Here is a 72089-nt window from a genome sequence, read left to right as displayed (position 1 = left end):
TAGAGGACTTAAGGGGCATACTTAGCGATGATGAGAGATCCGTTTGTGGGCTATAAGGGACATTTTGAACTCACGATATAAGTCAGTCTACAGAACCTAAAACCTACGCTCCAATACCAACTGTAACGACCTAAATTTCTATTATGTTTCTAGGACGCTACTGTATGCATGCATAGGCTCGATAATAAATTTCTCGAAAGGAAAAAAAAATAAAAGAGGTAAAACTTTTATTTCATTAAATAAAGCTTAAATAATATAAATCCTGAAAAAAAAATACCGTTCGGGGCACCCCAGACCCAAATTTAAAATAAATAACAATTAAACAAATTAATAAATGAAATAAAGAGATAATCATAAATTTTAAAATGCTAGATTCCTAATCGGACCCTATCAAATGAAACCTAAATACGGAAGCGGTAACATGCCCAAACGGCTGGGTCGCGGATCTTTCTTGTCATTCGTCGGTTTATCTCTACCTTTACCTGAAAAACATGAAAGGGAAAGGATGAGTATATAAATATACCCAGTAAGCGTCTCACTACTAGGCCCACTTAGTGAACTATTAGACTTCCTTTCGAGGCTAGGTGCACATTATGCATCGTAGGCATAGTAATAGGCATAAGCATAAGGGGCGAACCCGAAGGCACACTTTCATTAGTAGTGACTCCAGAGGGTCACAGTCATAAGCATAAATAGTGATCCCAAGGGAACACTGCAACATAGGCATAGGGTGTGAACCTGAAGGCTCACAACATGCGATGTGCGTAGCTCATCAAGAACACCAACAGCCACAGTCAATCCAACATAATCAGAGGCATTCAAGCATAGTCTCGATCCATGCTTAAAATATTTCAAAATAGTCTCTAAAATCTATTCATCAATCTAACGTAGCAAACATTCACATAATATCATACTTCCTATCACATAAACACGGGCCTCCAAAAATACACCCAACAACCTATCGTAGTAAGCCATAGTAATTAAACCAATCCATACATAACCATGCTTTCGGTGCAATCACAATCTCAAATCAGGTTGTATGTGGGGCAAACCAGTAGTTGACAACTTGTAGAAATACAAGTTATTGTGGCTCAAAAGTTGGAACAATTAGGGTCTTTAATGATAAAATCTCATTATTTTTAGAGAAAACGCATGGAATTACTCGAACACTATCAAACTCATGCAAAAGAATGTTTATTGCTAAAACACTGCAGCACTAACGCATGATATTGCAGGATCTCAATAAGAGGCTAACGCATGATTAAGAAAAGTGTCGCAGGCAAAGTCTAACGCATGGGGCATGCGTCGAAGGGATTCAATGCAAGGAAGATTCATTGATTCAGGCTATTTAAGTCAAATCACCACTTGCAAGCATGGGCACCTGCAGCAGGTGGCGTCTGAAAAGCATCTGAGTGACAGGAAGCTAACCAGGGTATAGAATTTAATGCTGCTCATCATCAAGTTGGAGAAGACCGACGCCTATAAATAGAAGAAATCCCACCAGATGAAATAGTTCCAAGTTCTCAACTCTCAGTTTTTAGTCTTAGTTTATCTTAGTCTTAGTTTTAGATCTTTAGAGCTGTGCTGTGTGTCGAGAAGAATAAGAGGGAAAAGAACCACCACCATCGCCGATCAAGGAGCGGAGGAAGCTAAGCTCGAGAGAGACACTTCTTCCAATTCTTCCACAAGTGGTTGTACACAACTAGAATTGAGCCAAAGAGGACAAAAAATTATACTCTGCGGCTTGATTCAATTCATTTCATCTTACTTATCGCTTCCATTTTTTCATCTGATTAAGTATTGGTTTTGTAAAGACAATCAATTTCTTTATAAATTCACATATTTGATCTATCATACTTTACCATTGTTTATTTCTTGTTTATGTTGGATGCATCTATACTTTATGCAAAATTCCATTTCGAAAGCTTAAACCAACTAAATCAATTGGTAAAAGCATATTTAGCTTAACTATTCGAGAGAATAAGTAAGCCAACATCAAGTTAGAACGCCTAATATATCTAGAGATAGACGCACTAGTGTTTTATTGCATCCTGTGTTTGACGCATACATCCTAAAGATAGGTATTGTATGATATTCGTATTGAGAAGTGTCAAATAGAGTCTTAACGCATAAACGGAGATAAAAAAATCATCTCATTCGCATCATATTCTTGTTCGTGTACATCCAACTTAGATCGACGCATATCACTTGCATCAAACTCCATTTTCACACGACCCATCATTCTCTACTCGACCCTTTTGTATCTTCTTGCACACATATACAACACCTTAGTGTAAATAACTCATTTCTCCATACACTTAGGATATCCCTACAATAGTTACAACGCAAAGTCTGTGTTAGCTTTAATCTAAATCCCTGAGTTCCACCTTGGACTTACCAGGAACCACTTGGCTCTAATTTAGGAAAACTTGAACGTCAATAGAGAAGTGTCATGCATCCTGGTGCACATCACTAACGCATCAATGTGTTACTAACGCATCAACTCATCATTCATATTTATACTTATTTTTCCAATTATTTTATACAATACACTCCTAAGCTCGAATCACGAAATCAACGAACAAGTTTTTGGCGCCGTTGCCGAGGATTCAGGAACAAAACTAACTAGAAATTTTGCTTGTATATTTTGTAGGAACACTTCAGCTAAGGGAGTATTACGAGCTAAGCCAAAGCTTGTAAACGTTTATGAGCAGGGAGAGCACTCCTGAACTTGTATACGACACCGAAGTTGAAAGGACCTTCCGAAGAAGAAATCAATCTAATCGTCGTCGTAGGTTAAGGCAACAAGTGCTCAGACAACAAACCGGGCAACAACAAATGGCGGACGAACAAGAGAATCAAAACTTAGCTCAACAGCTAGCCCACGTTGCGCAAAATCCTATCATAATGGCAAACAGTAGTACGCGTCCCATGAGAGAGTATACGTCTCCTGGGTTGTATGATTTCTCACCAGGGATCATATACCCAACACCAGATGAGATAAGATTTGAGATGAAATCTGTAATGTTACAAATGCTCCAAACAGCTGGAAAATTTGGGGGCGCTCGGGGAGAAGACACTCACGCCCACATGAAACGTTTCTTGGAAATGTGCAACTCATTTGTGATTCCTGGAATCACCTCAGAAGCTATCAAGCTATCTTTATTCCCATATTCTCTGCGTGACGATGCAAAGCAATGGGTAAGTTCTTTGGAGCCTGGTGAGATCACAACCTTGGAAAAGTTGGTGGAGAAATTCATGCAGAAATACTTCCCACCCACCACCAACGCAAGGAGATGGAGAAAGATCATGAACTTCGAGTAGGAAGAAGCTGAAACCTTGAGCGCCGTATGGGAGCATTTCAAAGAATTAGTCAAGAATTGCCCCAATCACGGATTACCGTTAACCATCCAGATGGAGACTTTCTATGGCAGATTAAATAGAGCATCTCAAATGGCGACCGATGCAGATGCAGCTGGTGGTATCATGAATAAATCTTATACTAAAGCTAAGGAAATATTGGACCGCATTGCCAAGCATAATATGGAATGGGTGGATGACACTTACGACGCAAGAGTAGAAAGGAAGAGGCAATATTAGAATGTGAATTCTATTGAATCTAACGCAATAGTCACGCTCTTTGCACAAGTGTCTACTATGACAAACCTTTTGCAGAATATGTCACTAGGGAACGCATCAAACTTGCAAAAGGTAAATCAGGTAGAAACATTCACACAACACATGGTTAGCTGTGTGGGTTGTGGAGATCCCCATTCCTACTCTGATTGCCCACAAAATCTGCAATCGGTATGTATCATTAAAAATAACCCATTCTCAAATACATATAATCCCAGATGGAGGAACCTTCCAAATTTTTCTTGGGTAGGTAATCACTAGAAGCCACACCACCCAAGGGTGAACCAGCAGCATAGGCAAGGACCGCTGCCTGGATTCCAGCCAACGCAGCAGCTGCACCAACAACCCTTTAATAGAGAAGGTCATGCATCAAGTTCAACATCTCTGCTTGAAAACCTCTTAAAGGAATATATTGCCCAGAACGACGCATTGCTAAAAAGTCAGGCATCTTCCATCAGAACTCTGGAGATACAAGTGGGGCAGATTGCGAGTGAGTTGAAGAATCGTCAGCATGGAGTCTTGCGCAACAGTACGGAAACCCCAGGGAATACCAAAGGAGCAGTAGAGTTGACTCGGGAGGATGGCACATGCACGTTCAAGGTAAATGGGCAAGGAGTGAAGCCTTACTTTGAAGATGGTGTAGAATGACAAAAGTCATCCCTTGATTATGCGAAACCAACTGAGGCTTGCGTTGAAGCACTTTTGCGTTCACATCGACACATATTCTAGGGACGCTTCTTCTATCTTCATTTCTTTTGCATTATGTATTTTATCACTGCGTTTGTGTTTACTCGTTGCTTGCTTTTCTGTGTTACGTTTTGAGTTGATTAATGAATGTTATTGCTTTCTTGTTTAAGAGTCTTATTTAATTTTGTTTTAAATAAAAAAATTTGTGTACAATCGGAAGAAGCTTGGGATGGGAATAAAACTGACGCGTTGGACTTAAGCCAACGCATGACCCAAACCGAAAGGACGCATCTCGGAAACATAAAACACTTGATTGTTTAGAAGCCCTAGGCACGTCCTTTCGTCTTCTTAATAAATGCGGATGTCGGGCGCCGCCTGACATCACCACTTTCTCTCCCCATACCTATAAAATGTGCAGATTCGATTGTCTCTCTTCTTCCATCTTCTTTAAAGCATTCTTTGGAAAAAAAAAAACCTAGCACCCGAATCCTTCATCGCCGCTCGATAAAACATATTACTTCAGTCATTCTTCGGTAGCAATGTCTTCAGCATCTGACAGCTAAAACCAATCGATGAGCTACAGAGGCATTTACCGGTAAGCTCTTGCTCATCTTCGTCTGCTTTAATATCACCTCCTCCAAACCCTCGCCGCACTTCAAAAACCCCCGTTCCGACCAAGCCTTTGCACGGTAGGCCTTCTTCTACTTTCCAGTGGCCTTCTCGGTTGAAACCCATCAAAACCACCACAAACCCTTCCTCTAAAACCCACCAAAAACCCAAAACCATCGCAAAACCTAAACCCAAAACTCCCACAAAACCGAGGTAGCAACGCCCTTCTTCCTCCGCGGCTATCAAGAAACCTTACACCAAGCCCGCCCCACCACCATTCATTCCAAATATTACTCCAGTGGGTGCTACGCATGACCCTATCCCTACTTATCTCCATAACACGCCATCGCCCGCAGTGCATCCGCCTCCCCCATTATCCACCCAACCCTTAGCCACCATTTACCCCATTGAAGCAGAAGTAGCCAGCCAACCCATTTCGCCGCGTTCACCCATTATCATTTCATCTCCAAGGTCGCTGCATACCCCATCCGGTACCCCACTAATCACTCCACCCAGGCCAAGCTCTAATAATCCTGCATCAGAGCGAAACATCGAGGAACTCATAAAATTGGCTCGGAGAGACGAGCAAGAAGTCTTCGGAGCAATCTTGGCAAGTTTGAATCAGGGCCAAGAAGAGGAACAAGTGATGCGTCCTGACCCAACCAACGCATCACTTGAAATCGATGAAGCGGAGCGCTATGCGATGATGCTTGAAGCTGAGTTAGAAGAAGAAGAAGATGATGATGAAGAAAGGGAAGTCGGCCCGGACGCGTCGCAACCTCGCCTATCTGACGCGAATGAAGGGCCATCAAAAGCAAAGAGAGTGATGAGAAAAAGAAAATTAATTTTGGAGGAAGAAGAAGAGCAGTTCGCATCCGGTTCTGAGGGTGCAACGCATGAGAGCTGCTCAAGGCATATAGTGTTAGAAAAGAAATTGGAACAATATCAGCCTGCAAGGCAGGGGCGAAGGAAGTCAGCTCTCCAAAGAGAATTGAAAAATGAATTAAGGGAGCTGGCGCGGGAAGCCAAAGTACATGAGGTGGGCAAACGCAAGGTAACTGATGCATTACCTAAAAAGACCACAGGGAGGAAGCGCCAGTTTAGTGACATTCTTGCAGAGAAGGGCTTCTTCCTCGAATGCAACCTATTGTCGGCATACATAACTAAAACTATGGAAGCAATGGGTTGGGGTCAGCTATGCGTTGAGCATACAAGAATTTGGCCCAACCTTGTCCGCCAATTTTACAGTAGTGAGTTTGATTTGGAGAGAAGTACGACATTCATTGATGGTGTTTTGGTGCGCTTCTCAGCTGATAAGATTAATGAAGTATTCAATATTACAAATAACCCGGACGCGGACGGTAACCGCATCTTAAAACATCCGACTCCGAGCCAAGTAGAAGATGCGTTAAGAGTAGTGGCCAAACCTGGAAGCAAATGAAAAACATCAAGAAATGGAGTAAAGATTTTAGCTTCCAGGAATCTGAAACCAGATGCAAACTTATGGTATTATTTGATTAAGAAAAGCATCATGCCTACAATGCATGATGAGACATTGTCAAGAGAACGTGTCTTGGCCACTTACTGTATCATGCAGTGCATTCCTCTAGATGTAGGGAGGATAATAAGGGACCAAATCAAAGGCATTAAATCCAAATCATGAGGACAACTTTATTTCCCTTGGCTGATCTACGCGTTGTGTGAACGTGGGGGCATCCCTCTAAGGGATGATTATGAGGAAATCGATGGTTTGATGGATATCAAGTTGATCAGGCATTTGCTTTGCGGTTCGCCGCACTAGCCTGCCCTATCTCACAGAGATACGGCAGCCAGACCTCGATCCTCCAAACGCACCCCCAAAAAAAGACGTGTCCGAGTGATTGAACACAACGATGAAGCTTCAGAGAATGAAGATTACGAAGCGAAGCATGCATTTACTGATGAAAAAGCGTGGCCAGACTTAAACATCCTTCTTTCAAACTCACCATTGGCCCCGCAAGAAGGGAGTCTTGATCCTACGCACCACGAGCCTACCGATGTAGATCAATAAATCCCTAGTCCCCTTCATTCGCCCTTACCAACTCCAATTCCAACTTTTGTGCCACTTCCAGTCATTTTTGAACCAACTGGGATAGGGTCAAGTAACGTAGGAAATATTGAAGACCCAGTTGAAAGAACTGAAGAGCCAGCACCGCGACAACAACACACTGATATTGACGAGTTGAAAACTTTTATTAGTGATCAACTCAGACCACTGGTCGCGTCCATTGAAAGTCTTCAACAACAAAATAGGGTTCTAAGGGATTACTTGCGGCAGCAAACAAGAAGAATGCAAGACTAGTTTGCCTACACAATGTAGTATATTAATCAGGTCTTGGTCGGAATGTTTACCCTCCCACCGCTACCTGCTCACCTTAGGAACCCTCTGCGATTTATGGATGAAGACCCTGTAGAAGAATGCAGGGATGACACGCCGACACAATAAGTTTCGGGGTGTTGGTTACTTTGTACTTTGTTTTATTTGTTAATCTTTTGTATTAGTTTTCTTTGTTTGTTTATTCCATTAGTTATCCAATGAAAGTGAATGAAATTTCTATCATTTTTTTTATCCTTGCGTTTGTCCTTAACACATTTTTTTGTTCTTTAGCTATTTTTCTAGTCTTGTGCATTGCTTTACCTCAATGATATTAGCAATATGAAATTTATAAATATAGAGTAGGCGTTAAGAAAATCAACAAAGCTTGAACTTTTCTAAAAAGACTACATGTTTTCTTTCTAACGCATGCAAGCTTTAAATCAAAACTCCTTTCGAAACTCTCAAAGCCTTTTCGAAGTTTTGTTTCTCTTTTAGCAATGAGGATTTAGCTGATCTCCAAATTTGGGGATGAGGGAAATCCGAGTTAAGACGCATTAATCGATTACATAAAAAAGAAAGGAAACAAAATAAAAAGATGTTAAAAGCAACTCCTCTGTCATTACTCTAAAAGAAAAACCTCAAAGTGGCATCATTTAAAAAGTTGGAACAGACACTTAGCTGTAGTTGGATGCTCGCATGACACCGTGGGGGCAAGCCAAAACGAAGTTAAGTCTCCTAGACCAATGCGTCCCAAAACTTCTTTATCTAGTTTAAAGAAGCTGTATCATGAAATGCATGAATGCTAGATATGAGTTTAGTTGTGAAGGGCTCTCACCTGGAGTTGGATGCTCGCATGACACCCGTGGGGGCAAGCTAAAATGAAAGTGGGACACCTGGAACAACGCATGGGTAACCAAAAATTTATACTTATTCTTTTTGGAATCTATTTTAAAAAGCATCTAACGCATTGCTGGTTTAGAAAAAACGGGAATGTTTTAAGAAACAAAAGGAATTGTTGACGACCAGCTTGCTGCACCTGAAATAAAACATTCGTCCTTTCAGAAAAGAATCAACCTGCGTTACATTTTCCAAACTTCAGTCTCAAGCTTATAAGTGAATATGATGAGAGGTGAACACTGCACACTAAAAACAAGGAAGATAACAAAGAATTATTTATCGAATGCTTGAGGACAAGCATTGTTCAAATTTGGGGGTGTGGTAACTTGTAGAAATATAAGTTATTGTGGCTCAAAAGTTTGAATAATTAGGGTCTTTAATGATAAAATCTCATCATTTTTAGAGAAAACGCATGGAATTGCTCGAACACTGTCAAACTCATGCAAAAGAATGTTTATTGCTAAAACATTGTGACACTAACGCATAATATTGCAGGATCTCAACAAGAGGCTAACGCATGATTAAGAAAAGTGTCGCAAGCAAAGTCTAACGCATGGGGCATGCTTCTAAGGGATTCAACGCAAGAAAGATTCATTGATTCAGGCTGTTTGTGTCAAATCACCACTTGCAAGCATGGGCACCTGTAGCGGGCGGCGTCTGAAAAGCATCTGAGTGTCAAGCGGCTGACCAGGGTATGGAATTTAATGCTACCCATCATCAAGTTGGAGAAGACCGACGCCTATAAATAGAAGAAATCCCACCAGATGAAATAGTTCCAAGTTCTCAACTCTCAGTTTTTAGTCTTAGTTTATCTTAGTCTTAGTTTTAGATCTTTAGAGTTGTGCTGTGGTGTCGAGAAGAATAAGAGGGAAGAGAATCACTGCCATCGTCGATCAAGGAGTGGAGGAAGCCGAACTCGAGAGAGACACTTCTTCCAATTCTTCCACAAGTGGTTGTACACAACTAGAATGGAGCCAAAGAGGACAAAAGATTATACTCTGTGGCTTGACTCAATTCATTTCATCTTACTTATCGCTTCCATCTTTTCATCTGATTAAGTATTGGTTTTGTAAAGACAATCAGTTTCTTTATAAATTCACATATTTGATCTATCATACTTTGCCATTGTTTATTTCTTGTTTATATTGGATGCATCTATACTTCATGCAAAATTCCATTTCGAATGCTTAAGTCAACTAATTCAATTGGTAAAAGCATCTTTAGCTTAACTATTTGAGAGAATAAGTAAGCCAACCTCAAGTTAGAACGACTAGCATATCTAGAGATAGACGCACTAGTGTTTTATTACATCTTGCATTTGATGCATACATCCTAGAGATAGGTATTGTATGATATTCGCATTGAAAAGTGTCGAATAGAGTCTAACGCATAAACGAAGATAAAAAAATCATCTCATTCACATCATATTCTTGTTCGTGTACATCCAACTTAGATCGACACATATCACTTGCATCAAACTCCATTTTCACACAACCCATCATTCTCTATTTGACCCTTTTGTATCCTTTTGCACACACACACACAGCACCTTAGTGTAAATAAATAATTTCTACATACACTTAGGATATCCCTACAAGAGTTATAATGTAAGGTCTGCGTTAGCTTTAATTTGAATCCCTGAGTTCCACCTTGGACTTACCAGCAACCTAAGTTGGATTTATACTTGGATTTGATTTAGGAAAACTTGAACGTCAATAGAGGAGTGTCATGCGTCCTGTTGCACATCACTAACGCATCAACACATCAACGCATCAACGCAACATTCATATTTATATTTATTTTTCCAATTATTTTATGCAATACACTCCTAAGCTCAAATCAGGAAATCAACGAACAAGATTTATAATTGGAAAAATAAGTGTAAATATGAATCACGAAATCACGAAATCCCCAGCAACGCGCCAAAAACTTGTTCGTTGATTTCGTGATTCGAGCTTAGGAGTGTATTGTATAAAATAATTGGAAAAATAAGTGTAAATATGAATGATTCATTTATGCGTTTATGATGTGTTAGTAACGCGTTGATGTGTTAGTGACGTGTTGATGCATTAGAGTCAATAGAATTCACATTCTAATATCGCCTCTTCCTTTCTACTCTTGTGTCGTAAGTGTCATCCACCCATTCCATATTATGCTTGGCAATGCGGTCCAATATTTCCTTAGCTTTAGTATAAGATTTATCCATGATACCACCAGCTGCATCTGCATCGGTCGCCATTTGAGATGCTCTATTTAATCTGCAATAGAAAGTCTCCATCTGGATGGTTAACGGTAATCCGTGATTGGGGCAATTCTTGACTAATTCTTTGAAATGCTCCCATACGGTGCTCAAGGTTTCAGCTTCTTCCTACTCGAAGTTCATGATCTTTCTCCATCTCCTTGCGTTGGTGGTGGGTGGGAAGTATTTCTGCATGAATTTCTCCACCAACTTTTCCAAGGTTGTGATCTCACCAGGCTCCAAAGAACTTACCCATTGTTTTGCGTCGTCACGCAGAGAATATGGCAATAAAGATAGCCTGATAGCTTCTGGGGTGATTCCAGGAATCACAAATGAGTTGCACGTCTCCAGGAAACGTTTCATGCGGGTATGAGGGTCTTCTCCCCGAGCACCCCCAAATTGTCCAGTTGTTTGGAGCATTTGTAACATTACAGATTTCATCTCAAATATTGTCCCATCTGGAGTTCGGTATATAATCCCTAGTGAGAAATCATACAACCCAGGAGACGCATACTCCCTCATGGGAAGCGTTCTACTGTTTGCCATTATGATAGGATTTTGCGCAGCGTGAGCTAGCTGTTGAGCAAGTTTTGATTTGCTTGTTCGTCTGCCATTTTTTGTTGCCTAGTTTATTGTCTGATCAGTTGTTGCCTTAACCTACGGCGACAATTTGATCGATTTCTTCGTCGGAAGGTCCTTTCAACTTCGGGGTCGTATACAAGTTCAGGAGTGCTCTCCCTGCTCATAAACGTTTACAAGCTTGGGCTTAGCTCGTAATACTCCCTCCACTGACGTGTTCCTACAAAAGATACAAGCAAAATTTATGGTTAGTTTTGTTGCTGAATCCCCGGCAATGGCGCCAAAAACTTGTTCGTTGATTTCATGATTCGAGCTTAGGAGTGTATTGTATAAAATAATTGGAAAAATAAGTATAAATATGAATGATGCGTTGATGCATTAGTGATTTGCAATAGGACATGACACTCTTCTATTGACGTTCAAGTTTTCCTAAATCAGATCCAAGTATAAATCCAACTTAGGTTTCTGGTAAGTCCAAGGTGGAACTCAGGGATTCAGATTAAAGCTAACACAGACCTTGCGTTGTAACTGTTGTAGGGATATCCTAAGTGTATGGAGAAATGAGTTATTTATACTAAGGTGCTATGTGTGTGTGCAAGAAGATACAAAAGGGTCGAGTAGAGAATGATGGATCGTGTGAAAATGAAGTTTGATGCAAGTGATATGCGTCGATCTAAGTTGGATGTACACGAACAAGAATATGATGCGAATGAGATGATTTTTTTATCTCTGTTTATGCGTTAGACTCTATTCGACACTTCTCAATGCGAATATAATACAATACCTATCTCTAGGATGTATGCGTCAAACACAGGATGCAATAAAACACCAGTGCGTCTATCTCTAGATATACTAGGTGTTCTAACTTGATGCTGGCTTACTTATTCTCTCAAATAGTTAAGCTAAAGATGCTTTTACCAATTGATTTAATTACCTTAAGCATTCAAAATGGAATTTTGCATGAAGTATAGATGCATTCAACATAAACAAGAAATAAATAATGGCAAAGTATGATAGATCAAATATGTGAATTTATAAAGAAACTGATTGTCTTTACAAAACCAATACTTAATCAGATGAAAAGATGGAAGCGATAAGTAAGATGAAATGAAATGAGTCAAGCCACGGAGTACAGTCTCTTGTCCTCTTTGGCTCAATTCTAGTCGTGTACAACCACTTGTGGAAGAATTGGAAGAAGTGTCTCTCTCGAGTTTGGCTTCCTCCGCTCCTTGATCGGCGATGGTGGTGGTTCTCTTCCCTCTTGTTCTTCTCAGCACCACAGCACAATTCTAAAGATCTAAAACTAAGACTAAGCTAAAACTAAAAGTTGAGAACTTGGAACTTGGAACTCTTTCATCTGGTGGGATTTCTTCTATTTATATGTGTCGGTCTTCTCTAACTTGATGATGGGCAACATTAAATTTCATACCCTGGTCAGCTGCTTGACACTCAGATCTTTTTAGACGCCGCCTGCTGCAGGTGCCCATGCTTGCAAGTGGTGATTTGGCATAAACAGCCTGAATAAATGAATCTTCCTTGTGTTGAATCCCTCTGACGTATGCCCCATGCGTTAGACTTTGCCTACGACACTTTTCTTAATCATGCATTAGCCTCTTGTTGAGATCCTACAATATCATGCGTTAGTGTTGCAGTGTTTTAGCCATAAACATTCTTTTGCATGAGTTTGATAGTGTTTGAGTAATTCCATGCGTTTTCTCTAAAAATGATGAGATTTTATCATTAAAGACCCTAATTGTTCCAACTTTTGAGCCACAATAACTTGTATTTCTACAAGTTATCAGTAGTTAATCACTTACATTTAGTATAAAAATTCGGTCTCCTCTTTTAGCTTCAGGAACTTGAGCCAGACACGTCTACTGAACCAAAATTAGTTTGAACTTTCAAGTTTAATTCCATACGCAAAACCATCTTTAAATTCCTTAAATCATTTGCCCAAATTGTAGTTTGACCCCCAATTACTCCACAAATGACAACCAATACACCCAACCTAAGCAATATTCAATTCCAAGGGTTAGAAACCCAAATTCCATCAACCACTAGTGTTACTAAAGAGACTTACAAGATCTTGACACTCACCAAAAGTTTCTCGAAACAACCTCTAATCTGCTGGACAGCGAGTCACCGATCTCTAAAACCCCAAATCTAACATCAATACATTGATAGTATGTCAAACTTAGTCAAAAGTTCAATGGGCATTTAATATTTTTCAAGAAAACCCAAAACATCAAGCCTTACCACAAACAAGGCTCAACCCCGAGCAGCGGCAGTGGACAGCACGAATGGATTGCCGATGCGCGGTACAGATGAGGATGACTGGATCTGTCGCGATCGGCTGGCTTAGAGTCAACGGCGTATGGTCATGGACGGCTGGCAGTTGGGCCGAACGACTAGGAGAAGAAGAGGTTGGGGGGGGGTCTCCTTCAAGAAGGAGGAGGGAGGAAGAAAAAGATTTTTCCTTTTTTCCTTTAATGCACGCATCCCAATACACCATTAATTACCTTTTAAAACCAAAAAAAAAAATAATAATTAAATATATATAATTTAACTCCTTTAATCCTAACTCCCCCAATCCCTCAACCGAACAACTCCAAACAAACTCATTATTTTCCCAAAACTCAAATAAAATTCTAAAAGAAATTAAATCTCAACCACAAAAATTTAATTCCTCACTCATTTGTTCCAATTAAAAAGATCTCAATTAAATTATTAAAATCCAACCTCAACCAAATAAATTCCAAATAATTTAACAACATTTTACCTGAAAAATTGGGGTGTTACAGTAGTTTTTTGAGTTCACATGTTACTTCTCAACCATTATTTATTATATCATCACCCCAATCAACACTAGATAAATAAATAAGAATGATGAAGAGAAGAGTAACATATCTATAATTATTTAGAGAAATAGAGTATTGAACTGACATGTGGTTGGAGAGCAAAGTTTTAGACAATTTTTGCTTGTAATTGGAAACTTCAAATCAAAATCGATTTTATCGATGACTTCATACTTCAATCGTTTTTTTATGTTTTACATTGTATAAAGGATTTTTTTGGAGGCCAGGGAGATATGGAGAGAAGTTTTAGAGAAGTCTTTTGTAAAATAAAAGTTTTTTATTTTAAAGGTTAGGGAAATATGGAGAGAAATTCTAGAGAAATCTTTCGTAAAATAAAAGTTTTTTTTTTGGAGAGGTTAGGGAGATATGGAGAGAAGTTCTAGAGAATTTTTTTCGTAAAACATAGTTTAATTTTTAATTTTTATTATTTTATTTTTTAAATTTTGGTTTCATTCTTAATCTAAAAATCCCAACGAACTATTCTTTTTTCTCTCTTTTTGTAATCTTATTTTATTATATTTATTATTAATTGTATTGATGAATGTTTAATTTGTTTAATACTTTTTTTTGTTAACTTAATACTTATTTAATTTATTAAAAAACATGAATGTCTATAGTTCTAATATAAATTACTTATTTTTTCTCTATAAATCAATGCACATTTGAAGAAATCACACAACAATTACTCTAAAGTAAGATATCATATTATACCGTTTTTATTTATACAAGTTAATATATAACTTTTCGTTTAATTTCATATCTATATATTTTTTCATTCAATTAATGTATCTTTTTTTAATTATTATTATTGTTTGTTCATTTCTATCTCTCTTTCCTTACTTTGAAATTTAATGTCCAATATTTACCATTTAAACTTAATGAGTATATAATTATTTAAATTTTATATTTTATTGTACAATTTATGTTATAGAGAGATTTTCAGCTAGGTCAAAAACATTTCATATTGATTTTTTTAGTCATTTGTGATTTTTTCCCAACAATTTGTGGGGTGGGAGAATTGGTCCAAAGCTAAAGATGACCGTACAAAATTGATGCAAACTATATATATACTCAATTGGTTGCCAATCCTCCAAATCAGCAAACAATTCTCCAAACAACTATATTTTTGTAATTAATTATTTAAATAACATTATTTATAAAAAAATCCCTATTTAGTATACACATCTTTAATTTTATAATTATTTACGTAAAATAATAAATATTCAGTAACTTTTTATATTTGATATATTATTTCTTTGTTATTCAAGGTTCTACTTCAATATTTGTACTTCAAATTTAGGTTCATGATTTACAAGTTTGGACAACACTATTTTATAGGTTCTAAATTTTTTTCTTTTGAAAGATTGAAGTAAACAAAAATAATATTTTGGGATGATGTCAATTTTTTTCCTTTCTTTTTCTTAAAAATGCAAAAAAAAAAAAAAAAATGTAATATAAAAATCAAAACTATGTTTTAAATTGGTTTTTTTCATTTTCTTTTTACATTTTAAACTTTATATAATAACCATTTTGCCCTTATATGTTTTCCAACAATGTTTGTACAATTATCTTCATATCGCTTCATGATGACGTTTATAGTTTTTCTTTTAAAAAAATTATTTCACGAAATTTCCAAGGAATAATTGTAGTGATAACCTAGAAATTGGACCCAAAATATTAAGTCTTCACTGGGTAGCTGTTTGATTTTTTGTTTTTGTTTTTTAAAATGAAGTTTATTTCATCCACATTTCTCTGTTTGCATATTTTTAAGTACAATAGTTGAATTCTTAGCCAAAATAAAGAAATTTGGAGGTGGTATTAGTGTTCATAGGCTTAATTTTTAAAAACAAAAACAAAAAAAAATTACCAAATGAAGCCTAAATGACCCCTTTTTTTAAAAGTCAAATGACCTTCTGCTCATATCATAGATTGAGAAAAGGAAGTCTTAAAATCACTTGTCCTTCCTCGGAGTAATTGGTTGCGACGAGTTCATCTCTTTCTCTAAATGTTTTTTCAAGTGCGAGAGGGAGCACGCTTTCCTATGGTAGTCTCGTTGTGCCTCTGACCTTTCGTCCTGTCTCATCTTTTTTTTTTTTTGGCTATTCTTATATATAGCCAGCCATTCAAAAGGTGAACAACACATCCCCTCCCCCCCGACTAGTTGTATGAAGTTGGGTGCTTGTGGTAATTAAAATAAAAATCAATCAATCTTTTCGGCGAATTGAACATCAAGGAATGTCCATGCGAATGGATGCCCATTCAATGGAAGGAGGGACTGGATTTGACCATAGATAAAGCCAAAGTCCTTTCTTTATAGATTTATCCACCATAACTCCACTAAACCAATAAAGTGAATTTCATACTTAAATTGGAGTTACCGCACAAACCTGAATATTTATAAAAACTAAGACGAATGATTTTGACTAAAACCGAAAGGTATCCTAAAGGATTGGTAGCACCATAATCCACCTAGACACGACCATCATAAATGGTTCTGGTGACGACGACGTAGGCAGGTTCGGGACCCTGTCAAGCTCCTTCCCCCCCAACAAAAAAAAAAAAAAAAGAATTGTATGTGAGAGTAGCTATCCATGCAAGCATATGATGTATAATAAGTGTGAATAGAGGCCAAAAACAAAAAAATCCGAGGGGTTGCATTTTAGACAAGGCTTTTCTCGATCTTTTGCATCCCCAGCCATATCATATTAAACTAGGGCCAATAGTAACCTTGTCTTTGCAATCTTTTGTAGAGGTTTATCGGTGTTGTTGTCTCACAGACACCTCGTCCCACTAAAGGCAATCGGTGAAGGTTCGCAGTGGAAAGGGATTGGTCTCAATTTTAATTTTTCACATAATCACAAAATTTTACAGAACATAATAAAATTATGCATTATAAGATTTAAATTACAGCATGCTAAAAACCGATAATTAGGGAAGAAAAACACTTACCTTTGAAGCCAATTTTCTTCACGAATTTCTCGATCCGAATCACGAACTTTTCAAACTCCAAATCTGAAATCCGAATATGGGCACCACCACTAGAGAACCTTCTGTATTCTCCTAGGATTGAGAATTCAAGCAAAAGTCGTGGGCTTTGCTTGAATTTGAGAAATTGAGGAAAGGAAAAGAAGATGGATAAGAAAACTTGCTTTTCTTCTATGTGTTTTTCCAAGGAGATCTTTTTCTCAGAGCAAGCTAGAGAGAAACCAACACTCTTAACCTCCCCCACCTCACGATGGAAAATAGAGAAAATCGGAACTCCCTCAATTAATTTAATTCAAAATTAAATTAAATTTAATATATAAACATATATAGATATAATAACTAACTTATTATATGTATATATAACTATATGTTATATCAAATATAACATATATTCTATCGTTTTTACATTGTATCAAATACAATGTAACCTATAGTATGTATTTCTCTCAATTAATCATGGTTTTTAGTATAAATCACATTTATTCTAAATTATATGAATCTCATCCATATAATTAGTATTTGAATCGCATTCAAATATTTAATTCCTCTCAAATAAACTTTATATTGTGATGTATCAAATTATTATATCAATTATATCGCATATAATTAAATTAATCAATTATATAATATATAATTAATTCCCTCAATTAATTTGAACAATTCAAATTAATCCAAAATTAATTCTCAATCATCTTTGTTGAGTTACAAATGGGACCTTATGGACTTGTAAATTGAAGCTCCAATGGTACTTGGATAATTAATTAAACTCTTTAATTATATTACCCACATCCATTAACTGCTGGTCACTCCACTAAAGACGACAACTGTACTTTTCACACTACAGATAAATTCTTATGTTCATTGGTATTACCAATCAACAGCACGATGACCCTTCACAAATTACTCGTAAGTACAGTTGGGCCAAAAATATTGTTTTTCCCTTGTAGTTACATCTAACTCCTTAAATACCATTGATCCATCTAATAAAAAATAAGTCATAGTCCAACTATGACCAAGTCCCTCTCAAAGTAAGAGATGGTGTATCCACAATATTCAAGCCCCGGAATCAGTCCTTAAGGGGGTAATTTATCTACTTACCTCGACATTAGGGAATGAGTGAATTTTGTCTTGTGTATCTATGTTCCTAGCTTCCCAATTAGACGAATCCCCAAAATGGTAGGCGTATTGAGTTCACAATCTGGCCACCCTCACCCATACAAATCAAAGGACCGCCTTCATAGGTAGGAGTCTACAACTCACTCAGGATTTAGGTCATGTCACCTATGGTCATCCTGGTGAAATGTAAGTCTCTATTATTAACGACATTATATAATGAGACTAGTCATTTTGTGGTCCGAACTTATACAAACTCTTTGTATATGATACCTCCACTCATATGTCTCCACATAAACGATCATAATTAGACTATTTGTAGCACTTTACAATACTTGTAATATCTACAAAGCATGTCGTATCCGTAATGTCACAAGGATAAGGTACCCAGCTTTGTCCATCTACTGTAGACCGTTTAGGTTATCATTTAAACATGATCCACTCGTATGTCTCTACATACATGTTTAAATTACATAAAATAACATAGGATTTTAGTTTACTGGATTGAGTCTATTTTCATAAAATAACAATTATTTTATTATTAATAATTTTTTTATACAATGTTTACAAACTACGAGACTACAATAGAGATTTAAGACACCAATCCTAGCACCCACATCCAAGGGAACTTTCATGATCGAGACTTTCTCCCTGGTCCCACGAAGATCTCTACATACTTGTCCAATCCATGAGACACAGAGATCTTTCTGTGTCCGTGCGTGGGAGCAAAGGCTGCCACTTGTGGCCTATAGATTCCATATCCAAAGGTAACTTAGAATGGCTAGGAACAAAGAAAGCATAGTGAATATTTTAAGAAGAAATATTCTCTATCGAGCCTTGACCACTCAGGGATAAACTTGGTTCCTTGGTGACTTAGAAATGCACCACCTCTTAGCTTTCTTCTGCTCGAGGATCTCGGTAGGTTTTAGTAAGGTTCCTCTTTTCGGTCAATGTCGCTTTTCTTTTTTGGAGGGTGAATGCCACGATATAGAAAAATATGTGAGATGATTGATAGAGGTTCCCTATATTGGATAGTGGAATGGGAAATCTCTATTTACATAACATAAAGGCGCAGGTCATAGCAACACACCATCGAACGTTCAACAGGCAGTTTCATGATCGGGCATGGGTGTCATGTCCTCAAAGGCAACATTCATGGCAATCAAAATGTCTTTCTCCCCTATTTATTGTTTTTTCTCTTGAAAGAGGATAAACGCTATCCCAGGTATAACTTTGCTTACCACTAGTAAGTATAAATTCACCTTTCTCAAAGTAATAGGCTCTTGGGTACACTGTTAGAGTGGCTAATTATTTGAAGAATAAATACATATATTCCTATTTTACTTTCACCCGACCTCCATTTTTGTAATGTAAGGTGATAAAATGAGTTTTACTTTTATAAGAGGTCTCAACAACCTTGAATGAAAATTAAAGGTTTTCGTTATACCTAAAAGGAGGATGCATAAAACTTATTTTTCGTTGGTGAAGTGATAACATTGTTGTCTTCAAATGTTGTTTTTGTTTACTATTTTATAAATTATATTGTCTTTGTTATTGATTAGTAGATTTATTTTCAAGCCATAAAAAATATTCATGTGATCTTAAGTATTAAAATGCTTTCATTGGTCTAGTCAGCAAATTTATTTCTAAAAAAAAATGTGTTATATTTGTTGTAGATCAATAAATTTATTCCAAACAAAAAAAATCATGAACTTATTTTGGCCAATAAATTCATTTTCAAGTATAAGAAATAATAAATATTCACATGATATATTATTAGTAAATTTATTAACAAATTTTGTTGTTTAGTAGATTAAAAAAAAATAACAATCATGCACATGTTGTGAAATTGAGGAGCACAATGGAGCACAACGAATATGGACAAAATATAATAATAAATAAATAAATATTATATAATAATAATAAAATAATAAAATATAACTAAACTTATAAATAACTAAACTTATAATTTTATGGAAATAGGAATAATAGAAATAGAAATTATGATTTTATGGAAATAAGAAGTATATGAAAATTTCTTTTTATTCTCACCAATGTGCATAATTTTAAAATCCACCAAATACCGCTATTTATGCAAAGTGGCAAGAAGGATGTGGACTCACGTTGACACAAAGCATGAATTATTACAAGCACGTGGACAACATGAAAAATGACAAATGACTTTTAGGACACTAAGTATTGGACATCTATTTTTATGATATTGGTAATACTCTCCTTTAGATGCCCATATATATATATGAAATATGTCTCGTTAAAACATTACCAGAAAAAATCTAGCAAAGGAAAAAGAGTACATATTTAATTTAATACAGACTCCTAAAAGAATACAATATATTTACTCCTCCTCACAAAAAACATCGCTTAAGATCTCTGAATCGCAACAATCTAATGTTGTGCACCAATTTTTTCAAAACTTACAGTCGGTAATATCTTTGTAAATAAGTCTACTAGGTTATTCTTCGAATAAATTTGTTATATAGTGATGTCGCCATTTTCTTCAAGATCATGAGTGTAGAAAAGCTTTGGTGAAATATATTTTGTTCTATCTCCTTTAATATGTCATCCTTTGATTTGAGTTATGCAAGCTGTATTGTCTTCGTATAATATTGTTGGAAGATCTTTACTAGGAGATAAGCCATACATTTCACGAATGTGTTGAGTCATTAACCTTAGCCATACACATTCTCGACTAGCCTTGTGAATTGCAAGAATTTCAGCATGATTTGGGGAAATGGTCGTTACGGTCTGTTTCACCAATCACCATGATGTAGCAGTTCCTCCAATGTGAACATATAACCTGTTTGAGATATAGTTTTGTGTGGATCAGATAAGTATCAAGAATCTGCATAACCAATTAGATCAAAATTTTATTTATTTGAATAAAACAAACACATATCGGTTGTTTCTCGGAGATAACGGAGTATATGCTTAATTCCATTCCAATGTCTTTTTGTAGGAAAATAACTATATCTAGCTAATAAATTTACTAACAATGCAATATCTGGTCTTTTATTATTAGCAAGATACATAAGTACATCAATTGCACTAAGATATGGACCAAGAAGTTCTTCATTATCTTCTCAAGATCAAAATATATCTTTCTTTATATCCAATGAATGAACTTCCATTGGAATATTTAATGGATGTGCTTTGTCCATATAAAATCTTTTTAAGATTTTTCCTATATAAGTTGATTGATGAATAAATATTTCGTATGCTAAATGCTCAAATTGCAAACCAAGACAATTTTTTTTTTTTAAATATCTTTCATCTCAAATTATTTCTTAAGATATTCTATTGTTTTTTAAAGCTCTTCAGGAGTTCCAATTATATTCAAGTTATCAACATATATAGTTATAATAGCAAATCTTGATTGTGATTTCTTTATAAAAAAACATAGACATATTAGACTATTTTGATATCCTTCTTTCAATGAATATCCACTCAGACGATTGTACCACATCCATCCGGATTGTTTCAATCCATATAGTGATCTCTATACCTTTATGGTATACCATTATCGAAAATTTGATGTATATATTCCAGGTACCTTAAATCATTATAGGATTCTCATATAAATATAATTATCAAGATATCCATATAAATATGATGTGACTACGTCTATAAGATGCATATCCAGACTTTCATACACAATCAAGTCAATTAAATATCTTAGTGTAATTACATCCACCACTGGAGAATATGTCTCATCATAATCAATACCAGATATTTGTGAAAAACCTTGTGCAACTAGTATTGCTTTGTATCTTGTGACCTCATTATTTTCATTTTTTCTCACAAATACCCATTTGTATCCCACGGGTTTGACACCTTATGGTATTCGGACTATTGTTCCAAAAACCTGTCCTTTTGAAAGTGATTGAATTTTGCCTCGGTTGCTTCTTTCCACTGAACTAATCTTTTTTATGCCGACATTCTTTAACAGATTTTGGTTCAGGATCCTCATTTTTAGATATAATATTAAAAGCAACATTATATGCAAAAATGTTGTCAATAATTACATTAGTTTGATTCCATATTTTTCCTATTGAGACATAGTTTATTGAAATCTCATTATTATCTTTAAGTGTTTAACCTTCCTCACTAGTCATGTCGAAGATTTTTTCATGGGTATTTACATCCCCAACCAAGTTTTTTCAATACTAATTATTTTTCGTTTTCGAGAATTTTTATCTTTGGAACCCACTGGTCTACCACGCTTCTGGCGTGTTTCAGACTCATTAGTTGTGTTGAGATATCAATTTTTTATGGAACATTTGCAACTGGTATACGTGACTTAGTTACTTTCTTTGCATCTATAAATGCATCTGGTAATTGATTTGCTATATTTTGTAAATGAATTATTTTCTGAACTTCAAGTTCACATTGATTTGTACGGGGATCTAAATGAGACAATAACGATGCTTCCATGTAATTTCTTTTTACAATTTCTTAATTCTTCCCCTAATGTGGGAAAAATTGTCTCATTAAAATGACAATCAGTAAATTGTGTAGTAAATACATCACCCGTCAGGGGTTAAAGATATTTAATAATTGATGGGGAATCATATCCAACATATATTTCTAACCTCCTTTGAGGACCCATCTTAGTGCATTCTGGTGGAGCAATTGGAACATATACTGCACACCAAAAAACTCTCAGGTGGGAAATATTTGGCTAATGACCATAAGCTAATTGTAATGGCGAGTACTTATGATAACTACTGGCCTAATGCGTACAAGTGACTCTGCATGCAAAATAACATGTCCTTATATAGATGAAGGAAGCTTAGCTCTCATAAGTAATTGTCTTGCAACTAATTGCAAACATTTTATAGATGATTCTGCTAAACCATTTTGTGTGTGAACATAAACTACAGGATGTTCAACACTTATCCCAATTGACATACAATAATTATCAAAAGCTTGGGATGTAAATTCACCAGTGTTATCAAGACGAATGTTCTTAATTGTATAATAAGGAAATTATACTCTTAACTTAATTATTTGAGCAATTAATCTTGCAAATGCAAGATGTCAACTTGATAATAAGCACACGTGTGACCATCTATTGGATGCATTTATTAATACCATAAAATATCTAAATAGTCCACTTGGTGGGTTAATAGGTCCACATAAATCACCATGAATTTATTCTAAAAATGCAGGTGATTCAGTCTCAACTTGCTAGTGATGGTCTAATTATTAATTTACCTTGAGAGCAAGCATCGCATGATAATTCATTAGATTGAAGAATCTTTGGGTCTTCAATGGGTGTCCATTTGAATTCTCAACAATTATCATCATCATTATAGATCCTAGATGACCCAATCGGTCATGCCAAATTGTAAATATGTCTGAATTCATGAACTTCAGGTTCATTATTGCATATGTTTCAATTATTCGTATATAAGTATAATACAATCCAAAAGATAAAGAAGACAATTTTTCCAATATATGTTTTTCACTTGAGACAGTAGAGATAATATATAGATATTCCACATTATTCTTACGATCAGTTTCAATATGATAACCATTGCAACGTATATCTTTAAGACTTAGAAGATTTCTCTTTGATTGATTAGAGAACAATGCATTGTCAATTGTAAATTTTGTTCCTCTAGGCAAAATAACATTTGCTTTTTCAAAACATTCGATCAAGTTTGCATAACCTGATATTGTATTTACTTTTGCTTTCAACATCGTCAATTTGGAAAAATATTTTTTATTTGTAAGTATTGTGTGTGTAGTTTCACTGTTTATCAAACATAGATATTTTTTGCTCATTTTTGAAACACCCAACATACGAAAACGATCATTTCTTCATTAAAAGAAAATAATTACCATAAGAAAGACAACAATTAAAATATACAAAAGTTACTAAAAGAAACATGAAGATAGATAAAAGAAAACAATAACATTAAGTCTAAATATTCTCAAATTCAAAAGAAACACTTGATGTTCCATCATTGCACCAATCTTCTCTTCAGAAAACTCAAAGAAGCCCGCCACGTCCAAATTTGTCATATGGGATGGGTCAAATATATCATTATCCTGGTACGTAAAATTTTCTTCCACATTTTTACCTTTTTCCTTCAAGGAGGCTTGATAGAGGTTAACTAAGTATTTTGACGTACGATAGGTACATGACCAACGTCCAGTCATTCCCTATCGGAAGTATTTATTTTCAAATTTTTTTAAACTCTTATCTTGTAGAACTTTTCCTTTGTGATCATCATTCTGTGTGGTTCTTTTGAAATTTAAATGATTAAAACGACCACCACGAAAATAATAATTATTTCTTCCTTTGCCACGGTCATGACCATGACCGCGATCATGATTATTATTAAAATTCACAGCATTCACTTCAGGGAATGGTGTCATTCCGATTGGTCGAGATTCATGTTTTTTCATCAATAACTCGTTATTTTGTTCAGCCACGTAAAGACATGAAATTAATTCATGATACTGTTTAAAACCTTTCCCTTGATATTACTGCTTCATGAGCATATTCGAGAAATGAAATATAGAAAATGTCTTATCCAACATATCAACATTAGTCATTTTTTCTCCGCATAATAACAATTTTGAACTGATTTTAAATAATGTGGAATTATTATCACTTACTGATTTAAAATCTTGTAGCCTCAAATGCATCCGGGCTTTAGGAAGAATAACTGTCTTTTGATGATCATACTTTACTTTCAAAAATTTCACAAGATACGAGGATCTTTTATTGTAAAATACTTCATTTTTAATCCTTCGTGGAGATGATGACGAAGGAAAAAGATTTTGCTTTGTCCTGGATGGATATCGTATTTCATTCTTTAATTGTTTCTTCCAAGTTCATAGTATCCAACTGAATTTCGACATTAAGCTCCCATGACAAATAATTATTGCCATTAATGTCAAGGGCTGCGAATTCTAATTTTGTAAGGATTGTTATGGCAACACTATCAGAGATTTAATATGTACTAAATATGCAAAATAATATTTAATTTATTAATTATAATAAAGAGAAAAAAAACCAACCTACCTTTAGGACCTACCTTCAACAATGGAAGCAACAGAAGCTCATACTGATAACGTGTTGTGAAATTGAAGAGCACAATGGAACACAACGGATATGGAGAATAAACAAATAAATAAATGTAATAATAATAAAATATAACTAAACTTATAATAAACAAAATTTAAAATAACTAAAACTATAATTTTATGGAAATAGGAATAAGAGAAAAAAATATGATTTTATGAAAATAGAAAATATATGGAAATTTCTTTTTATTCTCACCAATATGCATAATTTTAATATCCACCAAATGCCACTATTTATAGGCAAAGTGGTAAGTAGGATGTGGGCTTATATGGACACCAAACATGAATTATTATGAGCCACATGGACAATATGAAAAATGACACGTGGCTTTTAGTATACTAAGCATTAGGCATCTATTTTTATGATATTTATAATAGCGCGTTCAACTTTGAATCGTTTTAGATTATTTTCGATAAGTTTATTATTTTTACATTTAAAGTGAAATTATTTATTATTCTCATTCTTATTTTTGTTCACACTCAATCAAATGAGTTTTTGGGTGTTTGTGGTGAGGAGATGAGATAGAATAAGTTGAGATATGAACTCAACTTATTGTTTGAGAGGCTAAATTTATATGTCATTGACATTTTATATCATGTCCACCAACAGTTCATTCAACCCTCATCACCACCACTGCCTCGTTGCTCAACTCCGACACCAACTTCGACAATCACCTTTGACAACCAACTCTGACAACCACCTCCGATGGCCAACTACGGATATTACCTTTGATGGCCAACTCTGGCAACCACCTTCGAGGCTAACTCCGACGACCACCATCTATGATCAACTCTGGTAACATCCAACTACCATTGTTGACGCCCAACTCGAGCGAACTCCAATGTCCATTATTTTAAATTACGACTACTACAAAGTCAAGCTTTGTTGACACACGAGTTTTTTTTTGTTTGTTTTGTCGACATTTGTGACATAAAACGATAAATAAAATATTAATTTAAAGCTTAAAAATAACTATTAATTTAAACATACATATAAAACATCGATAAATGTTTATATTTAAGTTGACGCATGAAATTGTTAATAAAAATACATTTGTTGACACAAACGTGCGTAAGTTATGTCAAAATGTTGAATCTCATTTTTTTTTATTAGTTCATGGTATTTTATAATCGTTCTTCATAGTAATTTTAACATTAATAAAATCATTTTTTGTCATGTAAAAAATCAAACAAACTTATAGGTAAAACACTTTTGAGAAAAAATTATCAGACATATGAGTGTTTTATTTTAAAAAGTATTTTTTTAATCAAAGTTTTAATAAAAAAATGTTAAAATAAAAATTACTCTACTAAGAACGTCACATGCATAAATTTGTAAAATAGTTGCTTAATCTTTTTAAAAAATTGAAACGCATGATCCAAAAGCAAACCCTAAACCCAATTTCCAAAACTCCCAACAATATCTTGCTTAAAAAATAATAAAATAAAATGCAACCTATAATTTACTAATATATATATATATAATTATTGAATAAAAAAATTTATGTTCGCACGAGATTTCGAGAGAAATTTATTTCGTGGAACTTGAACTATGTATTTGTATTAATTTTGTGGAAAGTGAATACAATCTCTAATACATAACATTTTGATGCTCTTAAAATAAACTATAGTCTTTAAGCTGGTTGATATTCTTGAATGATCGGCATTTGGGCTCGTTGATTTTCTTTGATGATCGACCTTTAGGCTTGTTGATCTTCTTGGACGATCGGCCTTTGGGCTTGTTGATCTTTTTGAATGATCGGCCTTCAGACTTGTTGATCTTTTTGGAGGATTAGTGTTCGCACGAGGCTTCTGAAGAAACTTGTTTCATAGAGTTAAACTCGAGTTGATGTTGATGTTGATTTGATGCGATATGGTTCAATATCTAGTACTTGATCCTCTGATTCTCTCTCGGTTGAATGCGTATGCTTGATGTATAGAAGTGGGGTGTGGATGTTCTTAAGCTTCGAGACTTGGAAGAATGCTTGTATCTTCAAAGGACTTCAGTCTTCAAGCTGTTGGGGTTGATGCCCTAAAGTCTCGTGTCCTGTAGTTTGTAAACAATTTGTATGAACGCTTGTGTTGTATAATATATGATATTTACTTCACATCTTGTATTTTTGCTCGGTTACTTATTTTATTTGCTTTACCACAAACCAATAAACGTAAAATCCTTAGTTATCTGTATGTGACTCAAGCATGTATGTGGTGACATACAAGTGGATCATGTCTTGAGTGATAACCAAAATGGTCTGTATATATGGATATAGGAGGAAAACCTTATCCTGGTAACGCTACGGATGTGGCCCGCTTTGTGGAATGGTCACAAGTGTTGTGACTTATCACAGATGGTCTGATCTTGATCATTCGTGTTGGGGACATGCGAGCGGGGGCGTCCTATACAAAGAGTTTGTATAAGACCTGACCACGAAGTGTTAACGTCTCGTTATATAACACCGTTGATGAGAGAGATTTCACTTCACTAGGATGACCATAGGTAACATGACCTCAATCCTGAGTGAGTTGGGAACTTCTGCCATCGAGGGCAGTCCTTGATTTGTATGGGTGCGAGTGGCCAGGTCACCGATTCAAACCTACCATTTTGGGGATTCTTCTGATTTGGGAGCTGGGAACTCAGCTACACAAGATGGAATTCACTCATTCCCCGAGGCAAGGGTAAGTAGATAAATAGCTCCCTTAAGGGCTGATTCCGGAGCTTGAACGATGTGGCGCCACACACCTTCTCTTGGCCCGAGAGGTGTTCACACATAGTTGGACTATGTTGTATTGTTCATTAGAGGAATCAGTGGTACTTAAGAAGTGAGATGTAATACAAGGGCAAAATGGTAATATGGCCCAACTGTACTTACGAGCATCTGTGAAGGGTCATCATACTCATGATTGGTTATATCTGATGGACACAGAAATATATCTGTGGTAAAAAGAGTTCAGCTGTTGGTCTTTAGTGGAATGTCTGATAGTTAACGGATGGTGGATCTCATGGCTAAAGAGTTTAGTCAACTATTCACGGACCGTTGGAGCTTCGAGCCACAGGTCCACTAGGTCCCTTGGGTAGCTTGGATAAAGTCAAAAACCAGTATTTGGGTTAATTTGAAATGTTCAAATTGACAAGAGAAAGTTCGATTATATATGATATAATTGGACTGGTTAATTATATATGATATAATTGGCTAAATATATGAGATACATTATTTTGAAGAAAATTAGATATAAATATAATTTATATCAAGTAGAGGAGAAAATACTATACTAGATAGGTGATATCAAACTATAGGTTAAAAATATAATATGATTATATTTCTTAATTAATTAGTCGATTAATTATATGATAATTAATCCAAAATTCACATTTAGACGTGGGTTAGTGGGATCCGTCGATTATTGGAACCGATGAATTAAAATGAAAAATGTTTTCATTTTGAATCCCCGTCGTTCAATCGCCCGAAGAGAAAAAGAGCAAGCGCGCGTTGTAAAAAAGAAAACGATCGCTTAAGTTTTTTCGAGAGCTTATACGATAGCATGCTATTTCCTACACAATTAGATAGCTTCTCTAAATAATCGTATAGTGTGTCGATTTTGCTAAAAGATTGTATACCTTTTCCTAAACGATCGTTCAGTAAATCCTACATGATCATGTAGCTCCTTCTAAATGATAAGCATTTCTACTTGCGATAGTGTCTTTTTCCCTTCCACTTACTTATCGCCTACACGATTTGTGTTTCCTCCTTCCTCTACCAAATTTACCAAAGACCACCCTTTGGGTTTTCACTCCGAGAATACCCGAGGCTCTTTAGTGGTGGTGTCGTCCCCACGACATTCGTGTTCGTGCGTTGTTCGTGCTGCTGTTGTCGACACTGCTATTGGGTGTTGGTAGATCGCGTGGAGGTTTCCGCTGCGTTGGATTCCGAAGTGTGAAGACTGTCTTCAACTGGTATGGAACTTTCTCCCTTGTTATTTATCTATGTTCTTAGCATGCCGATAATTAATGTTTGTTTGCATAACTGTATGTTTTGAATGTATAATATGTATTTCGGTCACTGTGAGATCATAGTGATCCGAACGTGCTCATGGAACTCTTCGGTAAGAGATCCTTCACAAGCGTGTTCAAAATGCTTGTATCTTTTTCAGTCTTCAGAATGCTTGCATCTTTAAAGGACTTCAGTCTTCAAGCATGGTCAAAATACTTGTACCTTCAAAGGACTTCGGTCTTCAGAATGCCTGTATTTCCAAAGGACTTTCGTCTACAAGCGTGGTCAGCTTCAAGAGTCAAGAGTCTTCTGATTGTAGAGAATTCCTTCTAAGCTCTCTGGAGTGTAGAATTGCTGACCCCTGCAAATGAGGAGAACTTCTCTATTTATAGAGCTCCCTAATGGGCTTCATGAGCTTGGGCCTGGTCTTGATTGGCCCATGGGCTTGACCTTTGAGCCTAATTTGATTGGACTTAGGTCTAATTAATTGGACTTGAGCATTTTTAGGCTCAATTAATTGGGCTTAGGCCTATTTTTGCGTTTTAGGCTCACATTAAGCCCATATTTGGGCATAACTAAGCCAACACCCAAATTATAACGTCAAATTGGTCGAAATTAATTTTATTCAATCGACGTTTGCGACAAAAACACAGAATTTGTCCTTAATTTCAATTTGAGACACATGTCAACTCTTGATTGGTCACAAATTTGATGATTTCGGAATTCCGTCATTAATTTAGCAAATGACATGGCGGTCCGCGGTTGGTCTGAAATTTCTCCTCCAACAAATGCCCCCTTTTTTTAGATTTGTGCACAAATGTGGGTGGATGAATCTCGAAAAAGATAAAGCCGACATCGAGATGCAAGTAATTCGGTCTTGACTTCGATGTTCCCAATTTAATTAAACCGTGAGTTTAGTGACGAGTTTAATTAAAATTTGTAATAAGGGATGACCAAAATTTTAATTTATGAAAAATCTCAACCTTTATTTCAGACTTGATTTGATTTGGAGAGATAAAACGTAGGAATTCTCAAATTTTCTTCTTTTATTTTATTTTTTTTCAAGAAAATTTCATTTCTTTTTTCATTTTTTTCTTTTCTTTCCTTTTCTTTTCCATTTTTTTTTTCCTTTTTCCTTTTTTTTTCTTTCATCTTTTATTATTATTTTTTTTATTAATTTTCCCCCTTGCCTTTTTTTTTACAGGAGTTAGAACTATCAACGACCTACACTTAGTTATTTCGCATACTTCTTTATATCTTTGCACAAAAGGTGGGTTCTTTTTTTCATATATATATATATATATACACACACACATATATATTAGCAGTGGTGTTCAACGTGTGATTGTTAGCTCCGCCAGCACGATCTGACTCTTGCTAGATACAACCCCTATGTGGGTGACTGTGTAGGCTGCATGGGTGGTTGTTAGCTCCACCAACAACGATCTAAATCCTGCTAAACACAGCCTCTATGTGGGTGACTGTGTAGCCTGCAGGGGTGATCCGCCAACAACGATCTGACTCTTGCTAGACACAGCCCCTATGTGGGCGACTGTGTAGCTTGCAGGGGTGATCCGCCAACAACGATCTGACTCTTGCTAGACACAACCCCTATGTGGGCGGCTATGTAGTCTACATGGGTGGTTGTCAGCTCTGCCAACAACGATCTGACTTCTGCTAGACATAACCCCTATATGGCAGACTGTGTAGCCCGTAGGGGTGGTCGTCAGCACCGCCAACAACAATCTGACTCCTGCTAGACACAACTTCTATGTGGGTGACTGTATAGCTTGCAGGGGTGGTCGTTAGTGCCGCCAACAATGATCTGACTCATGCTAGACACGACCACTATGTGGGTGACTGTGAAGCCTGTAGAGGTGGTTGTCAGCTCCACCATCAACGATCTGACTCCTGCTAGAACAACTCCTATGTGGGTGACTGTGTAGCTTGCAAGGGTGGTCATCAGCTCCGCCAACAACGATCTGACTCCTGCTAGACACAGCTTCTATGTGGGCGACTGTATAGCCTGCAGGGGTGGTTGTCAGCTCTGCCAACAACGATCTGACTCCTACTAGACACAACCCTTATGTGGGCGACCGTGTAGCCTGTAGGGGAGGTCGTCAGCTTTGCCAACAACGATCTGACCTCTTCTAGACACAGCCCCTATGTGGGTAATAGTCGTATGATCATTTTGGAGATGAAGCAAAGTCGCACCATCATTCTAGAGATGAAACAAAGTCGTACCTTGACTTGTGAAGATGAAGCGAAGTCACGCCTTGACTTGTGAAGATGAAATGAAGCCACGCCTTGACTTGTGAAAATGAAGCAAAACCGTGCCTTGACTTGTGAAGATGAAGCGAAGCCGCGTCTTGACTTGTGAAGATGAAGCAAAGTCGCGTATAGATTTGGAGACGAAGCGAGCCACGCCAGAATTTGTAGACGAAACGAACCATGCCAGAATTAGGAGGTAAAGCGAACCATGCCAGACTTTGGAGACGAAGTGGACCATGTCAGAATTTGAAGATAAAGTGAGCCACGTCAGACTTTGGAGGCGAAACGAGCCACGCCAAACTTTGAAGGTGAAGCGAGCCACGCCAGACTTTGGAGACGAAGCGAGCCATGCATACCGACCATAAACTTGAAGATGGAGCGGAGTCATGCACACCGACCTTGAACTTAAAGATGGAGCGGAGCCATACACACCAACCTTGAACTTGAAGATGGAGTGGAGCCATGCACACTGACATTGAACTTGAAGATGGAAGTGGAGCCATGCACACCAATATTAAACTTGAAGATGGAAGTAGAGCCATGCACCCGACCTTGAACTTGAAGATGGAGCGGAGCCATGCACACTGGCCTTGAACTTGAAGATGGAGAGGAGCCATGCACACCGACTTTGAACTTGAAGATAGAAGTGGAGCCATGCACCCAATCTTAAACTTGAAGATGGAAGCAAAGCCATGCACACCGATCTTGAACTTGAAGATGGAGCGGAGCCATGTAGATCGACCTTGAACTTGAAGATGGAGCGGAGCCATGCACACCGACCTTCAACTTGAAGATAGAAGTAGATCCAAGTTTGATTTCAAAAAGGAAGCGAAGTGCATTCCAAGTGTGTGCCTTTTATTTACTGTGCTAGCTCTTTACGAGGGATGAACTTTTTCAATCCGTTGTGTTGCCCCCAATAGGGATGAACATCTTCAATCTGAAGTGTCATTCTTTTACGAGGATGATCAACATAAATCTTGTAGTATTATACTTAGGTGGTTGTGGTACACTTTCTGATGAACTACACTTAAATTTCTTTAAGTTACCCTCATATCCTTAAAGAAAGTGATCAAATCATGACATAGTTCCAGTTTTTTTTAACTGGACTGAACTTGAAGTTTCTTTCAAGCTACCTCCCTATCCTTCATACTGATAGGGATCAAGTCATAATGTAGTTCAAAATGAATGTTTTTTTTAATGCACGATTGAACTTAAATTTCTCTAAGTTGCCTACATACTCTTTATATTGACAGGGATCAAGTCGTAACGTAGTTCGTACAAAGATTTTTTTTTGGGCCGTTCACATTTTAAGCTCATGCGGGCCAGGAGCATCATGCAGTTTAGGCTCTTGCGATGAGAAGTTTTTTCATTTAAACTTCACAAGCTCTTATTTCATCATGGTTTTAATCATCCTCTTTATTTTTTGGATTCGTCGATATGATGAGTTTTGGCTTCACTATCAAGGAACCTTCTGTACTTATGTCAACAGAAAATTTTCTCTTCATACGTGAAGGGACACGACTATGAATCTTTTCATCGTTGTTTTCTTTATGGAATGACGTTGCCTTCAAGATTTTCATCCTTCATTTATGTTGATCGCTTGTTGTCTTGAGACGATCAAAAGCATATGCTGAAGGTTGATCTCTCTTTGATGTGGATATACTTAGCCTTTTGAAGGCTAAATTCGAGTAGAAGTAGTTGGTGGACATTGGTCTTCTTCTCTTACCGTGGCTATACTCAATCTTTGAAAGACCGAAGATTAAACACTTGAAGGCTTAATACGATCGAAAACAGAAGTTCTTTGCTTCATTTCTTATGAGTCATTGACTTCTTCGATAGTTATATGATTGTTGTCGACTTCCACTATGCCGACAGTGTGACATGCAATAACTTTTGATACTTTCTCTGGATGATTATTGAGAAATCTTCTTGGGAGAAATTCTACCAAAGTTGTTGGCCGTCAGAATTGAGGGAAGTCCTTGTCTTCTTTCTTAGCAGGCTTAGGCTTCCATGTCATCTTTTTGCCTTTTTTTTTTTTTTATGAGTCTTGTTCCTTCTTTTATAGCTTCAATAGGAATGCGACTCTTTTTGGGTGGAGTTTGGTTGTCTTCTTTTTCGACGAGTCACAACTATCCACCCTTCCTTATCATCTTCAACGAGTTCATCTTTCTTTTTGGAATTTTCTATTTGAATCTCTTGCTGGAACCAAACAATTATAGGCTCGAAGGCTCCAAACTGGATCAGGCTTTGTCTTTGAGCATGGGACACATACAGTGTTGAAACACTTGAAGTCGCCGTTGCTGTAGCGTGATTTGTCTGAGCTACTTCATCCACATCTAGCTCAATCTTCTTTTCATGAGCCAACTCTAGAATTTGTTCCTTCAACACAAAGCACCTTTCAACTGGGTGACTAACGACCTAGTGATACTTGCAGTAGTTAGGATCATCTACTTTTCCTGCTTGTTCCGGCCGCTTGCATTCCAACAGCTAAATAAGTTGCTTCTCTAGTAGTTGCTCCAATATATCTGCCACATCAGAGTCAGGGAATGGATAAACCTTCTTTTGTCTTTCTTTAAGAGTTGCATGATGCTTCTCGCCCTCATTGTGCCTTCTTTCGAATTTTGTTTATTTTCCCTTGGAGAAAAATTTCAACGGTGTCACATGAACGACCATAGATTCTTTTGTGGTACTATCCACAATCTTTTCAGTGCCTTTGGCTTCATTCTTGTATTTTCTCCCTTCAGGGACTAGGAAATCTTTAGTTCCCCTGTTGGCGTTGCTTAGCTTCATATCATGAGCGCGTGTTGCCAACTTCTCAAATGTACGAGGTTTTATCCCTTGTAGGATGTAAAGAAGCTCCTAGTGCATGCCTTGAGTACACATTTCCAATGCAAATATTTCAGTGAATCTATCTTTGCAATCTGACTCAAAGCTCTCCATCGGTTGATATAATCGATGACTGTCTCTCCCTTCCCCTGTTTGGTGTTCGTTAGCTTCATCATGCTAACAGTGCGCCTTGTACTGTAGAAGCGATTCAGGAACTCCCTTTCTAGCTGTTCCCAATTGTCAATCATTTCTGGCTCCAAATCAATATACCAATCAAAAGCATTTCCTTTCAAGGTACAAACAAACTGCTTGACTAGCTGGTCTCCTCTAGTTCTTGCATTTTCGCAGGTTTCAATGAAGTATGCAACATGTTGTTTTGGATTGCCTTTCCATCGAACTGCTGAAACTTTGGAGGTTGATACCCAGCTGACATTTTCAGGTTGTCGATTCTCTTGGTGTACGGCTTGGAGTACATAAAGAAGGACTATGATGGTCTTCCATATTGAGCCCTTATGGAGTTTGTAATCATATCCTACAGCTGTTGAATTGACAGGGTGGCGATAGAGGTAGATTGTTGCAGCTGGTCTTCCTGCAAAACAGTCTTTCTTTTGTCACTGGCTTTCGTAGCTAGAGATTGACTCGACCCAGCAGTTTCTCGAGCCTGTATTTCATCTCTTAAAGTAGCGATTTCATGATCTCACTCTTCTACTGCTTTCATTAAGAGATTTATCTTTATCTCCATCTCTGCCATGGTCGACTCAGTCGTTACATTAGTCATCATGACAGACACTACATCAAAATGTGATTCTTTCTCGGATAGATCAGTAGCAGAAGCATGGTTGTCGAACAAGGGATTTTCTCTGATGACGATCCTGCCTTTAGGAGATTTTATCAGTTGGTCCCAGATTTCCTCCGTGATGACAGAGCTTATGTAAGTGTTGTTTGTGACTGTAGCTTTGGATTGAGCTTTCTTTAGTGCCATTTGTAGATTTGTTGACTCAGATGACGAGAGAGATGAGAGGTAGAGATGTCCCACTGAGCGTGCCAATTTGTTCGCATGAGATTTCTCTGCTTATCCGAGTGAGTTTTATGGGCCGACTGAACCAGAAGCTTCTCAATTCTGTACTACAATTCGGCGGAGGAACTTTGGGGCACCCTTGGGGTAATGCACCTGGTGCCGTAGCTAATTGAGTAGCTCTAGAAGCATGTGTACAAGCTCGTGTGTGTGATCTGGTAATACACCAATTTGGCCACTATTCGTAACTAAAATGATTTCTTTCACTTCTGAATCCCAAATAATTCGATTCATAGCGGGTTATCAAACCGAGTATTCGGGTATCAAATTTGGTTTATTTTATGTTGCTTCCTATCTAAATCTATTAGTTTCTTCGTTATTTGTAACTATTCTTTACAAAATTTGAATTTTCGTAATTCATTTGTTAAAAGTTTTACTAATAATTTTTTTTTGAAAAAATTATAAATATAATATATAATTGGTCATATAATCGTGGTTACATAGATGCTTTTTATAGCCTATCCTTAATTGGTGGTATAAGAGTATTACCAGTTTGACTTGGGGGGTGGTGATTTAGTGGCAGTGGGCGGCAAAGTTGCTTTGTTACCTATTCCGTTAGGAACCGCAGATTTTTGGGGGTTTCCTGGAAAAAAATCGTCGAGTCTTCCTCCGATTCCTTATGAAAGACATTCAGTCCATCAGAATAGAAGTTAAAGAGGGAACGGGCTCATGTTCTTAATTCGAATGATTCCCCGATCTAATTAGACGTTAAAACTATATTAGTGCTTGATGTGGGAAGGACTTTTCTTCCAAAGCTTGTTGAATAATTTTTACGGATTTGAAATTTATTTCGTGGAACTTGAACTATGTATTTATATTAATTTTGTGGAAAGTGAGTACAATCTCTACATATACATAATATTTTGATGCTCTTAAAATAAACTATAGTCTTTAACCTGGTTGATATTCTTGAATGATCGGCCTTTGGGCTCGTTGATTTTCTTTGATGATCGGCATTTGGGCTTGATGATCTTCTTGGACGATCGACCTTGGGCTTGTTGATCTTCTTGGATGATCGGCCTTTGGGCTTGTTGATCTTCTTGGAGGATTAGTGTTCGCACGAGGCTTTCGGAGAAACTTGTTTCGTGGAGTTGAACTTGAGTTGGTGTTGATTTGATGTGATGTGGTTTGATCTCTAGTACTTAATCCTCTGATTCTCTCTCGGTTGAACGCGTACACTTGATGTATAGAAGTGGGGTGTGTGGATGTTCTTGAGCTTCGAGTCTTGAAAGAATGCTTGTATCTTCAAAGAACTTCAGTCTTCAAGCGTGGTTAGAATGCTTGTATCTTCAAAGGACCTTCAGTCTTCAAGCGTGGTTAGAATGCTTGTATCTTCAAAGGACTTCGGTCCTCAGAATGTCTGTATCTCCAAAGGACTTCAGTCTTCAAGCGTAGCCAGTTTCAGGAGTCAAGGAGTCTTTTGATTGTAGAGAATTCCCTCTAAGCTCTCTAGAGTGTAGAATTGTTGACCCTTGCAAATGAGGGGAGCTTCTCTATTTATAGAGCTCCTTGATGGGCTTCATGGAATAGGGCCTAACCTTGATTGGTCCATGGACCTAACTTTGGGCATAATTTAATTGGACTTGGGTCTGGCCTTTAGGCCCCATTAACTAGACTTAGGCCTATTTTGGCGTTTTAGGCCTACATTAAGCCCATATTTGGGCTGGGTCGACGCCCAAATTATAATGTCAAATTGGTCGAAATTAATTTTACTCAATCGACGTCTGAAATTTCTCCTCCAACCGTTTACAAACAAAAATAATCGTCATAAAAATAGATTATTTATATATAAGAAAACTACACTAATACTGAACTCAATTCATCACCAACCAACCCCTCTATATTAATATGTATTGATCTTATAATTTTTAGCATACTAATATAGATTGATCTCGTAGTTTGTAACATACTTGAACTTCAATTGAAGTATGCTTGTGTGTTTATTTATAAATAAAAAGAAAACTTTTAACCATGTGCGATCCACTAAAAAGCCGTAGGTTCTACAATTTCTACTTGACCATCATACCATCGAGCTCTTTTCCTTCTTCTCTTTCCCATTTGACGCAGCCACACAGCATCTCCACAGCTCGATTCAAAACCTACGCCGGCACAACCTCCTCGCCACAGTCGAACCCTGGAAAGTCCACACTCTTTCTTCTCGAACTCCACCCCTATCTCCGTCACCGGGATCAATTTCCTTTTCTTCTGTCGGGTTCTTTTTTCTTTCTTCAATTCCCCATTCGGAAATAGGGTTAAAATCGGAATGAGCTTAAATTCGATCAACAATCCTGCAGAATCTGACCTATTTTCGGGTATTTTTGTTTGAGACAATACGGATTTCGAATCAGATTTTTCACTTGTAGCTCCGCATTCGTTATCGCTTCCTCGCCCGATCAAGCTCTCTCTCTAGGGCTTTCAACGGTGTAAGGCCAAGTGCTCTTTCAAGGTAATTCCGCATCTCCAATATTTGGATTTCTGGATTTTTCTGTCATCAGTTCCCAGTATTTTACGGTTTAATTGCCTGTCTTTATGGTTTGATTGAACTTTCCTTCGGTCGCTCATGGCTATCGCCTTCGATGCCGGTCCGTCAATTTCTGTCTTAAGGTGTTATTGTTTTCCTTTTAGGATTTTTTTCTCGGGTCGACTCCTGATTACAGTCGCGGCAGTTTTATAGCTCTCAATATTGAATATTTTTATATTTAATTTCTGGGTTTAATTTGCGACATGCCTTAAGTTTCGTTTGATTTGTACGAACATGGCTTTCGATCTGCTGTACTGTGCTGTAATTTAAAAAGTGTTGATAACTTTCTTGTTTGGTACTATGTTTTTTTTTTTTGCTATACTTTGTGCGAATATGGGTTCTGCCGATGTTTTCATCATTGTCATTGATGAAGTTTTGAGACTTGTAATGGCTGCCATTTTGATTGTGTTAGGAGACATTAATATATAAATCTTAAAGGAGGCAAAAATTCGCTTTCAAAGTGATAATTTTACAGGTCTCTTAACATATTTTATAAACACCTGAACTGGGTTTTTTAAACTTATTGTCTATTTAGCTATGATATGGTGCAGATGTACATCTTCATAATAGTTCCTACTGGCTTAATTCTCTTTTGACCAATTGGAGGAATTTTTTGCAAGTCCTTTGGTTGGCCTCTTTTTGGAATTTCATGCATCGATGAAATTTATTTCTTATTAAAAAGAAACACTTGAACTGGGTCCCCAACCTGACTCAACCTAAGGCCAGGAAATTTTTTGGGGCCTGGGGGTAATTTGGAGGTTTTATAACCCTTGCTGCCAGTTTTATGAGATAAGCTCATATTTGCTATTACTCGTTTTTCCCCCCTTTAATTTTATCTTAAGTTCGGACGCCCACTGCTATCATGTGGCTTTCGGCTTTCTATTGTTATGATCAACTAGGAAAAATTAGACATGAAGGGAGTAATTAAGATTGATCTGCTCAGGATACAGGGATTAGTGACGTTTCAATTTTTGGGCGAACGCCATGCTCGTATGAGAATATTTTTAAACCGTCAAGGGATAGGGGGAATGAAGCTAAGGCAATGAAACCATTTTACCTGCTGTGGTTATATCAGTGAGAGGTTTGGGGCCCAGTAGTGGATCGCGCTGCTGTCTTTTTACCTCTTTTGGATTATGATGACTGAAGTTGCAATGGTGGCTGCCTAGGAGTTATGACAAATTATAATATCATGTTCATCCCTGAGGATGAGGCGATACTTGGATCATTGGGTACGTGTAATGTTGGCCATCTAAGGTAGTCGTATGAGTTAGTTTAAGTAATATGAAGTTATGGAGTAGCTATTGTAGTCAGTAGAGTGCAAACTACGGGTAAGAGTGAGGAGTTTGTTATGTTAGCCTTGGGTAGGAGGTTATATATACAAATATGGTAAGGTCGCTAGAAATTTGGGAGATTTTGAGATTAATTTGTGGCAGAGAGATAGCCTCCTAAATTTTAAGTACCTATGTTCTGACTCAGCCCAACCATTCTGCTGTCCTAATTGTTTGACTATTGATTAGAGACTATTTGTTGATTTTTGACTTGAGTAACCTTGAGGAGGGGAAGTATTTCTCATAACTACGGACGAAATCCTACTGCCAATCTTAACTGGCTGTGCAGTTTCCAGTTGTAAATTGTAGTTTCTCAGTTTTATTATCTTTATTTTACCTTTTTCTGGTGATGTATATTGTATGTATTTCATTTGAATGAAGATATGGATGGATGCCTTACTTTTCCTTCGAACATCTTGATTCATTTTCTGATTTTCAAGGTGCTGACTATGGTTTTTGAGTTCTAAAGAAAATACTACAGATTTTGAACCTTATCAACATCAAGGCTTTATGAATGGTTTTACTATTTTTTCAGGACAGGAGGGCAAGTCAAAGAAGTCACAGATTTTGGTGTTCGAGGCTGCAAAACATGGCAGATTTAGAAAATTTACTTCTTGAAGCTGCTGGAAGAACTAATGCAGCAGGGAGAAATAGACACTCTCATCCACCATCGCGAAGACAGCGTGAAGGTTCATATTCTGATGCTGGAAGTGACTCTAGGGATGATGATTCAGATGACGATCGCGGTTATGCGAGCAGGAAGCCCTCTGGATCTCAGGTTCCTCTGAAGAAGAGGTTAGATCCTACTGAAAGGGATGATGATGTGGGAAGTCAAGAAGAAGGGGAAGACGAAGATGTTGGTTCAGAACGTGAGGGTGATAGCAGTGATGAATCTGATGTTGGGGATGATCTTTACAAAGATGATGATGACAGGCGCAAGCTTGCTGGTATGTCTGAACTTCAAAGGGAGATGATCCTGTCAGACAGAGCATCTAAGAAGAACGATAAGCATTTATATGAAAGCCTGAGAGCTAAAATGGATAAAGGGAAGACTGCCCCATCTCGGAAAGATACTCCACCTCTCCCATCATCTCGTATTAGATCGTCGGCCAGATCGGCTGATAGAGCAGCTGCAAAAGATGATGCCTTAAATGAATTGCGGGCAAAAAGGTTGAAGCAGCAGGACCCAGAGGCTCATCGCAAATTGAGAGATGCATCTAGGGGAAATGCAAATAATCGAAGGTTCTCACCAACAAAACGGAAGCCTTCCACTGCTCCTAGTTTGAGCAGCTCTAGCCAAAGTGAAAGTGAAAGTAGGTTTCAAAGTGAAGATGAAGGGTCTACAGGAGATGGTGGAATGATTGACAGTGATGATGAAAGATCCATGCCTGGTTCAGATGGACCAACATTTGAAGACATAAAGGAAATTACTATTCGTAGATCAAAGCTTGCAAAATGGTTGATGGAGCCATTCTTTGAGGAGTTGATAGTTGGATGCTTTGTGAGGGTTGGAATTGGGAGATCAAGATCTGGGCCTATCTATAGGCTCTGCTTGGTGCGCAATGTTGACGCAACAGAACCTGATCGTCAGTATAAACTAGAGAACAAAATCACACACAAATATCTTAATGTTATTTGGGGAAATGAAAGTTCTGCTGCCAGGTGGCAGATGGCTATGGTTTCAGACTCTGCTCCACTTGAGGATGAATATAAACAGTGGGTTAAGGAGGTAGAGCAAACTGGCGGTCGGATGCTGAGCAAGCAGGATATATTGGACAAGAAGGAAGCTATACAGAAAGTCAATAACTTTGTCTACTCTGCAGCCACAGTGAAGCAGATGTTGCAGGATAAAAAATCTGCCTCGGCAAGGCCGTTAAATATTGCAGCTGAGAAGGACCGGTTGAGGAGAGAGATGGACGTAGCACTAAGCAAGAACGATGAAGCTGAGGTGGAGAGGATAAAGGCAAGACTACAGCAATTAGACGCATCCAGGAAGTTGCAAATGAAAGATGCGAAGGCCATTAGGTTAGCTGAGATGAACAGGAAGAATAGGGTGGAGAACTTCAAAAATGCATCAGAACTAAGACCTATGAAAGATTTGAAAGCTGGGGAGGCTGGTTATGATCCCTTCTCAAGGAGATGGACCAGGTCGAGGAATTATTATGTTTCCAATGCTGGTGAAGCCAATGAGGCTGCTGAAGCAGCTGGCAACAGTGATAATGTAACCCCTGCATTGGAGAGTACTCGAACGGGATCTGGTGGTACTTCAGATGCTGGAATGGCAGCTACTGCAGCAGCTTTGGAAGCTGCTGCTGGTGCTGGAAAGTTGGTCGATACTAATGCCCCTGTAGATGGAGGGACGGAATCAAACTCGCTGCACAACTTCGAGCTGCCTATATCATTGGCTATGCTTCAGAAATTTGGTGGTGCTCTGGGAGCGCAGGCCGGGTTCTTAGCAAGGAAACAAAGGATAGAAGCCACGGTTGGACGTCAAGTTCCCGAGAATGATGGTAGGCGGCATGCACTGACACTTACTGTTAGCGACTACAAGAGAAGAAGAGGGCTTCTTTGAAATTCGATAATCTGTTCGTCTTTCGAGGATTTGGCATATGAATGTATTCAGTTGGGAAGGTAACTGCTAAACGCTTTCTTAATTTTAGCTTTAGCAATATGCTGCCTGATTATGGGAAATATTGAGCCTTGAAGAGGAAACTGTTTACTCCTGATTAATTTTGCCTGTTGGTTCGGATTTCCTTTTATGTCTACGAAATCAGTACATGTTTAAAGATTTCCAAGTGAAGATTATATCCAATCATTGTCGTGGTAAACACTGCTCTACTACTTCTTTAGGGTTATCTTAATACACGATTTTAAGAATAGTTTTATCTTAAATTTACCCTTAGAGCTCAGATCTTGTGTATGTAGCAATTATAATTGTAAATGTTGACTTATTTTGTAGCTATTTTTCATCTAATTTTTGATAACTTAGTTTGTTGTTTGTTTGTTTTTGTTTGAAAAATCGTTTCTACGAAAAAGAAAATTCAATAATGCCAGGTGTAAGAAAGCTATTTGTTCTGATAAGAAGTAATGCTGAGTATTTTTCGTTAACTCATGTATTAATACAAGTACTTCTCAAGTATATTATAGGTGGTTTTTGTAATAATTTTTAAGAAACAAATTTCATTGAAGAGAGGTATATGTATTAGTTTGGTACATCTAACTAATACATGCAATATTTGTTGAAGAGAGGTATATTGACGAGTTATTTGCTGCAAATTCAAGTTTCGATTTTTTAAAATTGAAATCATCTAAAATTAAATAGATATCCAATATATACTAAAATTTGACTTATACATATTAGCATTGTTTTTTGGGGTCTTTTTAAATATAAAAAAATTTAAAATATTTACACTTTTCGCTATAAAATGTGAATGTTTTTTAATATTTTTTATTTATAAAATTTTTCCGTTATTTTTCTCTTTTTTAAACATAAAAAAACACAAGAATTCTATTTACTATCTAATTTAATGTTTTTTAAAAAATAAAAAACGGTTGAAATTATTCTTAAGATCATGTATTAAATTTTTATTTATATTTTCACAAAATTTTTAAATGATAAACTGTCGAAAATATTTATAAATAATAATAAAATATCATAGTCTATGTAATATATTGTGATAGATCACTATTTATGTCATCATGATATAGATATTTTGACTTATTTTTTTATATTTGAAAATAATCCTATATCAACATTTTACGTATTTAAAAAACAAAATGCTTATTTATAAATAAAAAAAAATTATTTGAATTTGAATTTTTAGAAAATATCCATAGATAAGACATTTTAAATCATGTCTGAAATCTTTAATTATTTAAAAAGAAAATAAATAATAATAAAACAATGTTTATTTAAACTAAAAGTTAACTATCTGAACAAGAAGTGATGACAATTGACAAATAAATTTAAAATTTAAAATTTCAGTTTCCCTTCACTCATGTTTAATTCTATGTTAAAATGTTCAAATTACCACTAATAATTAAATCAATTTAAATACTAAATAAATGAGAAACAAATGAGTGCATAAATTCAAACCGTTTTTGAGTGATCCATAACTATTTTCATCTGATTTTATTAAAAAATTATATAATAAAATCACTTTTGTACTTAATTAGATTGATCGGAGAAAAAAGTATTTTTTTTAAAAAAAACTTAATTTTATTTAAATATTTTTTACAAAAACTTATTAAAACAAGTTATTTTAAGTTATTACCAAATACTTAAATTTCTTTTGGAATGATTTATTTTTAATTAAATAATGTATTCCAAATATACTATAAATCAACCTAAATCTTTTCGAATGAGTCGAGAAAAATGAAATATAACCAGAAAATGAAAAAAATCGTGTAAGGAGAACAGGAATTAAAGACAAAGATGGGGAAAAATGGAGTGACGGAGTCACGGGCATACGGTCAGCAGGAAGCAATAGGGCGGCGATATTAAAACCTTTTCTGAACAGTCCATTAATCTGACCGAGATTCCAACAAATCACCATACGTGCTTCTCTCTTACTGGACTGTCACGCGCTATTTTCAGCGGTGACGGATGTGCTTAAAGTTTAAACTAGTTTAGACTCACTAGCCTGTAATAAACTTCACCGAGTCAAAGACGGAACAACAAAGAAAGAAGAAGAAGGATGACGCTGGGGCTCATCAATGCGAACCCGGTGGTTCACGCCAAGAAGGAGCGGATCGCTCGCTCAGAGGATTTCCACGGTGACGACGCCGTTGATCCTCTCGAAATCTATGATATCCTTTTCTCAATTGATCTTGTTTTGATTCAATTTTGACTTCTCCTTTCATTTTCTTTTGAACTTCGGTTGATTTTCTTGCTCAATTCTGATTAGGAAGTTAGTTAGGTTCCGTTTTGTCTGTATGTTTTGGGCGATTCTTTTGTTTTTTTTAGAATGTTCTGCCGCTTTCTTTACGACCGAACGGGTAATTTTTTTTGGATGATTTTGTGGAAATTGAGTTTTCTCGGAACTTTTGGAATCTGATATTTGATTGTTAATTTGCAAATTTCTTGTCCTTGACTCTAATTTTGACACATTTCGTGAGGGATATTAGAGATCCGGAACATCCGTATTCGTTGGAGCAGCTTAGTGTTCTCTCGGAAGAATCGATCACCGTCGATGAGAAGCTAGGGCGTATACTGTAAGCACAACTGAAACAACTCCATTACTTCTCTGCCTTTTTGATAGTGAGAGACAATTTGAGATTGTTGATTTATAATGATATTGCTTTAACAAACACATTTCCAAAGATTCCTAGTGTAGCTTATGTTTGATTGAAATGCCTTCAGCTTCGAAATCCTAAATTGTTTGCTGAATTAGTGTTTATCTCACAGGATAACTTTCACTCCGACTATTCAGCATTGTAGTATGGCGACCGTGATTGGTCTCTGTCTGAGAGTGAAACTTAAACATTTCTTTCCCCCACATTACAAGGTCAATTCACATTCCTTTCTTTATTAATAGACTTCAAACTTTGGGGTTCTGTTTGTTCAATTTCAGTTCTTCACTTTACTTGATGCAAATGCAATCACCAGATACTGATGGAATTTGTGGCTTCTAAATTAATGTACAGTATTTTCACGATTATATCAAACAGGTGCCAAAACTTTGAAATTTTTGTCTATCAAATTTTCAGATTTTATTAAATCTAACGTCTTGTATAGGTCCTTACTCATTTTAAAATTTAGAAACCTATTGAACATAAAATTGTAAAGTTTAGTGACATAATAAATATAAAATATAAATTTTATATCTAATAGCTTCATAAGCTTTTAAAAGTTATTAAATATTTAAAAAACTTATAAATGCAAGCCTAAAAGTTTAGGGACTAAATCTTTAATCTAGCATTAAAACGAAGTTGGATGAAGTTATTAGGTTTTGAAGGAAACCATCATATGATAATAGTGCCTTTGGGTTCCATTTCACGTCCAAGAACTGTTTGGGTGTAATTTATAGGTAATGTTTTTTGGGTTTATTTGATAAACTTGATGGTTATCAGGTAATCATCTAACAAAACTAAGGAGAGCTTATTATTCAAGAGAAGTTGTTCTTGAAACCATATAAAGAACAGAATTTAAAATAAAATTAAAAAAAAAAAAAAAGAAACTGTCCACCTATGCTTTAGATTTTTTTTTTTTTTAAAAAAAATTTATTAATAGTTTCGGAAACAATTTAAATTTAAACAAAATAATTGAGCAAACAATTCCCAGAAATCCTATTTTGAAATTTAAATTTATTTATTTAATTTTTAATTTTGGAACTTATTTGGAAAGAGGTCTCTTGGCCTTGCTTTTCATTGAAGTTAAACCTAAAATAATTAACAATTTTTTTTTATTAGTAAACAACTTAGACAATATAAAAAAACGAAAAACAAAAAAGGTTTTTATTCTTTTATTTTAAATTTAACACCTCAAATTAACATTTTTAAAGGGGAAAAAACCCTTCTTTATTATTATTATTATTATTTTTAATAAAACACATATTTACATGCACATTAAAAAGAAACAATAGTTTCTGCAGAGAACTAGAATTTGTAGGACTTGTGAGCTTTGTTGTAATAACAAGAGACAAATGAAACATTGATGTATCTACTCAATTAGAATGAATTCCTGTAAAGGACTCTTGTTAAATGTTCATTTAATTTCATGGCTGAATAGCTTATATATTGAAAATTAATTTATTGTATTTGCACCCACACATGCATTCCCCATCTTAATCTCGTGGTCTTCAAAGAGCCTTAGATGATGTGATGATATTCATATAACCATGAAATCAATTTGAACAATTTGAGTGTAGCTCGAGTTTTGCTTATCATGGATTGTGCAGGTTGACATCAAAGTGTCCCCAGGATCCCACGCAAATGAAGACTCAGGTGAGAATAAAACATTCTAAGGTGTTATTAGATCAAGATATCCCTTGGAGAAAAGTTCGTGATATTAGAGATTGAACTTGTTAGAAGTCTTAAATATTTTATAATTATTACTTCTATTTCAGGGTATTAATCGGTTCTGTTTTTGGTCCAACTGGTTGAATTAATCGGTTCTGTTTTAAGAAAGCTATAATATATAATTTTTATTTTTATTTAAAATTTATGGCCCCTTTTGATAACCATTTAGGCCATTTTTGGCTTTTGATTTTTGAAAATCAAGTTTTTTTTTTGTTTTTTTGTTTTTTTTCATTTCTGAAAATCATTTGCATCTTTATCAAGTACAATGGTTAAATTGTTAGTCAAAGTCCAAAAACAAAAACAAATTTTTAAAAGCTATTTTTTTAGTTTTCAAATTTTAGCTTGGTATTTTAAATCATTGCTAAAAAGTAGATAACTAAATAAGAAATTTGGAGGTAGAAATAATGTCTATAGGTTTAATTTTCAAAAACAAAAACAAAAAATCAAATGGTTAACAAAGAGAGCCTTAGTTTTTTTTTTTTTGGTGTTTTTCTAAAAGATTAGCTTATAAACAATTCTTCTATAGCCACAAGTTTCTATATTTTGTTATCCTGTTGCTTTTAAAAATCAAATGAAAATTTGAAAAATAAAAAGAATTAGTTTTAAAAAAGGGGCCTTTTTAAATATAAAAAATATTTAAAAATATTTACACTTTATAGCAAAAATTCCAAAAGTATAAAGCACTTTTGGAAGTTTTTGCTATAAAGTGTTAATATTTTTGGGATTTTTCTATTTATAAAAATTTTCCTTTAAAAAATCATGTTATTGTTTTTGAATTTAACCACAAGTTGAAGTGTTTCTTTAATAAATGTGAAAATTATAGGTTAGAAAACTAAAATTGAAATAGTTAGGAAATGGGTCTAAATAATTTTATGTGACTCATATAATTAGAATTATCATAAATAATTGTATCACTTGGTTCACCTTTTTTCTTTTTTCATTTTGGTGGGAAAGAACAGTTAATAAGCAGCTAAATGACAAGGAAAGAGTTGCAGCTGCTATGGAAAATCCAAATCTGCGTCAGCTTGTAGATGAATGCCTGTATTCCAGTGAGCTCTGAACAAATCGATTATCATCAAAGGGGCAAAACCAAGGTAGTTTGTCAACCTAATGAAATATAGGTTAAATGGTATGAAATACTCATGAACTTTACGTGGTTTCAATTATGTCCTCCGATTTTGAAAATTTTTATTTTTAAATTTCAAATTTGTTAATAAATTACCCTTGCATTTTGAAATTGTTTTAAAAAAAGATCTTTTTCCCATTAAAATAAATGATGAAAATTGATGTAGCAGTTGAGGTTGTAGATCATCCACATCCACAACTATATAACAATTATATTGAAGATTTGAATTTTTTTAGTACAATAAAGATAGGGAGTTTCAAACACCATCGACCTCATGGTCACTAACACATCTGTATGTTAGTTTAGCTACGCTTAATTTGACAGATTGAGATCGTTGTTACATTAGTCTCATCTCTAAAAGTATCATCTGAATTATTTACATTATTAATTTTTACACAATGGTCACATCAATTTATGTGAATGATATTGTGAATGATATTGTAAATGATGTTAAGTTTGTTGTAGGCCCGTGGTGTTAATTTCTATCTTTTTAATGTAAAAGCTCTCAAAAGGTTATTTATTTTGAAGAAAATTCGAAGTTTAAAGGTAAAAATGAAAAATTTTAAAGTTTAAAGAAATAATTGAAATCTGCATTTGATAGTTGTTTAACCTAGTATATACATATGATTATTTACTTGCTTTTATTTTTCTTTTCCTTTTTGGTTCTCATTCTCTGGCAATGAACTCTTCATTGGCTGCAAAAAAAAATGAAGTTCAACGCACTATTGAGTACTTCAATTTTGGTCCAAACAAATCATCTTCACAACAAATGGAGAGAGGGACGAGTTTAAATACTTGCCCATTTATTTGCTATTTCTCCTGTGAATGTGAATGAAGCTATCTAAGTTGCTAATATAATCGTAATTCAATTATGATTATATACTTCTTTTGAAGATTGAATGTTCAGATTTCTATGTTTCACCTTTGTTGTACTAAATATATATATAATATAAGGAAGTCTCTAGTTTAAAAAATACAGAGAAGATTGTTTTACCAACTTATCTCTTGATGAGAATTTTATATTTATAGGTTGACTTTGTATAATGTAAGTGTGTATATTTATTACAAGCTATGTGTTTTCTAGTTTGATGAACTATGAATTAGGGATGGCAACAAAATCGGGGTGGAATGGGGATGCATTCCCCATCCTTGTCTCCGTGGAGATTTTTAATCCCGTCTTCACTCCATTTTCCGTTTTGGGGGTCGGGGTCGGGATCGGGAAATCCTAAGGGGAAAAATCTTTGTCTTTTTATTTTATTATTTAAAATTAACTAAATTTAGTATTTACGTCGAAATTGTATATTGTAGATAAGAAATTAGTATTATTGTTACTTATATTTGTTTAAATTAATAATTAAAAAATATAATAAAACTTTTATTAAAATAAAAATGAAATTTATTATATCAAAAAATTAAAGTTAGAAAAAAATAACTAAAACTAAATAGTTTAATACTTTTCTACTACTATTTTAGTAGTTTTTATTTATTTATATATATATATATATATATAGATAGATAGATAGATAGATAAAAACTAACAATTAAAGGAACTTGGGGCGGGAGTTGGGTGTGGGGTCAAGGACAGGGTGGGGATCTCCTCCCCATCCCCACCTCGTTCACAATCAGGGATCCAAGTTAAATATCTAGTTTGACCCTGTACCTAGTCAAGTCGGGGATTCCTCGTCCCAATTGGGTTGGGGATCCACAGAAAATTTTGTCATACTTACCATGAATGGCGAGTTGAGGACTTATTAAGAGGATGGTATTTTAAAATTGAAATAGAAAATAAAAGGAAAATTTTCACAAAATGATCTAAAAATCAAAACTTTCCAACCAATGATCTATTACTTAAAAACTTTTCGACCTTTTGCCTATGCAAAATTTTAAAATTACTCCCAATATTAAAAAGTCTTGAGATCAAAGCTTTCTATCTTCTTCCTTTAACCATTTCTCAAGCATTCATTCAATATGTATTCAATGCAACACCAACATTCCACCAAAACATCTATTACCAACTAATATTCTACCAATAGAATTGAATAACATTGGTATGAACGTAATGGAAGGTCACTCTTAGTATTCATTTTCTGTCGAACTCCCCACGAAAATTTTCCATTGTTCTCTCGGAGTGTTCTCTTAGAGTTTCAGTCCAACATCCTCGTCGATCGCTTTCATTGTTAGATTCATGAACGGAGAGAATGTAAGTGATATTATTCTAAAATATTTCTTGTCCCAGGTCACTTTCATAATAAGTGTCGTTTAACATTAGATGAATGATCATATAGTAATATATACACAATTGTTCATTACAATATAAACGATCGTGTAGTAAGTTATAGACGATCGTGTAGTAATTTATAAACAATCATGTAGTACTGTATAACGATCGTTCAGAAATTTATATACGATCGCATATACAATACTAAGAAAACACTTATAATTAGTTGGGCGATCACTTATCAACTACTAGGCGATTTCTTAAACTTTTATGGGACATTGCTTAAGATTTTCTTACCCCATTGCAGATCAATGATGCTTCTTCAGTCCGGAAGAAATTATGTTGGAGTCATACGAAAGATCTGAAAGTTAGAAATGATATAACAGTAAGTGAATTAGTGAGTATTATGCACCAAAGACTGAATATCGATCTGAATATGTTTGATATACACATCAAATGTTATTACAATTTATTGGTCTCATCTCTTCCAATTGACATAATCGATGATGACGACCTTAGCATTTTTTTAGAAGGCAGCGATGCATCTCGGATGCTATTATTTGTATCAGTTACATCTTGCGAAAGTCATGGAGTACACACAGACAATATGTACCAACATTGCAATCCAACCGATCAATCCAGTTCAACCAGTCAAAACTTTGGGTTTGCAACCATTCCAACATGTAATATTCACACCATGTCTTTACTGGATGATCATATTGAGCCATGTAACTTAGGGGATGATCGAAGTGAAACTTGGTTTGTTCACGATAGTGAACCTAGATGTACTTCACCGTTCGATACTGAACATGGATATGGACAATCTTCAGGACCACAAACTTCTCCAATACCTTACATTCATGTTCCAATCCCACTTGCTCCCGACCCATTGGTTGTGATGCCTTTGGTTCGAATGCATTCTATCGTTCCAACCCCAGACCATCAGAGGGCTCAACGCATGATGACCTCATCACAATACCTCATGACTGTCTAAATGATGAGGATACAAAGGTCGGTCAAACTTTCTTTTCGAAATATGATTTGTCAGTTAAATTATCGATGCTTGCAATAAAAAAGAACTTTGACTACCGTGTAAAAAAGTCAACAAAGAGCTTGCTAACTATCCGATGTTTGGTGGAGGAATGCAAGTAGAGGGTCCGTGCAAAAAAATGAAAGAAAGTGATTTCTTCAATGTGAAGAAATATCCAAGCGAACATACGTTCTCTTAAAATGAGAATGGGTAATCATCGACAAGCAAAAAGTTGGATTATTGAACACTTAATCAAGTCCAAATATGAACAAGTTGGCCGAGCTTACCGCTCGATGGATATAATTGAAGACGTCCGATGAGATTATGGAGTAAACATAAGTTATGAGCGAGTTTATAGCACTGGAGAATATGGACTGGTGTTTGCATGAGGGTCGCCAGAAGGATCATATGCTATTATTAAGGCATATGGCGAGACACTTAAGCTTGCAAATCCAAGTACGATCTTTGAGGTTAAAGTAGAGGACAGACAATACTTTAAGTACGTCTTCATGGCACTTGGTCAGTGTATCAGAGGCTTTTTGAATTGCATCCATCCAAAATGGGATCGATTTTCACGAGAAATACAAAGGTGTGTTGTTAATAGCAACGTGTATTGATGACAATAATAAAATATATCCTATTGCCTTCAGTATTGTAGATGGTGAGAACGATGCATCATGAACTTGATTCATGATTCATTTGAAGGCTTCGATAGGACACTCTGAATTTAGTAATTATATCAAATCGTCACATCTCAATTGCAAAGGTCGTCTCAAGTATATTTCCTGATGCATTTTATGCCCTATGTATATACCATATTCGAAACAATTTGATTGACAAATTCAAGAATAAGGACATAATCCCACACTTCCACCTAGCGGTAAGAGCTTATAGAATGTCTCAGTTTCAGATGTCTTGAGCTACGCTCTATCAATATCCTGGTGTGACGACCTATCTTGAGGAGGATGGGTTACAACGGTGGTAAGGGTTTATTAAGTTCATTGTAGGTATGACAAAATGACAACAAACATAGTAGAATGCCTCAATGGAGTGTTGAAAGATGCACGAGAACTACCAATCACAAAGCCATTAGAACATATTTACAAGTGGCTACAAGGTTGGTTCTATATCTGACGTACACATATAATGACATGTACAAACATTGTAACTGATTATGCAATGAGTATTTTTAAGGAATTGGAATTGATGCATATCGTGTTTCCCTAGTGGCATGCATATAATTAATGTGGACAATGGATAATGGGGTTAAATGGAAGACGTACTTAAAGTATTGTCTATCCTCTACTTTAACCTCAAAGATCGTACTTGGATTTGCAAGCTTAAGTGCCTCGCCATATGCCCTAACAATAGCATATGATCCTTCTGGCAACCCTCATGCGAACACCAGTCCATATTCTCTAGCGTGATAAGCTCGCCTATAACTTATGTTTACTCCATAATCTCATTGGACGTCTTCAATTATTTCCTTCGAGCGGTAATCATATGATCCTTCCGGCGACCCTCATGCGAACACCAGTCCATATTCTCTAGCGCGATAAGCCCACCCATAACTTATGTTTACTCCACAATCTCATCGGACGTCTTCAATTATATCCTACGGCGGTGTATTGATCACCCGAGTTCGTATCGATTCACGGTGATTGATTCGAGCTTCACGATACGAAAATTTCACATATTTGTTGAAACTACACTTCATTCAACTATGTATTTACATATTGTCTTTCCCAGGATGCTTTGATGGAGCAAGAGGGAATTGTTTCTAAGATCCGTTCAGAAGGTCTTGAAATGGAGGATGGCAAAGTGGCAGGCTGGTTGGATCATGAAACACACATGAGGTTGTGGCGGACTCTCACTTCTTTATTGACTATGTGCTTGGACAATATAAAGAATAAAGCTAGCGTGGGCGGATGTTGACTTCGTATTTGGGCCAATCAACATCAAACAACACTAGCTTATGTTTGCTATCGATCTAGAGAGGTGCACAATCTTTGTATTTGATTCCTTGTCAAACTATATTGGTAGCGACATAATTGATAGTTATCTTCAACTCGTGGCAGAGCAATACCTTCAATGTTGATTTGTGTCGGAGTTGACATTCAACATAGGAGGTTCAAGTACGAGCATTTGGAAGTGAAAAGATTGAAGTTGAACTTCCAAGAGGGTAAGTCTCTAGACTGTGGTATTTTTGTGCTAAATTTATAGAATACTGTATAATTGGTGTTGATAGGGCTAGCTTAACACAGACTAATATGACATTGTATAGGAAACAGTATGTTGCCCATTTGTGGACAAATAAATATTTATGGTAATAGAATTCAAATTACACTGTACATTTAACTAAACAAATAAATAACTAAGCAATCACCCAAAACTAACTAAACGATCGCATATATTTGAGTAAACGATGATCTATAATAACTAATATCGCATACAAATAACAAAGCAATCACATACAAATATTAAAGCGGTCGCATAGAAATAACTAAGTTATCGCATAGATCGAAGTAAAGGATCACACATAATAACTAAACAATCGCGCATAAATAATTAAGTGATTGTCTTTCATTTATAACAAATCGATCACATACAAATTATATGTCGTTGAGCCTAGATGGGCCAGTGTCAGGTGTTATTAATGTTTGTCTGCACGTTTTCTTGTTATGTCCTCTCTGACCACATCATGTATACCTATGTATTTGACGTGGCTCTTCTCCAGTAGAAGGTATCCTAACGGTTTGACGTCGACCAACACTTGCTACTTTTCGTGGTGGTAGAATTTCAAAGTCTTCAAAATTTGGTCTTCGACTCCATTCTTGTCAATGTCCAACTGAGAAGATTGGTTCGACATGAGCAACAAGCGCACACTAAACTATAAACCATTTTGCACATAATATTTGAACATTAATGTTTCTAAGGGTTGCTGCAGATATTGCATGGGAGCACAGGATATCAATGTAATTAAATTCCATACAAGTACATGTGTGAACGAAGATCAACCAACCCATCAAATATTTATCGTCCACATTAATTATATGTATTCCACTGGGAAAACACAATATGTTCTAGACATCAATTCTGATTCCTTAAAAATACTAATTACATAATCAGTTATCCTAAAAAATACTAATTATGTAATCAGTTACCATATTTGTGCATGCCATTGCATGTGTACGTCGGATATAGAACCAACCTTGTAGCCAATCACGGATATGCTCTAATAGCTTCGTGATTGGTAGTTTTCGTGCATATTTCAACACTCCATTGAGGCATTCTACTATATTTGTCATCATCTTGTCATACCTACAATGGACTTGATAAACCCTTACCCATCGTTGTAATCCAACCTCATCAAGATAGGTCGTCACACCAGGATATTGATGGAGTTTAGCCTAAGACATCTAAAACTCAGACATTCTATAAGCTCTCGCCGCTAGGTGGAAGTGTGAGATTATGTCCTTATTCTTGAATTTGTTAATCAAATTGTTTCGAATATGGTATATACATAGTGCATGAAATACATCAGGGAATATACTTGAGACAACCTTTGCAATTGAGATGTGACGATATGATATAATCACTAAATTCGGAATGTCTCCTATCAAAGCCTTCAAATGAGTCATGAACAAAGTCCATGATGCATCATTCTCACCATTTACAATACTGAAAACGATAGGATATATGCTATTATTGTCATCAATACATGTTACTATTAGCAACACACCTTTGTATTTCTTATGCAAATGGGTCCCATCAACAACGATTACTAGGCAGACGCAGTTCAAAAAACCCATGATACACGGACCAAGTGTCATGAAGATGTAATTAAAATATTGCCAATCCTTTACTTCAACCTCAAAGATCGTACCTGGATTTGCAAGCTTAAGTACCTCGCCATATGCCCTAACAATAGCATATGATCCTTTCGGCGATCCTCGCGCAAACACCAATCCATATTCTCTAACGCGATATGCCCGTCTGTAACTTATGTTCACTCCATAATCTCTTCGGACATCTTCAATTATATCCCTCGAGCGGTATATTTGACCAACTTGTTTGTATTTGGACTTGATTAAGTGTCCAATAATCCAATTTTTTGAATGTCGATGATTACCCATTCTCATTTCAAGAACATGTATGCTTGCTTGAATATTTCATCACTTTGAAGGAATCACTTTCTTTCATTTTTGTGCACGAACTCTTCACTTGCATTCCTCCACCAAACACTAGATAGTTAGTAAGCTCCTTGTTGACTTTTTATACATTAGTCAAAGTTCTTTCTTATTGCAAGCATTAATAATTTAACTGACAAATCATATTTCGAAAAGAAAATTTAACTGACCTTTATATCCTCGCAGACAGTCATGAGGTATTGTGATGAGGTCATCATGCAATGAGCCCTTTGATGGTCTGGGTATATTTACAAATGGTTAGGTTGGAATGGTGGAATGCATTTGAACCAAAGGCATCACAACTGGTGGGCGGGAGCAAGTGGGGTTGGAACATGGATGAAAGGTGTTGTAGAAGTTTGTGGTTCTGAAGATTGTCCATATCCATGTTCAGTAACAAACTGTGAAGTACATCTGAGTTCACTATTGTGACTAAATCAAACTTCACCTTGGTCATCCCCAAGTTATATGACTCAATATGATCATCTAGTAAAGACATGGTGTGAATATTACGTATTGGAATGATTGCAAATCCAAAGTTTTGATTGGTTGAAATGGGCTGATTGGTTGGATTGCGATGTTGGTACATATTGTCTGTGTGTACTCCATAACTTTTGCAAGGTGTAACTGATACAAATAACGGCATCCGGGATGCATCACTAGCTTATAAAGAAAAGCTAAGATCATCGATTATGTAAATTGGAGGAGCTGGGACCAATAAATTATAACAACATTTGATGAGTATATCAAACATATCCGGATCGATATTCAGTCGTTGGTGCATAATACTCACTAATTCACTGACTGTTATATCATTTCTAACTTTCAGACCTTTCATATGATCTCCAACATAATTTCTTCCGGACTGAAGAAGCATCATTGATCTCCAACACAATTTCTTCCGAACTCATCCAAATCCCCACCAAATCGTACAAAGATACGAAATAGCACCATTGATCTACAATGGGATAAGCAAATCTTAAGCAATGTCCCATAAAAGTTTAAGAAATTGTCCAGTAATTGATAAGTGATCGTCCAACTATTTATATGTGTTCGCTTAATATTGTATATACGATCGTATATAAATTTCTAAAAGATCGTTTATACAATACTACATAATCATTTATAAAGTACTACACGATCGTTTATAACTTACTACACAATTGTTTATATTGTAATGAACGATTGTGTATATATTACTATATGATCGTTCAGATTGTGTATATATTACTATATGATCGTTCATTTAATGCTAAAGGAAACTTATTATGAAACCGATCTGGGACAAGAAATATTGTAGAATATCACTTGCATTCTCTCCATTTCTGAATTTGATGATGAAAGCGATCAACGAGGATATTGAACTGAAGCTATGAGAGAACACTCCAAGAGAACGATGGGAGATATTCATGAAGAGTTCGACAAAAAGTGAATACTAAGAGTAACCTTCCATTCTGTTCATACCAATATTATTCAATGCTATTGGTAGAGTATTAGTTGGGAATAAATGCTTTGATAGAATGTTGGTGTTGCATTGAATACATATTGAATGAATGCTTGAGAAATGGTTGAAGGAAGAAGAGATGGAAGGCTTTGGTCCAAAGACTTTTTAAAATTGGGGGTAATTTTGGAATTTTACATAGACAAAAGATCGATGATAGAAAAATTCTTAGGAAAAGACCATTGGTAGAAGTTTTTAATTTTTGGGTCATTTTATGAAATTTTCCAGATAAAGGATTATCATATGTATGAATAACTGACCTTTAGCAAATGAGTGTGTTATCAACTATTTTGAGCCATTTCCAAAAATTAAAAAATCATAATTTTTCTAGAAAACTTGCCAAATTTTTAAATATTATGAATACAATGCTCTCCACGTATCTTTTGTGAAGAAAAAAAAAATAGAACTCATTTTACAGCTATTTGATTTTATGAAATCATGTTTATTTCCACATAGAGTTTTCATCTTTACCGAAAAATTATTTGAATTTTTAGCCAAATTTTAAATAAAAAACAAATTATAAAAACATCTTTTTTTTTTTATAGTTTTCAAGACACTATGTCTTCCGATAAATATATATCAAATAAAATTAGTAGTCCAATTGGCCATAAATTCAAACTTATAATACGTATTTAGGTAGAAAATAAAGAAACCAAATTAAGTAGTGTTTAATATATCTAACCAATAAAATAAAATAAAAGTTGTCCAACAACCAAAATGATTTTAATCTCCATAATTCATTTTCTTTCTCCCTCTCTCTCTCTGTCTTAATATCTCAATAATTCACACTTATAGTCTTATAATTATTGGCCACATATTCGGTGCTATAGCCTACAGAAATGGTTTTAACTTTCAAAAGCTATTTGGCGTCACTTTTTCTGCTAGTTCAGCTAGCTATACCTATAGGTATCGTTATTGGACATTTTTTTACTCGTAATAATATATATATATATAGACCTGGTAGGCTGGAACGGGAAATAAAATAAAATAAAAATTCAAGTTGGGATGGTGGACTCTGACATTTGAATAGAGCAAATTAGGCCGGTAGATATATCAAGTTAATTGTAATAAATATAGTAATTCAAAGCTAAAACTTAATGGCATGGGTCCTCTCTACAGTCTATTATAATAGATGGAAGAAGATAGAACACAAGTAAACAAATTATTATGAGTTTCTTTTCTTCTAAAGAGTGGGCAGATACAAGAGAAGTCAACAGAAGATGCACTCCATATAATATTTTTAATAAATTATTGGGCTGTATTGAATTATAAGTTAACATAAAAAGTACAAAAGGCTCATTCAGTCTCATGGTTGGTTAGCAGAGACTAATACTTATGTATGGGTAGCTCCTTTGCTCTTATGAGATGTTGATTATTTTATAAGTTTCAAAATATGAGTGTAAAGGGGAGGCATGAGGCATACCAGTTAAGTCAGTTAGTTGAAGTAATGGGCTCTGGAGCAACTTCTGGGCCAGAAGAAGGCCCATTAACAATGTGGTGGTTCTCATCAAGGCCCCAAAACTGGGCAGCTTTAAGCTCGTCTTGAGCCATCATCTGGGAGAACTGCTGGTGATCATATTCGAGTGTGGCTTTACCCCCAAACACACTGGGAAGATTTTCCATGTCAAAGTGTGATTTCATCAGCTCCACGCTTCCTTTGTCTTTCGGATTTACAAACTTTACTTTTTGAAATGTCTTTGGATCTAAGAAGTACTTTATAGCCTATAAAAATTGGAAGAATCTCTCAGTTCAACACACATTTGTTATTCATAATCCTAAAGTTGATTGTTTGATCACGCCCATCAAAGAGGCCCAATGAAGTTTTACATATAGTAAATAAATAGAAATTAAATAATATAAAATACTATAACAAATGATATTAAATACTCTAAACAATGTCCACCAAACTTTTCAAGTCTAAAATGTGTACATATTTTGTGTTGATAAGATGTTTTTTTCAGTACAACAACTGTGGAGATGAGAGATCGAACTTCCATTCCTTTAGGGAAGAAGGTCGTATCAATTAATATTGAGCTAATTATTTAAATTAATAAAGACTAAATGAAAATAAATATCGCTAAACTTTATCCTTTGTTTAAAAATTAGTCCTATCCTTGACACATTGATCTTTCATGAATGTTTATAAAGACAATATAGTAACTTTTGAAAGAATATGAGTACTTTTTTAAAAAAGGGTTTTTTTTTAATATATTATTATTATTATTATTATTTATTTTTAGCCATTAATGAAAAGTGCATACTTCTTATTTAGGTTAGAAGTGATTGGCATTAAAGAGCATACCTTCCAGAAGGCTTGGAAGAATTTGGGTGGATTGTAGAGGAATGCAAAGGCAAGTCTCTCGGGGTAATGGTTCTGCAACACATTGATAATATCTCCGGCTATTTTGACAGAGATATTAGTTTTCATCGTAAATCCGCTGAAATCTATCAACCAACACATTTGTTCCTGACCCTCACCAAGGTTCATAATCGCATTCTCTAAAAGATAGACCAGATGCCGCACACTAGCTTCTGATGGAGTTGTGTTCTGAAAGATTTCAAAAGTAGGAACTGGAAATCAGTCAGAAAGTGAATGAAAAAATAACGAGATCACTACTTACATTGCAAATGAACTACTTCTATACTTTATTTTCTATTTTAAAATTTTCCTTTTCGAGTTCAATGAGTGGTGGAAGTATTTGTAAATAATTCAATTTCATTAAGTTGTGTTCATATTGGTAAATATCTATAGATCTAAACCTATCTCAAGGGTGATCATTCAAAAAAATTTCCCTATTCCAAAGTTTTATACATTACTTTTTTATTGTTATAACAAAAAAGATTATACATATCATAATTTAGTAGAACGATCTTAAATTTTTGATGCGGTAATTTAACATTGTTTGATTTTAAAGAAAAACTGAATTTTCAATAGACGTAATAATGAGAAAATACGAGTGTCATTATATTGATAAGGGAGTCCAGCACATACCTGCATTCCTGGTCTCATTATGAGCACAGATCTTCCATGTCGATCGTAAAAATTTGCTCTCGACACTTTCCCAGTCTCGCCTTCAAATGCTACTTCGTGCTGTACGAGAAATTAAAAATGCTTCTTAAACAATCTTCGATTCCATGGAATGCAACCATGCATGTACGAGTAAATTTCGTAAAAAAAAAATTTAATATCAATTTTCAATTTAAAAAGAACTAAAAGTGAAAATTATAAAGAGTAGCTTAATAAAATGATATTCTGCAGGATAAATTAAACTTAGGCAATTTATTATTGGTTTAGATATTATTTGTCTTCATACTTTCAAAATATTCATTTTGGTCCATATACTTTCAAAATATTCATTTTAGTCCCTATATTATCAAAATGTGCATTTTGGTCCCTTATACTTCTAAAAATTGATCCATTTTGGTCCTTTCATCTTTATTTTTAAGGGACCAAAATAATATTTTTTTAAATTACAAGGACCAAAATGAACAAAAGTAAAAGTACACCGATGAAAAAAATATATATTTTGAGAGTATAAAACCTAAAATAAACCAAACTAAATTTTTCCTATAAATGTCTGAGGCATACAAAATCATATAATTTAACTTACCCAACGGATTTCTTCGGGCTTGAAAGCTGCCCTCCATTTGAGCGTCTCTTCGAGCATTTTCCTTGACTTTTCAACATTCCAGTTTCGAGCTATCAAGTATCTCCTCAGACATGCATCGGTGCAATACTTTAAATTTCGACTAGACAGAGGCCCAAGAGCAGCTCTAAGTTCATTGATCTGTACGAGAAACATAAATAGTTACGCCTTTCCTAAAAAATATAGAATTTAATTATTTCACCCTTAACTTTCTGATCCTAATCTGATCTTCTTCTAGTAAACGATCTCAGTCAAAAATTTTGAAACCTTCTAATGAAAAAGCTCTTTATATCTGAAAACTTGTGGCATTAACTCCTCACCATAAGAAAAACGGAGATGAAGGACAAAAATTAAGAAACGTACATATAGAATCGATAATTCACAAACATTACTAGTTTGGATGGGGTATGTGGAAGTATTTGTTCCGATAGTTACAGCAGCGAGCTATAAACCAAGATGCATTCGGTCTTTATCTGTTCAAAGCTGCATGCCTATAAAGTTTTAGATATTTTACAAAATTTCCTTTTAGACGATGTAGGTTCAAGTGTAATGGCATGACCCTAATTAACATGAATTGGGTCCTGGACTTCATAAATGAGACTTGATTCTAAAATTTCCTTCAAGATGATACGAAAATTAAAATTGAGATGGGATATTATATTTCAAATGAAAAGATATTATTTTACCTGACCCAAAGACTTTGGGATTTTAACTTCCCCTGAAAATAACATCACCCAAACTATGGTTTGACTTCGACAGATATAGATACAGTTCCAGAGATACGAGAGAGACCGCATAAACACAAAAGGAAAAAGAAAGAAAAAAGCTGTTTTCTATAAAAATTGAATGAATTAATACCTTTCCGTCTTCTTGTGTAGAATCAATATCCTGGCGATTATGACTTTGAGAATGCTTCTTTAAACGAAACATATCAATCAGCAATGGAGCACAATGTGTAGCAAGAAAACCTACAAACATAGTCATTATTTAAACTTATCTGGCTATTTGAGTGAGGATTGATATAAAAAAAATCTGTATAGCTAAGATAGATATTATGAAGAACACCATTACCCTATACTGATCAGAACAAATAAATAAAACTATTCGAATTGGCTGCATTGGCTCACAATTTTACATTGTTAGACGTATGAAAGACTAACTCCAAAACTACCTAGATTTGAATCAAGTTTTATTAGGGAGCATGTAGATTTTCAAATCTACACTTAAATGACTATTAAGAAGTCCTGACCTCATTGAGTATATCTTTTCCAAAAATAGGAAGCATTTGAAAATTTCAAATTAAAAGCACATGGCTCGAATATTTTTCCATTTTCTCAATAAATAAATTGAAATAAAAGTTTTAAAAAAATATATTTATTTATTTAAAATTAAGAAAAAAATATTTAAAATAAAAAAATATTGTCTCAAAGTAAATTATTTGAAGCCTCGCTAATCTTTTGTTTTGATATTATTTCTCTTTGTATCGTCTCATTTCATTATCTTAATGAAGTGACTTGTTTTTTTTTTAAATTATTTGAAGCCACCCCCAACAAATTTGCTCCCTTAGATATAGAGTGAAAAACTGCAAAAAATTGGTTATTAGAGGACCTGCAGATGTCGAATGAATTTACATGGTGGTGGTGTGATTGAATCATTTTTCCACAACTGTTCTTGTTACAATTCCATTTAGTAAAAGAGGAAAACTAAATTCCCTATTCCTTAGCTAATATCAACTGCTCCACGTATTCTTAATGATTTCATAATCCAATTTTCATTCAGGACGGTGAAGAAAACAATTATTTGTTTACCATCTCAATTTCAGGAGGCAGCTATAAGATTTGTCCTTGTCAGATCAAGATTCAGAGCAGGCAACAGACAATCCAATCCATGGATGGAGGGAATAGTATCCTAAACAACAACAAACTCTAAGACTACAACATTAATTACCGGTATGTTGATAAATCGATTGGAATTCCCCTATTTGAATTCAATCGACCAATACTAAATCAAAACTTAACTATCTGAAGAACAAAATCAACGAGATCCATCCCAATCCTTCAACTCAATCGGATACCAAACTAGAATCACAGAATGAGAGTTTTACACAAATGTCCAAAATCCAAACAACAAAACCGACGCCGTTGACCTTAACAGCAGGGGATTAAACAACGAACAAACCGATAAAACAGGAAAAGTTAAGAGGAAGACGGTAATTAGAGAATCCAATCCGAGACAAGCTAAAGTAGCGTAGAGTCAAAGCCGATGAAAAATCAACAATCATCCACGCAAAACTCGGAACAATCAGATCTACTCCAAAAACTCAGACAAAATCACGGTCAGGCTTATTCATCCAAATACACACACAAGTAGAGTGCAAGAAAGAAATCGCAAGATTCCAACACCAGAACACAGAAAACGAGGAGAAAATTTACAGAAAACTCGCCTGAAGCAAGCCGAGGGCTTAAGAAACCGGTCGCGGAAGCTCCTTAGCCAAAAACAAAGAAGGTTGAAAATACTAATGACTAAGAGAATCCATTACTTGAATGCTTTGATTCTTCTTCCTCAGAGAAAGAGTTGCAGAGAGAAGGGGGCAGGTGAAGAAACGTTGGCAGCCACCACAGACCAACGGAGGCAACGAATTTTTCGCCGGCGAAAAAGAAACCGAATCTGCGTTTGGGGGGTTTATATAGGAGTTCGATGGCGGGCTCCACTTCCTCTATATGTGTTCGTTGCCTTTTGTTTTGTGAAAGCAACCGATTGAGTATCACGCAAAACTCGTGCGTGTCAATGCAAATTTTGTTTCCCGCTATTTATACTTCCTAAATTCTAATCTCGTCGAATCAAAAGTCAAAATTTAAGTTTTAGATTAAATAATTTCTTATGAAGTTATATTGATATATTTATAGAAGGAATAATTCTTTTTTCTCTTATGATATAAGATTAGATGTATTTTTTTTTATCCTACACGAGTTATGATTAGATTTAGTTGGTTCTAGACTTGAATCAAAGTTTACTTTCTTTTTACATTTTCCCCCTTACTTTTTGATCAATTTTATAAGTCTAATTTTATCCACATCATATATCAAATTAACTAAAATAATTGGAGGTTGGAACCCTACTAAAGAAAATAGATTTTTTAAATTAATGAGTGATTGGAAAGTTTAATTGATGAATCAAGAAAATTTTAATATTATATCATCTAGTTTAATTGATGAATCAAGAAAATTTTAATATTATATCATCTAACAAGGTTTACTAACACTTGATTCAAATATAAAATCAATTTGGATCAAATAATCTGGTCCTAAATCTGTAAGCTTTATTTGAATGTAATAATCAAATTATTATTTAAGATAATTTTTGTTAAGTTGGGGATAAATGTCATTTATTTTTTTAAAGTTCCAATCAATTGATAGATTATCATTCAATTCTCCCGTGCATCAAATTTTATTGCCTAAGTTTAGAACATATGTGACTCAAATAGCTTGTAGGTTTATTCTACTATTTATTTATTTTTTAATTCAGTAATAGAAGATGTGAGGATCAAACCATTGATTTTTTAAATAATAATTAGCATCTTTATTTACTAAATACTAGTGTTTGTTCCAATTCTACTAAAATATCTTTAGTGTATAATTTATTTTATTATAAACTAGTGATATTCTCTACTTTTAATCAAGGGCGAACTTTAGTCATACCACATCAATAATTCCTAGCTCAGAACGAACTCCTCCATGTGAGTTTTATATGCATTGTTTTTTTAATCAAAATAATATGATGTGGAGTCCAATTTAATGAGAAAATTCAATGCGAATAAATGCATTTCAATCTTTACCATACACGTAAAGACTTAGAGCTACTCTATTAACAACAGGCTAATATTAATTTAGGCTTTGAAATTAACCAACTATATTAATGTTTTTCTTAATATAAAAAACAAAAACAAAATAGATTTTTTTTTGGGGAATTCAATTCCCCCACAAAATTAAATGTAACATTTTGTAAAGATGGAAAAATTGAACCCTTAACTTAAAATTGATTGAAATATTTACCCTTTCTTCTTCTTCGAAAAGATCGTTTACTCTTTTTTAATTTTGATTTTTTGGCTAAAAAATATAGGACAAATATCAATTCATATTATTGAATTTTGAGGGTTGTTTCGGTTTAATCCCTAGACTAATAGTTATTTCAATTTAAACCTTGAACTTTGAGGTTGTATAAATTTAAACTTCAAACTAACAATTGTACCAGTTTAAACCATGAATTTTCACATGTATATCCAATTTAAACTCTGAACTTTTATAAATATATTAATTTAAATCTCAAACTTTCATAAATATTTCTAAATAAAATATAATGGATGGTTTAAATTGATATACTTATGAAATTTTAAGGTTTAAGTTGATATAATTATGAAAGTTTAGGGTTTAAATTGATAAAATTATTAGTTTGGGTTAAAATTCACTTATAAGAATTCAAGGTTTAAATTGATACTATTAGTTTAAGATTTAAATCGATACACCTGAATTTCGAAATTTAAATTGATATTTTTCTAAAAATATATTTTTCGACCTGCTACAAGCCTACATGGTGATATTTGACAACAATGGGTGCTATAGTATGAACATTATTTAAAAGAAAAGAAAGAAATAAGAAGAATTCAATTCGATTAGCTTCTTCCTTTTTGGCTGCCTCTTGTTGACCATGACCGGTCAAAATAAGTTTACTAATTAAAATTGCATTTAAATATTATTGATTTCATTAAATCAATTTTAAAAAGGCCATTTTTTTTTAATTTGACCATGTTTGGTAACCATTTTATTTTTTATTTTTTTTGAAAATTAAGTCTATGTCATCCAAATTTCTTACAATTATTTACATTTTTTTAAGTACAATAGTTGAATTCTTAGCCAAATTCTAAAAACAAAAACAATTTTTTTGAAAAGCTACTTTTCTTAGTTCTCAAAATTTGGATTGATTTATCAAATGGTTGGTGAAAAGTAGACAACAAAAGAATAAATTTGGAGAAGAAATTTGGAGGTAGAGATAGTATCCATAAGTTTAATTTTAAAAAACAAAAACAAAATAGTTACCAAATGAAACATATATTTTTTAAGAGTGTGAATAAAAGAGGAGTGGATCAAATGACATGAAATAATTGACCCTGCTGGCTCTTGTGAAAAAGAGATGCTTTTGGCTTGTGTGGGTCCCAACAATATTGGACCTTTTTTTTGGAAATAGAGGTAATTATCGAAGATAGGATCATAATATTAAAATTCCATTCATCTGTCCAGATTTATTGTAGTAGATTCATCATCGACATAAATGGTGAATCGATATTTTCATTGTATATAATACCCTGATTTATCTTGTACTTATACATTATTTTATTTTGGATTGTTTGATTAGAATGGAATTTAAGATTTAAATAATTGGCTAAATTAATTTATTTGAAATTATTGGTATTTATTGTGGCCTGCGAATTAAAATTTGGAGAAGTTTTAAGATATTTCGTTTTGTTTTGTGGATGGATGGTTTAAATTAATTTGGAGGAGAATTTTGTAAAGGATTTGAGCCGAATTTATTTTGATTGAATTTAAGGGAAAATATAAATTTCTGGATTTTTAAAAAGGGATTTGGAATTTGAAGAATGGACCAGGAAATTTGGAATTGGGGGAGGAGAAGGGAAAAAAGAGAATTTATTTAGGTAAATTTGAGGGTTAAGATTTCATTTAAGAAAAAAGAAAAAGAAAAGATTTTTTTTTCTCTCTTCCTCCCTCCTTTCACGCGAAACGCCCCGTCCTCGTTCTTCTTGCACGCACGCAAGACGCCGTCCCCTTCGTCCAGACCGCCGCTCGCCGACGATCAGTCTCGCCGTCTCCTTCGTCCTCGCGCCGCCGTTTTCCGTGTCGTCATCCGAGGCCTGAGCGCTGTTCGCGTTCGCCAGAGCCGCGCCACTTATTTTCTTTGTTCCGGCTTCGGAAGTTCGGCCGGCCACCGGGATTCGCATCCTCAAGCCGCCGACGCCCAGATCTGGTCCAGACTTCGTCCACTAACCGGATTTCGCCCGCTGTCCAGAGTTTCGTAGCCTCTGTTCCGTCAAGTTGCCACTGTTTGTATGGATCTTTTTCGTCGGAATTTTGAAATTTTGATTTAAGGCTGGAGAGATGTCCACTGATGGAGTAGGGTCGGGATGTCATTCTCAACTTTATTACTAAATGATTGGTTTATTATAGTTAGTTTTTTATAACAATTTGAAGTTAAAATTTTGGCTTAAAAAAATTAATTAATTTTTTAAGTAGAAAAAAATAAATATAAATTAAATTATTTATTTATATAATCTAAATTTAAACATATTCATCATCTTTCCCAATAAATAATCACGTTTGAAATTTAAATGTAATATTTATATAATAATAATAATAACGTAACATTAGATAACTATATTAAATAAATATGTAAAAGCTAATAGGGGACGGGGAATGGGGTGTTTAGCTCACGGGAAATTTTTTTCCTCACTTCCTCCTCCATTTTCCGCCTAATCGGGACGACCCCCGAACGTTGTTGTTTTGTTCGTTAGATGTTACGGATTGGTTTGGGTGTTAGTGGGTAAGTATCAAAATTTGGATTTCTTTTTGGATTGAGTTATAATGCTGTATTTTTTGGGTTCTAATATTCAAGTTATGAGGTTGGACCTAGAATTGTGTGATGGGCAAGTTTGGAGGTCTTGTTGGGTTTAAGCCTCAAGTCGGATAAGCTTTTGGGCCGTTTTTGAGATAAATTGTGATCAAAATTTGACTACAAGTGGTTACTTTAATTTTAGCTCTTGTTTTAGGTATGGTTCGAGTTTTTTCAGGATAGTTGATTTGGTTTAAAATTTGAACTTGAGGTAAGTGTCTTTCTATTGGTTCACCTTCGAACCAATCGTCCCCACTACTAAATGAACTGGATACACTAGATTGTTTGGATGGTATATTTTAGACTAAATAGACTGGTTACTCTACATTACTTGAACTGTATATTTTAAACTAAATGGATAAGTTATTCTACATTGTCTGTATTGTTAATTTTTTACTGATTGAACTGTACGAATTAATGATATTGACTGAATGGACTGTTTTAACCATGATGATTTGTATGGTTGACTTGATGATATACTGGTAATTTTATCCTAAGATAAATGATTGTACATGTAACAAAGAAGTTATATGTAAACTGATTATATGTTAAGTTATAGGATCCTTGTTAGCTTTTCTTATCTAGGCAGGTGTATACACTTGACTGTATATGTGCACATTATGACTGATCTGTGGACCTTTGGGTTACACATTATGACTGATGCATGTTCTTACGGGTTCATGTTTACGATTGATTTGTGGACTTTCAAGTAACAAAATCTTAAGCACTTTAATTACACTTAATCTAAGTCAAAAGCATGCTAAAACATAATTTTCAAATAAATAAGGTTTTAGATGTACAACCTTTGTAGATTTCCACGTGCTCCTTGTTAAATCCACGAAATTGACCTTCAATTTCTTCGGTGACCACCAAGAGTATCTTCTTTATTACTCTCAGCATTGGATTGAGTAGTGGAAACTCATAATTGAGATGGATTAAGATGGAATTAGAAAGGTTTGAGAGCAAAACTCATAATGTTTCAGAAGTTTCGTAAAACTCTGAATGCATGGGTAGAAATCCTCAGAAATTTGAAGCTTTTATTCAAGTCATCCATGCAAGTACTAAGCTTTAGCACTTTGACACTTAAAAATCCACTTGAGATTAGTGGGATAGGTGTAATTTTGTGGATTAACCCACTAACAACATCAAAATGTTGGATAAATCCATCAAGACCAATTTCAAATATAATAATATTTAATTCAATTTATAATTTAACTAAATTAAACCAAAACTCAATTTCCAAATTGAATTTCTTTATTGAAATTGATTTAATTAAATAATTAAAATTTAATATCAAATATTAAATTTAATAAAACGCCTAATTGAAACATGAATCATATTCATGTAATTAATATTTAAATCATCATTTAAATATTTTGAACTCTCTAATTACGTTTAAATTCCAATAAATTTAAACGTTTAATTATATTAAATATAATTATCCAAACCCTAAATTGAAATTGAACAATTCAAATTCAAACCCTAATTTTGAATTTGAATGCTTCAAATTCGCTCTATATTCTAATCCAAGGTCTAATCTTTTACGAGCTAATAGAGTGACCTTATGGACCTACAAATTATGAGCTTGAACGATTTGAGATTAATTGGTTAAACTCTTTAAACCGAATTAATCGATATTCGTTAACCACTAAAACACACCACTATAGCTTGATGGTTGCACTCTCTTCACTGTAGATATATTTCTGTTCATTTGATTTAATTATATAATCAGTAAGTCGATCTTTCACTAGTCGTTCGTATTTACAGCTAGGTCAAAATTATCGTTTTACCCCTATAAATACATCTTATTCCTTAAACTCCTGCTGATCCTCTATTGAACAATTGGTTTATAGTCTAACTAATAAACCATATCCTTTTCGACTATGAGAGGACGGAGCCCCTTTGTTCAAGACCAAGAATCAGTACTTAAAGAAACAACCTATCTATTAATCCTAAATTGAGTAGGAGTGAATTCCATCTCGCAGGACTATGTCCTTAACTATCTTTCCGGTTTTATCCTCAAAATGGGAGGTTTATTAAGCAATGGTATTGAACTATTCTCACCTATGCATATCAAAGGATAATTCCGAATAAACAGAAGTTCATAGTTAACTCAAGATTAAGATCAAGTTACCATAGGTCATCGAATTGAAATAGTCAAGTTTAACAGTAAACGATCTTTTATAAAGAAAAAGTTGATTATTTCGTGGTCCGATCTTATGCAAATGTCTTTTGCATAGGATGCCTCCACATGAACGATTTTGGATCACATTGTTTGTATCAATATACAAAGTGGGCCGCATCCATAGTGTCCCTAAGATGAGGTACCCAATCTTATCCATATACTTATAGACCTTTTAGGCTATATACTGTAACTTGATCCTCTTTTATGTCTCTATATAAAGTTAAAATATTCATACTATAGTCATGAGTTCGTCTATTTGATTTTATAACAGGATACAATTTGAAATACAGTTTCAATAATACTCTTATTGATAAATAGAATATGTTTTCAAACTCACGAATTGGGAGTTTTAGGACATTCTCAACAATCTCTCACTTGGACTAAAACTCCAGTGGGTTACAAATATATAAAAATATACAATGTTGAGAAAAGAGAAAATACAATAAACTAGGGTATCTATATGCCCTTGACATTCTCCCACTTGCCCTAGCTTTAGGAAGCTCATAGTCCCAATTTGACCAGGTGACCCTCGAACACTTTAGCCGTGAGGACCTTCGTAAATGGATTAGAAAGATTATCCTCAGAGACTATTCTCGTGGCTATCACGTCTCCTTTGTGTACTATCTCCCTGATGAGATGATACTTTTGCTCGATGTATTTTCCACGTTTGTAGCTCCTAGGTTCCTTTGAATTGGTAACTGCTCCATTGTTATCATAATACAAGGTGATCGGCAAATGCATATTTGGAACCACTTCCAAATCTATAAGATATTTTCTGAGCCATACTGCTTCTTCAGTTGCTTCACATGCAATTACATATTCAACTTTCATCGTGGAATCAACAATACAACTCTGCTTGGTGCTTCTCCACACTATAACTCTTCCATTTAGAGTGAATATTGTTCCTGAAGTAGATTTCCTAGAATCTACATCAGTCTGAAAATCAGAATCAATATATCCCATAAGGATTAAATCCTTAGAACCATACACGAGCATATAGTCTCTCATTCTTCGAAGATACTTGAGATAGCACTATTGTTTTGTTCTTGTGATTTCGAATAATTTGGATTCCAAGAATATATTGTGCATCTCCCAAATATTTCATTTGAAATTGCGATGCTAGCCATCTCTTTGAAGGAAATCGGAATCGAGATTTCCATGAGCAGCGGAACAAGGCTATTCCAAATTACAATCATGAATGAACAAATTATTTACAGTTGACTTCAAACAAATGACTATTCGATTCATACAGAAATTACAGCATGTAAAATACAAAGGAACAGAGAGTAAAACTCTACGCACATAGGTAGAAGCATCTCCACGCTTCGTTGTGCGACCGCTCGAACAACAGCGACCACGAACACTCGATCTACACAACCGCAACATAGTACGAACACCGCATGAACACTTCACGCTTGTCCTTAACGATCTCATCGGTCACAAACTCTTTAGTAACACGAACAGCCTCCACAACACCACGAACGACCTCCAGAAAACCTCGACGGTGTCGAGTTGAGTCTGACACCACCAGCAAGGCGACCTTGGTATTCTCGGTGTGAGAATCTAGAGGGTGGGCTCTGTTCAGACTTGGTATGAGGTAGATGAACGGAGGAAACAACGATCGCGTACACGACTGGGCAAGTGGGAGATGGCTGAGACCTATCGTATAGGTTGATGCCCAATCGTTTAGATAAAGCTATGTGATCGTCTAGCAAAACTATGCGATCATTTAGCTTTATCGTTTAGCTCGGTTTGTCGCCTACAGACACTACACGATCATTTACCTTGGGCCAACGATTGTCTAGCAAAACTATGCGATCGTTTAGTAAACACTGAACGATCATTTAGCTCGCACCTGCACGATCGTTTAGCTCGCCCAACCGTCGTTTAGTAAATCTGTATTTACTTGACGACCCGTGAGTTTCTTTACATGAGAGAAAACTCAAAAAACCTTTTTGAATCTTTTGTAAAAACCTCCTTTTCAAAATCGGAAACCACTGTCTTTTTAAACTCAGGATTAGAATGATTCAATAACCACACACTACTTTGGTTATTTAAAAGAAAAAGAATTAATTATCTAATAATTAATATTATTATAAACATAAATGATAACCAACTTATCATACTATATTTATAACCTATAGTTTTAATATTTCTTCTCATGAAACATATAAACCATAGTTTTTTTTCTATTCCATGGTACTTAACGTAAATCTCATTTACATCAATCCTCCATTAGATGTATCTCATACATCATACCGATTATATCATATATAATCAAAATACTTCTTGTCAATTTGAAAATTTCAAATCAATACCAAGAACTGATCCTCATCAGAATCTAAGCTACCAAGGGGACCTCATGGACATGTAGCTTCGAAACTCCAACGGTACGTGAATAACTGACTAAACTCTTTAGTCACGGGATCCACCATCCGTTAACTGTCAGACACTCCACTAAAGACCGACAACTGAACTCTCCTCACTACAGATATATTATGTATCCATCTTAACCAATCAACAGTGCGATAACCCTTCACATATCGCTTGTAAGTACAGCTAGGCCAAGAACCGTTATGCCCTTGTAGTTACATTTGTCTCCTTAAGTACCACTTATCCCTCTAATGAATATAAGTCATGGTCCTACTATGATTAAGTCTTCTCTTCCAAAGAGAAGTTGTGGCTACTATGTTCAAGCCCCGAAATCAGCCCTTAAGGGAGCAATTTCTCTACTAATCCTTGCTTCGGGAAAGGAGTGAATTCCATCTTGTGGATTGAGATCCCAGCTCTCAGATCAGACAAGTCCCCAAAAAGGTAGGCATGTTGAGTTGGCAATCTAGCCACTCTCACCTATACTAATCAAAGGACTGCCCTCAAAGGCAAAAGTTCCCAAAACACTGAGGATTGGGGTCATGTCACCTATAGTCGTTTAGGTGAGATGCAAGTCTCTAGTATCAACAGTGTTATATACAGAGTCTAGTCATCTCGTGGTCCAGGTCTTACACAAACTCTTTGTATAGGACACTCCCACTCCACATCTCTACACGAATGGTCAGGATCTACCATCTATAGTAGTTTACAACACTTGCAAACCTCTACAAAGCAGGCCGTATCCTTAGTGTCACCAGGATCAGGTATCCCACCTTAATCCTTATACTACAGACCGATTTAAGTTATCACTTAAGGCATGATTCACTTGTATATCACATATACATGCTTAAGTTTACATAAGATAACCAAGAAGCTTTGTTTATTGGATATGAGTAAATGCTAGAATTAATAACACTTATTTTATTCATTGAACAATGTGTATCTTTACAAAACAACGAGACTCCGGGAGAATTAGGACACCAATCTCAACACTCTCCCACTTGTCCTAATGACTCGGGAGACTAATGTACAATACAATATA

The 72089-nt window shown here is 35.2% G+C and overlaps 3 protein-coding genes, 1 long non-coding RNA gene and 1 pseudogene across 8 annotated transcripts; 2 read left to right on the top strand and 3 right to left on the bottom strand.

Moving 5' to 3' along the window:
• Nucleotides 1–33402: 33402 nt before the first annotated feature.
• LOC150038636 (uncharacterized) lies at nt 33403–35143 on the bottom strand (annotated as a pseudogene).
• Nucleotides 35144–37174: 2031 nt separating this feature from the next.
• Nucleotides 37175–42083, top strand: VIP5 (plus-3 domain-containing protein). 2 transcript variants are annotated; one of them, XM_039038381.2, is made up of 2 exons: nt 37175–37682; nt 39621–42083. In XM_039038381.2, the coding sequence occupies exon 2, from the start codon at nt 39675–39677 to the stop codon at nt 41655–41657; it is 1983 nt and encodes a 660-aa protein (XP_038894309.1). In that variant the 5' UTR covers nt 37175–37682; nt 39621–39674; the 3' UTR covers nt 41658–42083. The 2 variants fall into 2 exon arrangements, with proteins under 2 accessions (XP_038894309.1, XP_038894317.1); XM_039038389.2 differs by having other exon boundaries at nt 37240–37682; nt 39626–42083.
• Nucleotides 42084–43467: 1384 nt separating this feature from the next.
• Nucleotides 43468–55201, top strand: LOC120081911 (MIP18 family protein (DUF59)). Of its 3 annotated transcripts, none has more exons than XM_090308870.1 (6): nt 43468–43896; nt 44196–44299; nt 44493–44592; nt 45985–46030; nt 47065–47199; nt 54856–55201. In XM_090308870.1, the coding sequence occupies exons 1-5, from the start codon at nt 43783–43785 to the stop codon at nt 47163–47165; spliced, it is 465 nt and encodes a 154-aa protein (XP_090164996.1). In that variant the 5' UTR covers nt 43468–43782; the 3' UTR covers nt 47166–47199; nt 54856–55201. The 3 variants fall into 3 exon arrangements, with proteins under 3 accessions (XP_090164996.1, XP_090164991.1, XP_090164988.1); XM_090308865.1 differs by lacking the exon at nt 54856–55201 and adding an exon at nt 49757–49928; XM_090308862.1 differs by lacking the exon at nt 54856–55201 and adding an exon at nt 47945–48275.
• On the bottom strand, nt 52896–54857 carry LOC150038635 (uncharacterized). Its single transcript, XR_016525738.1, has 2 exons — nt 54366–54857; nt 52896–53327 (listed from the first exon to the last, which is right to left on the bottom strand). It is a non-coding gene; the product is annotated as an uncharacterized LOC150038635 (long non-coding RNA).
• A 2120-nt stretch (nt 55202–57321) lies between the features above and the next one.
• On the bottom strand, nt 57322–62686 carry LOC120081897 (uncharacterized). 2 transcript variants are annotated; one of them, XM_039037078.2, is made up of 6 exons: nt 62258–62686; nt 60673–60782; nt 59779–59955; nt 59160–59258; nt 58470–58715; nt 57322–57889 (listed from the first exon to the last, which is right to left on the bottom strand). In XM_039037078.2, the coding sequence occupies exons 2-6, from the start codon at nt 60742–60744 to the stop codon at nt 57599–57601; spliced, it is 885 nt and encodes a 294-aa protein (XP_038893006.1). In that variant the 5' UTR covers nt 60745–60782; nt 62258–62686; the 3' UTR covers nt 57322–57598. The 2 variants fall into 2 exon arrangements, with proteins under 2 accessions (XP_038893006.1, XP_038893012.1); XM_039037084.2 differs by lacking the exon at nt 62258–62686 and adding an exon at nt 61623–61717.
• Between the last annotated feature and the right edge of the window lie 9403 nt (nt 62687–72089).

Source organism: Benincasa hispida, chromosome 1, assembly GCF_027475165.1.
Source record: "Benincasa hispida cultivar pf3 chromosome 1, pf3_genome.v1.1, whole genome shotgun sequence".
Lineage (NCBI taxonomy): Eukaryota > Viridiplantae > Streptophyta > Magnoliopsida > Cucurbitales > Cucurbitaceae > Benincasa > Benincasa hispida.
This window is presented reverse-complemented; position numbering and strand designations above follow the sequence as displayed.

What these genes read in the sequence shown, in the direction of transcription:
- VIP5 (XM_039038381.2), top strand. Translation starts at nt 39,675, where the DNA reads ATGGCAGATTTAGAAAATTTACTTCTTGAAGCTGCTGGAAGAACTAAT.
- LOC120081897 (XM_039037078.2), bottom strand. Translation starts at nt 60,744, where the DNA reads ATGTTTCGTTTAAAGAAGCATTCTCAAAGTCATAATCGCCAGGATATT. An exon ending in CTACACAAGAAGACGGAAAG is followed by an intron (nt 59,956 to 60,672) that starts GTATTAATTCAT and finishes TTTCTCGTACAG; the next exon opens with ATCAATGAACTTAGAGCTGC. An exon ending in AGCCCGAAGAAATCCGTTGG is followed by an intron (nt 59,259 to 59,778) that starts GTAAGTTAAATT and finishes TTTCTCGTACAG; the next exon opens with CACGAAGTAGCATTTGAAGG.
- LOC120081911 (XM_090308870.1), top strand. Translation starts at nt 43,783, where the DNA reads ATGACGCTGGGGCTCATCAATGCGAACCCGGTGGTTCACGCCAAGAAG. An exon ending in GAGAAGCTAGGGCGTATACT is followed by an intron (nt 44,300 to 44,492) that starts GTAAGCACAACT and finishes TTTATCTCACAG; the next exon opens with GATAACTTTCACTCCGACTA. An exon ending in CCACGCAAATGAAGACTCAG is followed by an intron (nt 46,031 to 47,064) that starts GTGAGAATAAAA and finishes GGGAAAGAACAG; the next exon opens with TTAATAAGCAGCTAAATGAC.